This window comes from Manis pentadactyla, chromosome 16 (genome assembly GCF_030020395.1).
Source record: "Manis pentadactyla isolate mManPen7 chromosome 16, mManPen7.hap1, whole genome shotgun sequence".
Lineage (NCBI taxonomy): Eukaryota > Metazoa > Chordata > Mammalia > Pholidota > Manidae > Manis > Manis pentadactyla.
Genome location: NC_080034.1, coordinates 62168918 through 62241006, shown reverse-complemented (window position 1 = coordinate 62241006; position 72089 = coordinate 62168918). Strand labels below are relative to the sequence as shown.

The 72089-nt window shown below is 43.9% G+C and overlaps 1 long non-coding RNA gene across 3 annotated transcripts; it reads left to right on the top strand.

Annotated features, from left to right (window-relative positions):
- Window positions 1-43257: 43257 nt before the first annotated feature.
- Window positions 43258-49026, top strand: LOC118930195 (uncharacterized). 3 transcript variants are annotated; one of them, XR_008994388.1, is made up of 4 exons: window positions 43258-43597; window positions 44154-44238; window positions 47527-47612; window positions 48281-49026. It is a non-coding gene; the product is annotated as an uncharacterized LOC118930195 (long non-coding RNA). The 3 variants fall into 3 exon arrangements; XR_008994387.1 differs by lacking the exon at window positions 43258-43597 and adding an exon at window positions 43604-43812; XR_008994386.1 differs by lacking the exon at window positions 43258-43597 and having other exon boundaries at window positions 43833-44238.
- Window positions 49027-72089: the final 23063 nt, after the last annotated feature.

Here is a 72089-nt window from a genome sequence, read left to right as displayed (position 1 = left end):
CAAAGAGTTGGCAGCCATGTGTAACAGGAGTCTCCCTAGCTGGCCAATGGGGCAACGCTCCCTTCTGTCTTCTCTGGGCAGCTGGCAAGAGGGAAATCCATGCAGGTGAGAGAGAGCAGTCTCTGGAAGTACAGGAATTCACAGCAGTGGATTTGGCTGCAGCGCAGACCCTCTACACCCCCAGCAGAGAAGCCAGAAGGTCTGGGAGGAGGCTCCGCATTCCCCTTAGGCACTCTTCCAGAAACTGCCGGCTTCCCGCAGCAGCAGCGTGGCTGTCAGCCCTAGGTTTTGGTTTGCCAGGAGGGCATTGGCAGTGCCCTCTGCCGACCCAGCCCATGGAACAGACAGAAGGGGCTGGGGAAGGCAGGGGAACAGCTCTTCTCTGACTTCCAGCGAGTCAGTGACCTTACAGAGAACTCTACTCAAAAGGGAGGAAGGAAAAGAGGAAGCAGGCAGGGAAGGAAAGAAAGAAGAAATGCATTCATTATAACTAAGCTATCCAAGGACATCTTTTCCTTAAGGGTGATTAGGACTTTTCCCTTCAAGCCCACTCATCCCCAGATCAAATCCCTTGCCTTCTATACTGCCAATTCTTAAGGACTCTATCTATCTATCTGTCATCTGTCTATCTATCTATCTACCTACCTATTTACTTATTTATTGCACGCAGACATCAGTACACCTTGCAGGGTGTGTTCTGAATCTTACCTTAGTCACTAAACCATACCTGTGGGAGCCGGACCAGTCCAGGCTGAGCACCTGGCTGTGTTTCTCACAGCCTGTGGAGAAGAAAGATGCCTGGTGTGTGACCATCATGAGAGTCCTGACCCGTGGCTCCAGGGCCCTGGGGAACTGTAAGGGGGTCCACCAAATATTATCTAAAGCAACACATCCAGAATGGTAGCCACTAGCCGCACGTGACTATTAAGCACTTGACAGGTGGCCATTGCAATATGATGGAAGTGTAAAATAAATTAGATTTGAAAGACATAGTTTGAAAAAGAATATAAACTATCTCATTAATAGTTTTTTAGTATTGATCACATGTGAATTGATATTATTCTGGTTCCATTGGGTAAAATGTAATGTATTTATTAAAATTATTCTCACCTGTTCTTTTTTATTGTGGCAAAATACACATAACAAAAGATTATCATCTTAACCATTTTTAAATGTGCAGGTCAGGGATGTTCAGTATGTGCACATTGATGTGCAATCATCACCACCATCCATTTCCAGAAGTTTTTTAATCTTCCCAAACTGACACACTGTCCTATTGAACACTAACTCCCCATTCCCCTCCAGCCCCTGGCGACCCTCATTCTCCTTTCTGTCTCTATGAATCTGACTACACTGGGGCCCTAGTAAGTGGGATCACACAGCATTTGTCCTTTGTGACTGGCTTATTTCACTTAGCATAATGTCCTCATGGTTCATTCACATTGTAGCATGTGTCAGAATTTCCTTCCTTTTTAAGGCTGAGTCATATTCCACTGTATGTATATACCATGTTTTATTTGTCTATTCATCTATCGTTGGACACTTGGGTTGTTTTCAGCTTTTGACTACTGTGAATAGTGTTGCTATAGCATGGCTGCACAAATATCTCTTCAAGATCTTGCTTTAAATTCCCAGAAGTGAAATTTGGGGGTCATATGTTAATTCTATTTTTAATTTTTTGGAGAACTGCCAAACTGTTTTCCATATCAACTGCACCATTTTACATTCCCACCAGCAATGCATCAGGGTTCCAATTTCTCCACATCCTCACCAACACTTGTTATGTTCTCCCTCCCTCCCTTCCTTCCTCCCTTCCTTCCTTCCTTCCTTCCCTTTCTTTCTCTCTTTCTTTCCTTTCTTTGTGTTGATAGTTGCCATCTTAATGGTTGTGAGGTGGTATCTTATTGTGGTTTTGATTTGCACTTCCCTGATTAGTGATATTGAGTGTCATTTCATGGGTTTATCAGCCATTTGTATATCTTCTATGGAGAATCACCCTGTTTCCTTTTCCCTTTTCCTAATGTAAAATTTAAAGTTACAAATGTAGCTCACATTTTATTTCTACCAGACAGCTCTAGCAGAGAGTGAATAAAGGCATAACGACCATCAGACAGGAATGTTTTGACAGTGAAAGGAGCCCTGACACTTAAAATGTGGTTATTCCAAGTAATGACCTCTGGGTTGCTTTTCGGTGATAACATTCTATGCTTTTTCCCTCAGCTCCAGGAAATGTACGTCAAAGGAGATAGCAGGAGTCACTCCCCGTACAGAGAGGGGGCCCATACATACAGCTGGAAGATCCAGGCTCAGGGGCCCCTCGCTTCTGTTCAGTGGGCGGCCGCTGTGATTGGGGGGTCTCGGCTCCAAGGCTGACTGACGTCCCAGACCCAGGGCAGGAGGGTCCACATCTGAAACTTCTGCTGGCAAACGTCTGCACCATCTGAGGAAAGAATGTCTAGGGGGTGGGGAGAGGGACTGGATGCCGTCGGAAGCGGGTCCCTGGTCTTAGGCGTGGAGACCGCGAGTTTGTTCCGCTGCAATGAATGCATTCCTTGATTTTCCAAGCCATCCCACCCACATAGGCTGCTACCAGCAGATCCCTGGGAATCATAAACTGTGTCTAATAGAAGAACACAGCCATCTCTTCCCACCATTGAGCAATAATAAGAAAAGGGTGGGCTCCAAAATCCTGCTACTTCTCATAAATTTCCCTATTTTCCCTGAGGAAACAGCATTGCTAATCCAGATTTCCTTCCTTCTCTTTTACCAAAAATCTCACCCACCAGGGAGAGGTTGAGCCCACAAATGCCATGGCTTATGGCTTAATTTAAAAGGAAGAAGAAGGAGATGGAGAAAAAGAAGAAAGAAGAAGGAGGAGGAAGAGGAGGAAGTTTGTGGAAAAAGCAAGACCTGTGGTGAGCCTATTATTTCTTCCATCTAACCAAGAAATAAGCTGAAAGTATGTCAGGCTGGGTCAATAGCTGTTAGTATGGCTTTAAAGGAAAATGATGGCCATATTTTAATGCCAGATAACAAAATGGAGACCAGGCAAGAATTAGGACTCAGAACAATAGGACCTGCTGGCCTGTTATGGAAAGATGACCCAAAGAACACCAGGTAGACGATGTGTGAACTTATTGGAGGGAAACCCTGTATCATGTAACGCTTTTTAGTTTATGTATATGTATAAAATGTAGTCCATATTAATTTTCTTGGTTAACTATATATATACAGCAAGATTTGATATCTTGGTAATAATAGCAATGCATACTTTGATAACTCCTTTTATACCCAAAGTTTTAAACCCTAATACTAATATCCCTTAATGTGCTCATCTAGTCTTTCACATGCCAGTTTCCTCATCTGAAGAATTAATTAGAGGTATTTCCCTATATGATTTTGGTGGTTATTTAAGGATCTAATGAAATAATAGATGTGTGAACACTTTAAAAAGTTAACAGCACCATAAAAATGATAATTATAAAAATAAATATAGTTCACTATATTGGACTTCCTATCGGGGACTGAGAAAACATTGGTGTTCCATAGAAAGAAGTGAAAACCCATACCGGCCATGTTGAAGACAAAATACAGAATTCCTCACCCAACCTACCTATGTGGACCATCCTTTAAGGGGGCTTTAGGGAAGTTGCAGTATAATATACATCATTAAGTTCATAATTAATGTACACAAACTTTTCTTTAAGTTGAATGAGGGTAGGATAGAGTTAACAAAGAAAACTAAAGGTAATATTGTGACCTCTGCTGTCATATGTAGCAGCCAAGTTCCTGGAGAGGAAAAGAGAGAGAGAGAGAGAGAGAGAGAGTGTGTGTGTGTGTGTGTGTTTAGCTCCATTATCATAAAAAATCATAAAAATACTGTGTCCCTTTCTCCATCCTTCCAAAGAAGGAAAAAGCATCAACGCAAGCAGTTCAGGTCTCAGAAATGGTTGGGCTTCTGTCTGCAGTTCTGCAGAGTTATTAAACCAACAGGAGCTGAGGCCAGAGCCACTGGCCAGCGCCTGCACCCTTGCCGCTGCCCGGAGCAGGTGTGGCAGCCACAGAGGGGCTTTGTTATTCAGGGTCAGGTGGCACAGTTCTAGCCTAGGGCTTTGGGTAAATGTTTAGATTTTGTTTTCATTCTACGGGCGCGTTCATCTCTTCAGCGTCAAAGGCAGGCCTCTGCATGCTGTCGTCCTACATCCTTTGTCTCCTCTGGCCTGGTGGGAAGTCAAGAGGCGAGAGGAGAGAAGAAGGGAGGGGAGGGCAGGGGAAGGGTGTGGGTGTTTTGCAGCATTTTCCACTCTCCCCAAGAACCACTTTTCAAGCACATCAAATTCCTTCCCCTTCTCTCTTCTGGGGGCCTGCCCCGCCCCAGCACTGGGAATCAGGCTTGTTTACGCAGCTCATTATGCGCCCTTTGCAGTTGCTATAGCAACCACCAGGGGTCAGTTTATAGAAGGAGAGGAAGTTCACTTTTGGGGAGTTAGCTTTCCAGCTCCTGTGCAAAGCAACAGCCGAAAACAAAAGACCCAGACACCCATGGAGGAAACACATTGAAAAGTTTCCTATGAGCAGAAGCATCATTCTGAGCACAAAGCTTCACTCGGCAATGGCACGTTTCTTGCTGGAAGAGCGGTTCTAAGAACAGCTGACAGGGGAGCGCAGGTCCTACGCACCACCAGGTTTCCCTCTCCCCGCCTCACCCACTTTGCGTTGCCTCAGGCAGTCCTTAGTAGTTAGATAGAAAGGGAAGCTACCAGGGCTCACTTAAAGTGATGTTTCATTAACAGAATGTATTAATGAGATCAGAAAGATCTTTAGACGCTGTTATTACTCCCATCTTTTCATGGGGAGGAAGGGGGCATGCCATTGGGACTGAATGTCTATCTCAAGGTCCAAGCCAAACAAGAGGGAGCCCTCACCTATATGGAACGTGCTGGGAATCTCCTGGGATGCCTGTGGGGAAAAGACTTCCCAGCTCTGAGCTGGTGAGCTAACCTGATTTAGCAAATAAAAAGTACAAGATGCCCAGTTAAATGCAATTTTCAGATAAACAGTGAATGGATTTTTGTATACCTCTATCCCACACGGTATTTGGGACACACATACAGCAAGTCTAACTTAACCAACCTTATCCTCACCCTCTTTACTACCACTACATCCAATAAACAGTGCAACAGATGAGTTCTCTCTCAAAAGCAAATCAAGTGCCAGATTACCATTTGGGGATGATCTGACCCTTGGACTATCTTGATCATGAAAAAAAATGAAGGGGATTATTTACATAAGTGCAAATAGTCAACCACAGGCAACTCAACAAAACTACCAATAGGGAGGTGAGTTTACTGATCTTCCCTCAAATCCAAACACCAGCCTAAGTGACCTGATGGCTGAAGAGAAAAAGAATTCAGGACTGGGCTTTGTAAGGTATCTCCTCCTATTTTTTCACTGACAGGAAAAGTCAGCTTTCTAAAGAATAATGATTTTTAACTTATATTTATTTTATTAAAAATGAAAATACTTTATTTTATTTAGTTCTCGAGTGTCATGTGGGGAAAGTTGGAGTGGAAAAAGAGCCCAGTGGAGCCAGTATACTGTCTCCGCTCGTTTGGGTCTCTGTGGTTTTGGCGCCTGTGCACACTTGTGCACAGAGAGAAAATGACGTCTGCATTTATCAAACCTGCACTCTTCCCAGCATGCCTTCTACTAAGAAGGCTTTACCGCGTCATGACCAAGGGCAGCCTGACTCAATGGAAGTTGGGCTGAGTTTTGTAGAACTGACGCTGTAACCTGTGGTACCTTTATGTCTGTTTGACCCTAAACCCACAAATCCAAAATGTAGGGCAGGTAAGTCAAGAAGGGAAGCAGTAGCTTCCACTGTAGCAATAGGTAAGGCCCCTGCCAGCTCAGACTTCAAAAGATCCCACAGCTCTAATCTGAAACAGGTGATTAAAGGAACGCTGTCAAGATAAACATGGTGTACAATAGAAATGCCTCACCTGTTACTAACTCTAAAAAAATCCAATAGTTTTCACCAAAATAGAAAAAAAAAAAGGTCTTATTTTAGAAACAGATGCTTCAAGTCTGAAGTTCTTGTAACTCTTTGAAAATTTTCTTAGGACATCATTCTCGGAATGTGTTTGCTTGTTAATTCCTTGAATCATTTCTTTACTTGAACATTTATCTTTCTCCTCCAGAATGTAAGCTCAGCAAAAACAGGAACTTGTGTGTATGCTTAGCTCCAGCATGTCCATGCTCTGAGTCCTCTCACAGGACTCAGATGGGAAGTCAGTCGTCCAGGAGCAGCTCTCAGGGAGGGGTCAGGGCAGAGCTATCCGTGTGGGAGTTACTTGTATGTTGATGGCATTTAAAGCCACGGGACAGGATGGAATAAACCAGAGACCATGTGCAAAGGGGAGACATCCCACGGCTGAGAGCTAGAGACAGAGCTCAGGGCTTTCAAAAAGTTCTGAAGGTGAGTTCTTATTTTGTCTTTTCTGCTTCTGAATATGACCCTAGAAAGTCTGGGCAGTCTATGACTTAGTTTCCCCACAGGCAAAATGCAGATACTGGATCATTATTAAGTGCTCCTTGCCTAACTGAAGGGGTATTGTGAGAATATCTATAAATCACTCTCAGCTACTCAGACAAAAGGCAGGAAGTTATGAAATGTGATTATTTGTGCTATTCACTTTTGAAACAGGCAACTTGATTTAGGAGTTGCAATCAAATTAGTTTAGTTTTATTTAAAGCACTTTGAAAGGATATAATTTTTGAAATCCTACTTTCAGTAATTTAAAAACCAACCGCTCTTTACTTTTTTCCTTAATCATTTGTTAATAAACCCTGTGTTTGAAGCTCAAGCTGTCAGACGGTGTCTCTTTAACACTGTTCAACAGCTGTTAAAAGGGATAATCACCTGTTTATCCTCCTGTCACTAATTCAAATGCTAATTGTACTCTAGACTCTGGCTTACTCTCCCACTCAAGCCTGCCCAGGTGCCCAGCACTATGAAAGGATGCTACAGTAATCAAAGACCTCCATCTATTTACTTCCAGAGGCACAGATGAAATTGGGCAACACACACAAGTGAATGAACATGTTGTTTACAACAGTGAAACATTAGAAACTTGAATGCCAAATTACAGTGAAATAAGCCAAAGTAAAACAACCTTGAAATGTAGTACTATACGATCATTAAAAGGATGCTTATGAATATGGTTAAATGACCTGTAAGAAAAAAAGTTTACCTATTTTCATTGAGTGAAAAAAGTAGTACGCAATTATGATTACAATTACAGGGGGAAAATTGCATAGAAAAAGATGAAGACTATGATAGTCTTGGAACTAAAATCAATCACTGTGAGAGGACTAGAGCATGGACATGCTGGAGCTAAGCATACACAAGTTCCTGTTTTCGCTGAGCTTACATTCTGGAGGAGAAAGATAGATGTTCAAGTAGAGAAATGATTCAAAGAATCAACAAGCAAACACATTCAGAGAACGATTTCCTAAGAAAATTTTCAAAAGAGTTACTGGGTAGAAGGACCCCCGGATATGCATTAATTTGGATTGTGAGGGAGGAGACAGCAGAGGAAACTCAATGAGGAGCCCCAGTGAAAGTCCCAAGACTGGAGTGGCTTTGGCACCATCAGGGAACAGGCAGCAAGACAGAGCGCAGTGAGCAAGGGAGAGCGTGGTAGACGGTGAGTTTGGAAGGACGGGAAGGTGCAAGGGTGGAAACTGAGAGAGACCAGTTAGTAGTTACTGCAGGGCCCAGTGTATGAGAAGTGGGGCATGGCCCCAGGGGGCAACCACGGAAATGGAAAAGGGTAGATGGATTCAGAGAGTATTTTGAAGGTGGAGCCGGCATAAATTGCTGATAAACCAGATTGGGGGGCAGGCGGTGGATGGGGGCGGGTACAGAGATGTTAAACGAAAAGAGAAGAATCTCATGTGAATTTTAGATTTTTGGCTTCAACAACTGAATCAACTATGAGACCACCTACTGAGCTGAGAAAAACTAGCAAAGAAACAGGCTTGTGGTAGAAAATGAAGAGTTGCATTTCGGTCATTATATGGTTGAAATATCCCAGTGGAGATGGGAAGTAAGTCGTCAGGGAGCTGCTCTCAGGGAGGGGTCAGGGCAGAGCTATCCGTGTGGGAGTTACTTGTATGTCAATGGCATTTAAAGCCACGGGACAGGATGGAGTAAACCAGAGACCATGTGCAAAGGGGAGACATCCCACGGCTGAGAGCTAGAGACTGGGCTGGGGAAGAGGAGCCAGAGAAACCACCGCCACCGAGTGGGAGGGAAGTCCAGGCGAGGGAGGTGTGCCAAGACCACGAGAAAAAGAATTGTCTTAAAAAAGAGGAAATTATACCTGTATCTAATATTGCTGAAAGCCTGAGAATTAGTAAAGTCACCTCTGTTTTGGCAACAAGGCGACCATTACAAGATCGAGTTGAGTGGATGGGTGAGAGGGGAAAGGATGGTGACCGCCAGGGACCACAGACACTTGCGTTTCCCGGGAAGGGGAGCAGAGACAGGGCGGAGCTGCAGTTGTGCGGCTGGACCAAGGGAAGGCTGTTTGAGGCATGACTTTAGAGCTGGGATATCTTCAGGATGTGAAGTCCTTTCCAGTCCTTAGATTGAAATTGCAAGACAGTTATTTTATAACTATTTTGGATTAAGCAACATTAATGGGTGTATATATTACTAAATTGATAATACTGAAGTGATGACAATTTTTCTGAATATGCTAATTTACCCTTACGTTTTTTAAAAATCCATTTAAATTATTTCTAAGTCCTGTGTATCGTCATATGTGAGAGAGAATATGAACATAGTTTTAAATAAATGGATGGAAACTAGGACAAAAAAAAAAGTTCAGGGAGAGAAAATCATGGATAGTGTAACTTCCTTTAAGAATAAAGGAGTTGATAAGGAGGGTAAATTTAATTCTAAAACCAAAATGAATTTAGCATATGTCCATCTATGAGCAGTTTGAAGAATTTTAAAAGAATGTTTAAAATTAATTATCTGGTTTTTTAAAACCATTTTAAACTCTAAGTTTCTCTAAAGAGAATATTGTTCACATTTTTTCAGGCACATTTCCATGTTTTACTTTCTTTCTAGTCACTAATGGTTTATAAGCAAAATCAAATCTTTCAAAGATGTCTTAATCATTAGAATGGCACCATATTTTTTAAATTCACTTTAAGACTGAAGCATCTGGAGTTAGAGACCTACCTACACAGGATATGTACTTCAGTCAAGTATACCCTGCTTGCCTTCCTGTATTCATGGCTTCACCAAGGGGTGTGGAGTCCTGACTTGTATAGGAATTAAGACCAGGAAGAATTTAGGCTTCTGTACAAGGCAGTTTGAAGTAGTACTAAAAGCACAAGTTTGTAAAAAACCAACTAGGGTGTCATTCCTGGTCACTCCACTGAGCAGTTGTGTGACTTGGGCCAACAACTCACCTTTCTGAGCCTTGTTTTAATCCTCACCACAGGGAGGTTAGAATACGTAACACTCCAAGTTGCATGGGGATTAAAGGAGATACTATATGAAAAGCTCCTAGACAGTGCCTGGGAGATTGGAAAACTCACCAAATGTTCAGACTCTTCTCTTAGTAAGTTATTATTTACTAAGCTAAATGTAGACCAGAGGTTAATACCTCTGAACACTGAGGGGAGAGACAGAGCAGAATCCTGGGCACTCGGACAGCATTCAGTAAACATTTGGAGGGTGATGAGTTAATTAATTGGCTAATAAATAAATAGAACCAATGACGGTCCAGAATAGAACAGCAAAATCACAATGCTTTATTTCTGCAGAAGTTTTACAGTCTGTCCAATGAATGAGTCATGTCTGGAGGGCTACATTATTGCACAAGGAGGAATAGAAGCTAAATAGGGCAAGGATTATGAGCTGAGGGGAAGGATGTTTCTCTCTTCATTTTCAACCTATTTGTTCTTTCATCCAACTTGCTCTCAACCAGTGCTCTAGGCCTGTAATATTGGCCGAACACCACAGTCTCTAAAAAGGGCAGCCCTGTATACCATAGGATTCCCACCACCATCCTCCTCACCTTTTCTGCCTTATCCCCATCACCCCCAAGGGTACTGGATGCCTTGGGTTGGACAATGAGTTCAAAAGCTTGCCAATTAGAGTCTCCCTCAAAATGTTGACCTGAGAGATGCCAATACAACTGGCAGATGATGATGAACTCTATGGCCAGTAGAAATAAGGTTGTAAAGTCAATCTTTGGCGGCATTATTGAGCCATAGTCACAGTGAGTAAACGGATCAGGTGGAAAGAAAAATGAGAGCAGATGTGTAAGGAAAAGCAGAAGATACAGGGCCATGTAGCTTGCAAGAGATAGGTGGAAAAATAGCTGGCCCAGGAGCAAAATCAGTCCAGGTCCTGATATTGGTTCCTGAGTTTCTGAGATCCTAAGCTTTCACAGCCGCTGAGTGTCCTCTCCTTTGGCCAGTGACACTGCTGGTTGAGTCAATGCAGCAGTACGTGCTATGAAGGGGAATATTCTCTGCAACATCATCTGATCCATGTGAAGCCTTGTCATGAACCATCTGAGATGTATTATTAAGCAACAAGATGGGAGATCACAGTTAGTTAACCCTTCAGATACTTATTCCCAATTCATTCATATTGTCTCATGAGTTAAAAGTCTGAACCCCAAGAAAAGACAGTCTCTTCAATAAATGGTGCCAGGAAAACTGGACAGCTATCCCACACAAAAAAAGTGAAATTGGACCACCTTCTTACACCATTCACAAAAATGAACTCAAAATGGACTAAAACCTTATATTCGAGACCAGAAACCAAAAAAATTCTTAGGAGAAAACATAGGCAATAAGCTCTCAGACATCAATCTTAGTAATATTTTTCTGGATCTATCTACTCAGAAAAAGGCAAGCAAAAATAAACAAATGGAACTCCATCAAACTAAAAAGCTTTTGCACCACGAAGGAAACCATCAACAAAATGAAAAGGCAACCTACTGAATGGGAGATGATGTTTACAAATGATATAATCAATAAGAGGATAATCAAAATATATAAAGAACACATACAATTCCATATCAAAAAAGCAAACAATCCTATTTTAAAAATGGGTGAGGACCTGAATAGACATTTCTCCAAAGAAGATACACAGATGGCCAAGAGACACACAAAAAGATGCTCAGCATCACTAATCATCAGGGAAATGGAAATCAAAACCACAGTGGGATATCACCTCACACCTGTCGGAATAGCTAGTATCAAAAAGACAAGAAATAACAAGAGTTGGCAAGGAAGCAGAAAAAAGGAATCCTTGTGCACTGTTGGTAGGAATGCAAAATGGAGCAGCCAGTGTGGAAAACAGTATGGAAGGTCCTCAAAAAATTAAAAATAGAACTTCCATATGATCCAGCAAATTCCATCTCTGGGTATTTATCCAAAGAAAACAAAAAACACTAATTTATATACACACCCCCTGTGTTCATTGCAGCATTATTTGCAATAGCCAAGACATGGAAGCAACCTAATTATCCATCAATAAATGAATGGATAAAGATGTGGTACATATACAAGGAATATTTATTACTGAGCCATAAAAAAAAAAGATCTTGCCATTTGCAACAACATGGATGGACCTGAAGGGCATTAGCTCAGTGAAATAAGCCAGACAGAGAAAGACAAACACCACATGATTTCACTTACATGTGGACTCCAAAACACAAAACAAAACAGAAATAGAATAATAGATACAAAGGACAATCTAGTGGTTGTCATGGGGAAGGGGTGACAGGATGAGCAAAATAGAGGAAGGTAATTAAAAGGTACAAACTTTCAGTTATAAAATGAATAAGTCACTGGGATGCAATGTAGAGCATAGGGAATATAGTTAATAATATGTAATAACTGTATGGTGACCATGGTTGCTACTTTTATCATGGTAATCAGTTTGCAATGTATATAAATATTGATTCACAATGTTGCACACCTGAAACTAATATAATGTTGCATGACAACTACACTTTAATACTGTATGGCAACTACATTTCAATAAAAAAATAAAAATAAAGTGAATAAATCCTGAGCCCAAAGGTACTTCAGAAAATGTAGCTGGAATTATGGGCTTTACCTGACTTCTAAACAGCCCCTTACTTGGGTGTGTTTTTATGTATTCACAGCTGAATAGCAGCTTATTCTGCTTGATTTCTTGATGTTGGTCCGTAACATGGAAAACTGAACCATGGTGATGATACCATCCATTTTCTCATGACTTGTTCTCTCAGTGCCAGAGCTCCATTTTTCACATCATTAAAGTTTTGAAGACATATGAGTTATTTATTCAGAGAAGCAATGCACGTGTGCCAGAAACAAAATTACTTTCTGTGATACGTAGTCAAAGAAAGCCAGTTTTAAATATATATATATAAACATAAATCTATCTAGTCTTAAGAAAGGAAATAAGCCATTGCACAAATTCTATCAAGTTCTAAGTTTGCCTGGGAAAGAGAAAACAAAACCATACTAGGGATTTGCACTCCCATATTCACAGCAGCATTATTCACAATAGCCCAAAGATGGAAACAGCCCAAGTGTCCATCAACAGATGGATGGATAAACAAACTCTGAGGTCTACACATAATGGAATATCATTCAGCCCTAAAAAGGAAGGAAATTCTGACACAGAAGAACAAACACTGTTTAATTCCACTGACAGGAGATCCCTAAAGTAGTCAGAGTCATAGAGGCAGGAAGTCGGATGGCGGTTGCCAGGGCTGGGGGAGGGGGAGAGGGCGCTAGTGTTTGATGGGGACAGGGCTTCAGTTTGGGACGATGACAAATTCCTGGAGACAGTCCATGGTAATGGTTGCACAATAATGTGAATGTACTTAATGCCACTAAAGTGTAACCTTAAGAGTGGTTGAAATGGTAAATTTTGTGTTATCTATTTTAACACAGTGAAAAAATAAACGCATTAGGGATGGAAGCATTGCGGGGACAGGGGGGCTGTCCTGCAAAAATCCCTTTCCACCTACCCATATATATCTTTATGATAAGGGATTTTTTTTTTTAAGCTTACTTTTAAAGACCAGAACTCAGATAAGAAGAGACCACTTACAGAAGGTACAGGACCTTCTGTTTTCTTCTCTGGGCATAGAATACCAGCCAAATAAAATCACAGTTGAGTTGGAATCTGAACAGCATCAGTGCATTTTGTTCCTTAAACCAATAATCCTCTTCCTCAAACTTCTGTGCCTGTGAGCGCAGGCACAAGGAGCTCAGCTCTGCCCCAGGCCTGTGCTGACGTCTTTGGCAGCACTCAGGGTGGAGCTTCCTCGTCCCCCAAGGAGGGCATTGCCCAACTAGCAGGTGTAATGAAAGGCGTTTTGTTTGAGATATACAGAGTAAAATTCAACTCACATGCGCTAAAATTTTCATTAATAAAGAGCTTTCATCAGAATAAGTGTGAACAGTGAAATGAAAGGTTGGAAAGTTCTACAGTATTTTTCAATGTCCGATCTAAAAGTCCACTTAAAAGTCTTACTCCTTGTTATTAGCATTACTTTAAAATACTTGTATTTTACTCTTTACCATTGCTGGAAATGTACAGAAATCTCTAAATCTATAACATTTCTAAATATATTTGCTTATTTTGTAAACCAAATGCTCTTTCTTTACTAGTCAAATAGATACACGCCAATGACCACCTTATTAACTTCACAAAGAACAGCACCCTACCAATATTTAAGATCTCAGGGAGGATTCATACCTCCAATGCCCAAGAGAACAGGAGAACCCCACACTGGCTGTCAGACCTCTTGTTCCTACAGGCCATTGTTGACTGCCTCTCACTAGGTCCAGGCCTCTTACCAGGTTGCTGGGGTCCTCTCACCCCTGTAGGTGCCATTGTCCTGTGCCTTCTCTCCCTGGAGGCCTCAAGTCCTTCCTCAGGGCTGCCAGGGGGAACACACAGAAGTCTTACTGTATTTTCAATTAACGTTTGCATTAACTGAAAAATGTTCTCACGACTTAAAGCTTTGCTCTAATGGGACCTTCCCAGCAACATTTGCAGCGACTATGCTATTTAAGATTGCAACCCTTCCACCTCCCACTCCTGTCCTCTGGCCCTGCCGTCTTAGACTGTGTTTCCTGGAATAGGACTCTGAGAGTGGCACGCAGCAGGTTCCTGGAGAGCGCTTAGGGACCACACACCGGTAAGCAAGTGGGAAGGTGGGACTGAGCAGAGGGAAACTGGCCCCCAGTATGTCAGCCAGCCTATAGGGAGCTCTGAGCTGAGGCCCTCAGAGGGTCTCAAATGCAGGAAGGGGCTGAGCCTTTGCATCCCCAGGTCAGCCAGACATTTCTCCTGAGCTGCACTCTGGGAAAGACATAACCCTGGGCGAGCTGTTCCCAGAGGCTGAAGGCAATTCCTGATGAGGAATGCAACTCTGAGCCATTAGCAGCCAAAAAAAAAACAACTCAGCAGTGGGGGATGGGTATGCCTTGGCTCTGAAGAGGGGCCTGGGCAGAGCACCCGCTGTGCCAGCTCTGTTTTTCCTTTTTCCCATGGTGCCCATCACCTCCTACCATACTGTAGAATGTACTGGAATATACTTACTTCTTGCATCCATTGTTTACTGACTGTCCTGGCTGCCTCCACCGTGACTCCTGCTGGACTGAAGCTACAGGGGAGCAGGATTCTTTATCTGCTTTACTGGGGAAAAACCGTGCCTGCCACACTGTAGGCACTCCATATATATTTGCTAATGAATGAAAGGATTCACATGTCTCAGGTTAAATACTTAGGTAAGACTCCGTGTTTATCCCCACCAGCCAGCTCTATAGGAGAGACAATGGATGACTGTTTTAGCCCCTCTTTCCAAGGTAAATATGAAGGATTTTTCTCTCCTTCCTGGTACATACTGGTCACCTGGCCTCTCAGGGGCTCTCCCTCCTTATTTGGAAATGTAATGAACTCCAACTCCTGTTCCTATTTACTTATTCTAAGAATTTGTTGAGTACCTGCTGTTTGCCTAGCACTTTCCCTGTTATAGTTCTAAATATTCCAACTCTAAAATTCTGTGAAGGAAGTACAGCACCACATACAGCATTCTTCTACTCCTTTATGAATAGATAACTGTAGATCCTATTCTGAGGAAGAACTTCTGGAAACAGATTTTGACAGTTTCCAGGAGCACATTCTAGAACTTACAGAAACGCACTGTTCATAAGTCTGCCTCTGTTCTCAGTTCCTCCTGCCACAATCAGCCTGTGTGTCTCTTTATAAAGAATCATTTTTCATTAAACTCTGAGTTCCTCTTAGGGGAAAAAAAAATTTATCTTATTGGAGCCCATCAAAGTGTGTGAACTATAGACACTTACAGGCTCTCAATAGGTTAGTAGAAAATAATTAATTAATGAACCCATGCACTTCTAGGTTCAAAATCTTATCTTTCAGTATTCTCTTTTCCCCAGTAATAAATTTCATTTAAACAATTAGACTATATCAAATCACAGCACTGAACAGCAATAAGCCAAGAGAGATCATCAGGATTGCTTTGTCTCATGCAGATGAAAAACATTTTGGAAACATCTACATCTGCTTTTGGATATTCTTTAAGTGATTACTTTTAATAATATGGTGGACATTCAGTTCCATGTGAGTTATCAGGTTTAACCCTTGTAATAACAATTCTATAACCCATATTACTAACTGGGAAACTAGGTACAGAGAAATGGATTGTCCAAGGTCACAGAACAAGGTGGAATCTGGATTCATAATTGGTTGTTTCTCAGTGCGTGATTGACCTCTGGTATGTTATTTCTAATAGATTACATAATATCCATCTTAAGAAGTAATAGGACATGAATGGGGTGGGAAGATAGAAAAAAAAGAGTGCTTTTAAAAGTTGAAGAGGAAAAATAATATTTTGATACCTATGAGGCAGTGCCTACAGAGGCCAGGCAGGTCATCAAAATACCAGTGGCAGGGGTAAGGGTTGGGTGGGATAGCAGGAAGAGGTCAGGGCCAGGTGAAAATTCCATTCACAGCTGAGCCGTATTCTGTGATGACATTTCCTTTCCTACACAACTGTTTTTCCTGAATTTAATAACCACCCTCTTTTGCTTAGTTTCAGAGGTACCTACCACTAATTCATTCCCAGACTCCCAACCAACTAGCTGAAGCTCTGAGTACTTTCAGATTACCCAGGTATTATGTTAATCTCATCTTGAACTCTTCTGGAGGTTTCTGACCACAAATTAAGATTGATTGTCATCTATGCTTAGTGTATGGCTATCTTCCCATGATCTCTTTCACCATCATCATGAAAATCACTTCCACCTTTTTCATGTATTTGTTCCCCTTTTTCCAACATTTTATGTCTCCTTTCTTGTTTTGCTTCCTTGTTTTGGAGACACTAATCCTCCAGTATCTTCTTGAGTAACACTAAGGGGTAAATGTTTTGAGCTTTCCATGTCTAGAAAAGATCTTTATTATTCTCTCACACATTCAAGCATAGAATTCTTGGATGGAATTAGTTTTCCTTAAGATATGTAAAGGTATTGTTTCATTGTCCCCTAGCTTCCAATAATAATATTGAAAAGCATTCTATTGTTTTTTTATGTGACCTGTTTTCAGCTTTCTCTCTCTCTCTCTCTCTTTGATTCGTTCTGATAGGTCAATGTTCTATTTTCATTTAGTAAATGTGGGCAAGGTATTATAAATGTGTGGTTCACTCTGCCACCTTATCCCTGAATTCCAATCACATATTTCTAAACCCCCAAAACAGAGCAAGTTAGAAGCTGCACAGGGTGAGCATTAAAAAGGCTACTGGGATAAGAACAGAAGAGCTAGAGTCACTCACATGAGATAAATGCCACACTATCACAACAGAGAATGAAAACAAAGTGAACCAGACACCAAATCTCATGATGTAATGCTTTGGGCTGGCTGACTTCCCCTTGCTTTTGCTTGCTCCCCCTTCACAGAAGACAGAGGCAACCCCTTGACCTGTTTCACAAGATTCCTCAGGGTTTGCCCAGCTGCCTGCAGGTTGGTTTCTCTCGGGCAGGGTGGGAATCAAGTACATTGGTGAGGTTCTGTCTCTTACACATTGGAGTTGCCAGTTTTGTGTTTGTTACTTCATTCTTGGAACCAAATAATTCTGCAATCCTAAACGTCATACAATAAACTAATGGGTAAGACTAGATTACTTTGATCCCAGGATCCAGTCATCTTTGCTACTAAACTCAAATCACAGTCCTGCTAGAATAGTATTGGGCATCCAGGACTGTAGCTATGGGTAAGATGGTTCGTGGACCCCAACTGCAAGATGGAGCAATTGATACCTAACACAGATTCATTCCCTCAACAAACATTTAATTTAGATGCAAAGATCCTTTGATACAAAGAAGGACACAAGGTGATAAATGGACCTTCTCAATCACAGCAGCCATCGTCACCAAACACATACACACCTGCCATTGTTCATGACCCACCCAGTGCCTCTTCTCTTGCAGACAGAAAATCCTCTCAGGTAGGTTTAATCAAAATGCAAATGTCTGTGAAGATACTTTCCAAAAGAGTAAGAAGAGGTGACTGGGAAGAAAGAGAACCATGGCTCCCATGAATCAGGTGAAGAACATGGTCTGGGGTGAACCAAAAATGAAAAGAATGCTGGGAGAATGTGATGCTCACAATCAAGTGGGCCAAGTTAACCCAGCTAGGCAGAGAAGAATCGAGGACATGAAACAAGTCAAATGCCTGACAGCTAGTTCAGGATGACTGCTCTGAGTGAGGAGAAGGGAATGGAAAGTGCCAGTAAACACCAGAGAGGAAAAAGAACAATTAACTCAGGAAGCAGAAGGTGGCCTCTGAGGGAAATCCCTTCCCTCTTCCCACTGCCCCAGGTTCTAAACGTAATTAATCCATTCTTTTTTTTCAGGGCTAGCCTTAATTTATGCAGGTTAGAACAACATCTCCCCCCACCCCACTAAGCAGCCCAGCATTTTCTTTTTATTTTCCTCAACTTTTAAAAAAATTTAAACAACCATAAAAGTTAGAAGGATGGTCCAGTAACTACTCACACCTAGATGCAACAACTCTGAGGATTCTGTCACATCAACAGGTTCCCTTGGAACCTTTTTAATGGTTCAGGCATCATGATCTTTGTGGGGAAAATTGAAGTTGCTATGGCCAGGATCCCCACCTGAACCTAAACTACTTGATGATGTAACTGGTCTACTGCTAGGCTACTGCTCCCACACCCTAGGCAATAAGCTATTATTGACTGAGTCACTATATAAAGAGTTCTAACCAATGCGCTGAGCAGAGACAGAGATGAAGGAGTATTATAGACCTGCAGACCTTTGGATGTCCACGTAATTCTAGTGCTCAACCTATTGCTGGGAGAACAAGCCAGATAATAAACCCTTTTACCCCAAAAATGCCCCATTGTCCTTTCTCGGTCCCACTGAATCCATAGTGAACTTGCCCAGGGTTGAAACCCACAGGCGAGACATCTTTCATCCCGAAGTGCATCAATGTGTTGTTATCTCCTAAGAATAAAGAGGTTCTTCTAAAAACCCACAATGTAAGCATCACATCTAAGAAAATTTATATTAATTCCCTATTATCACCTAATGCCCAGTCCATATTCTAATTTCTCCAGTTGTACCCAAAATGCCTCTTAGCTGGGGTTTTTCCTGTTCTTCATCATCAAATTCTTCTTTGATTTTGTGGTTGTTTTGAGCCAGATCTGATCAAGGTAAACACATCACATTTTACTGTTATGTCTCTTTAGACTCATTTGATCCTTTAATTTAGAACAGTTCCCCTACTTTTTATTCATGATACTGACTTTTTTTCAAGAGTCCTGGACAGGTTTGTAAAGTTTCCCATATTGGTTTGGCTGATTATCTTGTCATACCTCTGTTTAACTTGTCCCTCATCCCTTCCTATATTTCCTGTCACCTGAAGGATAGCTCTAGAGGCTCACCAGATTCTAGTTCAACCATTTTGGGCAAGAATACATTGTAGGTGGTGGTGTATAGTTCATGAGGTTGCCTCAGTGTAAGTACTCAGTCAAGATTCATCACTTGAGTGAAGTGATAGCCATCAGATCTCTCCACACTAAGGTGCCTTCCCTGCACACAATTAGCAGGTAACTCTGGAGTGATGTATTGGCACGTGTGAATATCCTGTCCCCCTAAAACCCTCCACCCAACAGGGTGGCATCTATTTATGGTCCTAGCTAATAACAGTTATTACAGTAACAGAATATCAAGTACAAAATGCCTCAAAGATGATCGGGAGAGAAAGGACGATTGAGGAAGAAATAGAGAACAAGGTAAATGGAGAGTAGAAAGCTGGAAATGTAACAATTCCAAAAGATCTTGGTCAAGGCCCTTCCCAATAGATATTCGATGGTTTCCAGAGTCATAAGTCCTTCAAGGACATAACAGCCTGAAGCAATGAGCAAAGACAGCCCTATGGAAGATGCTGTCACTTTAGGAAGAAGTGAATGCATTTCAGTGAGTCTAGGCATCTACATTTTGTTCTTAACTTCATCCTCCACCTCAGCCATGGAAGAGCTAATAAGTCAGGAGGAAGCATGCAGCCACACTCCCAAATCAGGTCTTTGGAACATAGATTTCCATACAACTGTGAAGAGGTACTGCCAGCTCAGCTTACCCTGGACCTCTTCAGACAGGGCTGGGTCACAGAACACAACAGTAGCCATTTATCCAGAACTCTGAGTTCCACATCCTCACTTCTTTTTAAGGAGTACTTTCTGCACTGTCCATAAAAGGTTTCTTTGAAGGAAATAAGCAGCCACTTTGCTGACCTGTTGAATGTACACATTGTCTATACAGCTTTCTTTCAGATTTTAGGAGATCACGTCTCTGTCTATGAAGAGTTTTGGTGAATGTCTGCATCACAGAATATGTTTCATATCCACTCATATATTTAAATCACTTCAGGTTCTCTCAAACTGTCTTTTCTCAATATTGAAACCTGTGTTCTGATTCTGGGATATTCTAATTCTAGTTATGACAAGCAAGAACATGAACCCCCAAAACAGAAATTAAAGTTTACTTCAATAAGTCTGAGGAAGCATAAAGCCTTTGACAAAGAGTCTAAAATCTAATAGGAGAGGTAAGTCATATAGAAATTCTATAATCCACAGTAGAGCATGAGATGCAGTAGGAAATAGGCAAATGTCTGTGAGGGAGGCGGCAGTGCAGATCGCTTACGGAATCTGACTTGAGGCATCGGAGAAGGTGTCTCCAGGGGGACTCCCTCAGGAATGGAAAATTATTCCCCATGGTAAGAACTGACTCCTGGGAAGTCAGCCAGAGCTGAGTCACCAGGTAATTATAAAAGTCTAAATGCATGCTGCTCTGGACAAGTTATGGTTTCATGGTTCCCTGGAGAGGCCTATAATTAATTCAAGGGGAAATTTTTTTTAAACCTTATAGTTTAAAAAAATGTATTTTAAAACTATGCAAATTTAAATTCACTTTAGTTTTATTTTAACGTATGCATGGTTTTTTGAATAGAGGGAGAGAAAGAAATTACATTTTCCAGCAAACAGCAACGGGGAGCTCCAGCTCCTAATGGGTTGGGAATTTGGAATCACTGCTCCAGACAGCAGATGCTGGATAAATGATGAATAGACAAATTCTTCAGATGCTTTTTTATAAAGGGCTATAGTGTCTCTTCTCAGTAATTTCACCCCACCCCTGCCTTCCAGCCTCCTGGGTCCCTACCATCTTTTGCATCATGTCTTGTATCCTATCCGTTACCCACAAATTAATTTTGCACAAACCTTACATTGCCCTCCTTCAGAAGTGACTGAAAATTTGCCAGAGACCAACTTTGCAGTGGCTCTGAAAAACCCAACTAAACATAACAATTCTGACTATTCCCAGGGGAGCTGGCCAGAAAATCGTCATGTAAGAAATGTATTGCCAATTACACAATCTCAGTATCCCTATCATCAGTGGCAGACTTTGGGTGTTGGAAGCAAAATCTTACTTTAAAAATAAAAGTCAGGGGAAAATAGCAGCCCAATGATTCTGAGCATGTTAAAACTGCACAGTTTTTTTCTAACAGACATACCTAATAATATTATTTTTGATAATGAAGGAAAATGGCAACATTCTCTCTTTTAAAAAGTTTAGGTCTACAAATTCTTCTCTCACATTGGGATGGGAAATTCTGCTTGAACGCTGTATTCCTGTCCCCTCAGCCGTGTTCTCTTTTACTCACCCCTTTCATTAATAAACAAACAAACCCGCATGTCTCTTATTGTATATGGCATGTGACTAATGAACAATGGGACATAGTTGTCCTATCTCGGCTGCTGAAATAGACATTCTTCTTCATTCCGATTGCCCTTTCATTCTCGGGAGGTTTAGAGTCCATGACACCAAGCACAATCTGACAAATGGATCTCCTTCCAGCTTGCCCTGAGACACTCTCGCCATAAAGGAGGTCATTTCCCTTCTCTGCGTCTGCATACGACAGGGGCTCTCTGAAGCGCAGGGCCACCAAACACAGGAGCATCAAATGAAGGTGCTGCCACCATAGACATATAATAAAAATTATTAGGAGGAGAACAGCCTGGGGGTGGGGCCAGACTGAAGGCAACGATGTGGGCTGCTGCTCGATGGCTGTCAGTCACTACTACCCCTCACACCCTCCTTGTCATCAGGAGGAGCACGGGCCTGTGTAGGGCTGTGCAAGTCAGCCTAGCAAAATATTCTGACAGAAGAAAGAGGGCAAGCGGGTCCACTGGACAACCACTACAAGAATTATAAATATTAGCATAAATGATATAAAAGCAGAGGAAGTCTATTAGAGGAGAGAAACTGCAAGTCATTTAAAGCAAGATTTAAAGAAATACAACCTCAGACGTGTTTCAGCTCGAATTACTGAACAATTACTGCTGCATCAATTTTTTTCTGCTTCTAATTATTCTGCTTATTTCAGAGGTTAAAAGAAAGACTATCTGCATTTTTTTTGCTTATACCTTTGGCATGTAGAAACTGCTGAGTGCCAGTTTATAGCTGGTCAGTGAGAACTTCCAGGAGGAGGCAACATGGCACAGGGGGTCGGAGCCAAGCCCCAGGTCAGGCTGCCAGGATTCAGTGCTGGTGCTAACCTAGGTGAGGGGTTTGAATTCACTGGACCTCAGTTTCAACTGTAAAATGGGAGCAATTAAGCACCCATCTCACGTGGTTTTTGTGTAGATTAAATTAAACAATCCAGATAAAGTGTTTGGCGCTGTGTCTGAGCACATCACTGTATGCTATTGTTATTGCTATTATGACCATCACCACATGCCTCCTGAGCAATCCTAGCTAATCTCTGATCGGTTAGGTCTTCCTCTGCTTCTCATGGAAAGCTCTGTAGGAAAGGAATTTCCTCCTGCAGGAAGCTTTGGCTGCAAAACAAATACTAAAAAATAAATAATTAAATAACAATTTAAAAAAACAGAATGTAGACGTTTACACAAACAGAGCAAGACTGCCTTTTTCTGATTGATGAAAGTTTCCCCCGCAGTTAGTTTTTTAGAGTGACTTACTTTCCATTTTAAATATGCAGAAGAACGAGAAAATAAAATTATCACATGATTTCTTTGGAATCCAAATTAAATTCAGTTGATGGAAAGGACTGTGGCACTTGATGGCTAGTTAGAAGCCAATAGCTTAATATTCTTATACTAAAAATAAGTCCACTGGTCCCCATTTGCACTTAAATTTGTTCCATGGATTTTTTTATTTGTTTGTTTGTTCAAGTGTGTGTTTGTTTACACAAAGTATTTTAGGTTATATTTGCAGGTGTTATGTGCTTTTCTAACAATGGATGAAGCAGGTGTGCTTCAATACCTGAGTTTATCTCTCTAAGTTCAACAAATGACCAGTCAGCATTAAACGGAAGGACGAAGTTAAACAAATTCCCCCAAAATTTGGTGCTTATTCAGCAACGAAATCAATGCTTTGGACAGTTCGTAGAGAACCAAGTTGGGTGCGGATCCTCATTTCTTCACCAAACATAAAGCCCTGTGTCAGGTTTCCCAGAAGTTCTGCTGGCTTTGCTGGCTTTCCAGAACGGGCTCACCCGAGCTTTGGTTCCCTGCCTCTCATGTTCACATCCTGAAGCTCCAGCATGTTCAGCGGTAGAACTCTCTTTCTACACAGAACAAAACTGTGAAGGGGCGGAAGGATGAACCAAGTTAAATCAGAACCACCCAAGGCACAGCAGAAATGGGCAGACATGTCCGCCACAGAGCTTCCCATGGCTACTGAATTCTTATCACTCTTCTGTAGAGTCGCCTATAGAATTAATCTTATTTTTATTGTGACTCTAAGCTTTAAATCTTGCCACTAATTCTTTACTGTGCAATTCCTACCACCCATGAAGAGGTAATAAAAAAACATTGAATCAGCTATTCCTTCCTTGGGTTCCCAACAGCTAATAAGTTAAAATATAAATTACCCACGAAGACTTAGTCTTACCCCCAACAGAAATGTGGTCTTAGTCTTACCCCCAACAGTTTGGCTGCTGGTTTTATCTGTTCTTGGTCCTTGTTACTGATGCATATGCTTCCCCATCACCTACTCACCAGCTTCACAAAGTTCTTTTTTTGTAGCCTGGCTTTCTTAGACGAGACTAAGTTAAGAAAATGCTTTAAGCAAAGGAGAATGTTGAAAGGGTTTATAGTAAAACAGAGACTGAGAAATTGATGTATTAGCACTCAGTGGCTGAGAAGTTATCTAACCAAATCCATCCCCTCTAAAATAGAGATGATAGTGTCAGTCTGACTAGTAGAGCTTTTCTTAGAAAAACAAAGCAAAAGGTCCAAATCCACTTCCTAGGCCAGTGGCTCTCAGATCTCACTAGTTTCCACAGTAAGAAATATACTTATACGTTCACCTGGCACACAGACACATTAACTACAACAAAGGTTTCATGTGTCAACACTTCTCTCACATACAGGCAATGCACAGTGGTATTCTCTAACTCTAGTTAATCTCATTTTTTAAAATGTTGATTGTGATTTAACAAATGTTTCCATTATACTAATGGTTTGGGGCTTGCAATTTGAAAAACCATGCCCTAGAACATCATCTCCTGGACTACAGAGGTCAAGCAGTGTTCAGGAGGCAAAGGCCAGTTTTCTCTTTCTAATTTCCATCACTGATTGAGCACTGTTTCCCAATAGTCAGTGTTAAAAAAAATACAATTACTATAGCACTTGTTAAAATGGTAAGGAAAACTTTATCCAAGAGTATTGCAATAGAGAAGAAAGATGGAGGTCAACTCTGAATACAAGAATGAGTGGGGATTCATAGCCAAGGAGCAGAGTGAGGGATCAGTGGATGGAAAGTCACTCAAAGTCGCATCAAGGATAGGGGGATTCTTGCTAATTAACCTAACAGGATTCTTACAGAAGGCAGGCCAAGGACATATGCATTAAGGGTGGGAGGATGAGGAACTTAATCAAACCTCAAGGGTTAAAGCTTCTTATTAAACTGACTTCTCAGGATTCTTGCTAAGACTTGGCTGGGCAGTCCAAGGTCAAGACCTAGTTAAGAAGAAGGCTTGAAGGAGCCTGACTAACCTGAGGTCAAGGAAAGAGTCATTGTTACCAGCTGTGGTCAACAGAAGGATGGAGATCATATTGTTATTACTACTGGAGGAAAATAACCTCAAAGTAGATACTGAGGTAATCTCTCAGAAGACAGGACTACTTGATGGTTCAAAGTGTAACCTATGGGACTTTAACTAAATCTCTGGCCTCCAAGGGCACCATGAAAATGATAAGGAAGGAGTTAAAAGACATCAGAAGAGAGACCTCAGTAGATGAAAGGTTTTAACATTTTTTTGGACAATGGAAAGCAGACAGAAAAAGGGCGAAGATTTAGTGGTAAGCTGCCAGATAGCAGCAGGCACAGGGCATGAGGGGTAAAAGGGTATGAGAAGTGGCCAGTCCTCCTCCAGAAGCCACAGAGCTTCCAGCTGTTAAGGTACCAGACACCCGTAAATCAGGTGCGGGTATCAGGCCTGAAACAGTCAAGCAGACTGAAAGTTGGACGGGCTGGGTGGATCTCCACATGCCCTTTCCTGTTTTTTCTGTCCCCCCCACTCCATACATACTACTGTGCTCCCATCGCCCCCTCCAACAGTCAGGGACTCGAGCCTCTGCTCTGAAGAAAATCCTTCTGGAATCCTCCAAACCTGGGGACATCAAATACAGTGTAATACAGGGGAAATGAAAATGCATGGGCAGGGTATCTACACACAAGGAAGATGGAGATATGCCAGGCATCCTCTTCTATCAGCCTACCACTGCAAACATTTTACCATCAGGTAGGACTTTATTTTTTCTGGATAAACTAGGTGGTCCTAAAAAAAGGAAGCCTTTAGATATTGAAATATGGAAGTCCCTAAGAAAAATGTTGAGCTCACCACTCACCCTAGTTTGAATGCCCCCAAGTTAAACACCCAACCTTGAACAGAGCTCCCAACCAGAGCTAAAGTTCTCCAAGTGTTTGAAGTAAGCCTCCAAGATGCAAGAAACTGAACTAGACACTCCAAAAATAGGAACCCAGGAGAAACAGAGACAATACAAGAAACAGAAGAGAACTTTTAAAGTATATTTTTTTAATTTTTATAAAAAAAGGTTACTCTTCTTAGAAAAAGAGAAAAAATGTTGAATATGTAAAACCAGAACAAAATGTTTTTAAAATGAAACAGTCAGAAAACAAGAAATATAATCACTAAAATTTTATTAAACAAATAGAAAACAAAGTCAAAGAAAACAGAACCAAAGAAAGAGAAAGAGGTAAATGATTTGTAAGAACCATCCACAAGTTTCAAATCAAGTTGTAGGAATTCCTAAGGAATTCCTATAGATTATACAAGACTATAACTTCACAAGAAAGTTCCTGTAACAAAAAGCTAAGATTACCCAAATTGAAAAGACCACTGAATGTCCAGCATAATCAATTAACAAAAGACCCAGACCAATGTCATGTGTCAAAAATTTCAGAATACCAAGTTAAAAAGAAAATTCTCAGGGAAACAGCACAAGCAAAAAAATGGAAATTAATTGGCTTCTGACTGTCATCCAGCAACACTGGATACTAGAAGAAAATGGAACAATGCTTTCACATTTTTGAGGAAATGTAATTTTTTTCCATTAAAGTCTAATTGACATATAACATTATGTTAGTTTCAGGCATACAACACTGCATACTAGAAGACAATGGAACAATGATTTCACATTTTTGAGGAAATGTAATTTTTTTCTATTAAAGTCTAATTGACATATAACATTATGTTAGTTTCAGGCATACAACATAATGACTCAATATTTGTATATATTAGAAATGATCACCACAATCAATCTGGTTATCATCCCTCATGATATAGAGTTATAAATTTTTTCTTATGATAAGAACTTACAAGATCTACTCTCTTAGCAACTTTCAAATATATAATACAATTTTACTAACAATAGTCACCATGCTGTACATTACATCACCGTGACTTTTATTTTATAACTGAAGGTTTGTACCTCTTCATACTCTTCCCCCATTTCACTAACCCCACCTCCCCCACAACTCTCCTCCCCTCTGGCAACCACTAATCTGTTTTCTGTATCTATGAGTTTTGTTTTGTTTGTTCATTTGTTTTGATTTTTAAACTCCACATATAAGTGAATCATATGGTATTTGTCTTTCTCTGACTTATTTCACTTAGCATAATACCCTATAGGTCCATCAAATTTGTCACAAATGAGAAGAGTTCATTCTCTTTTATGGCTGTATAATATTCTATTCTCTCTATATGTAATACACACACGCACACACACACACACAGAGCCCACATCTTATCTATCCATTCATCAATTGATGACACACAGGTTTTTTCCATATTTTAACTATTATAGATTATGCTGCAACGAATATACAGCTGCATGTATCTTTTCAAATTAGTGATTTTGCTTTTTTTTTAAGATAAATACCCAGAATTGCTAGATTGTATGGTTGTTCTATGCCTTACAGTTTTTGATGTATGGGTCTTTCACCTCTTTGATTAAATTTACTCCCAGGTGTTTTATTCTTTTTATGTGATTTTAAATGGAGTTTTCTTGATTCATCTTTCTGATAGTTCATTATTAATTTATGGCAACACAACAGATTTCTGCATATTAATTTTGTACACTGCAACTTTATTGAATTTGTTTATTCTAACAGTTTTATTGGTAGAAGTTTAAGGTTTTCTATATACAACCATTATGTCAACTTCAGATAATAACAGTTTCATTTCTTCTTTTCCAAATTTTGTCTTTCATTTCTCTTTCCTGCCTAATTGCTCTATCTAGGACTTCCAGTCTATGTTGTATAAAAATGGAAAGAGTGGTCATCCTTTTCTTGTTCCTGATCTTAACAGAAAGGCTTTCAGTTTTTCACCATTGAGTATGCAGTTAGCTGTGGGCTTGTCATATGTGGCCTTTATTATTTTGGGGTATACATTTCATCTGTGACCACTTTATTGAGAGTTTTTCTCATAAATGGATATTTAATTTTGTTTTAATTTAATTATAAACTTCATCTATTGAGACATTCATATAATTTTTATCCTTCATTTTTTAATGTGGTATGTCACTTTGACTTACAGATGTTGAACCATCCTTGCATCCCTGGAATAAATCCCACTTGATCATGGTGTATAATCCTTTTAACATATTATTGAATTTGGTTTTTTAGTATTTTGTTGAGGATTTTTGCATCTATGTTCATCAGGAATATTGGCCTGTAGTATTTTCTTCTTTTGATCCTTCCTTCCTTCCTTCTTTCCTTCCTTCCTTCCTCCTTCCTTTCTTTCTTTTTTTTTGTGGTTTCCTTGTCTAGTTTTGGAATCAGTGAAATGCTGGTCTCATAAAATGAGTTTAGATGTGTTCCCTCCTCCGATATTTTGGAAGAATCTGAAAAGAATAGGTATTAAATATTTGGATGTTCGGTAGAACTCACTGGTGAAGCCATCTGGTCCTTATCCTTTTGTTGTTGTTGGGAGGTTTTAGATTTTGATTCATTCTCTTTCCTAGTAATCAGTCTATTCAGGTTTTCTATTTCTTCGTGATTCAGTCTCGATATTTTTTTTTATTTCTCATGTGATTTCTTCATTGACCCATTAGTTGTTCAGTAGCATTTGTTTAATCATATTGATGATTTTTCCAGTTTTCTTCTTGATTTCTAGTTTCATACCATTATAGTTGAGAAAGACTTTTAATATGATTTCAGCCTTCTTAAACTTACTTCTTGTGTGGCCTAACCTGTTCTATCCTGGAAAATGTTCCGAGTGCAGTTGAGAAAAATATGTATTCTGCTGCTTTTGGGTGAAATGTTCAGCATATATTTTTTAAGTCTTATCTGGTCTAAAGTGGAACTTAAGGCTGATGTTTCCTTATTGATTTTCTCTCTGGATGATTCTTTCATTGATGTAAGTGAGGTATCAAGTCCCTACTATTATTGTATTGTTGTCACTTTCTCTCTTTAGATTTGTTAATATTTGTTTTACATATTTAGGTGCTCCTGTGTTGGGTTCATAAATATTTACAAATATTACATCTTCTTGTTGGATTGCCTCCCTTATTATTACATAACATCCATCTTTGTCTTTTATTGCAGCCTTCATTTTAACATCTATTTTGTCTAAGAATAGCTACCTGTTTTTGTTTTGTTTTGTTTGTTTGATTTTCTGCTTTCCATTTGCATGAAACATCTTTTTTCATCCCGTAACCTTCAGTCTGTGTGCGGCTTTACATCTGAAGTGAATCTCTTGTAAGCAGCACATAGATGGATCTTTTTTTTTTCTTTAAATACATTTAGCCACTCTATGTCTTTTGATTGGAAAATTTAGTCCATTTACATTAAAGTAATTATTGATACATATGAAATAATTGCCATTTTGTTAACTGTTTTCTGGCTGTTTTTCCTCTGTTCCTTTCTTCACTTTTGTTTTGATGACTTTTAGTAGAGTTATGCTTAGTTTTATTTATCATTCTATTTTGTGTATCTACTATTGGTTTTTGTACTGTGGTTACCATGAGGCTCACATATAACATTATATACACTTAATAGTCTATTTTTATTAGCACATTAGGTTTGAATGCATTCTAAACCTGTATCTTATTCCCCTCCCATATTTTGTTTTTGATGTCACACTTTACATCTATTTCATGTATCCTTTCACTAATTATTCTCATTGCAGTTATTTTTATTACTTTAGTCTTTTAACCCCCATAATAGCCTTATAAGTGATTAGCACACTACCTTTACTATATATTCACCTTTGCCAGTGAGATTTTTACTCTTACATGTTTCTTTTTACTAATCGCTCCCCTTTCTTTTCAGCTTAAAGAAGTCCTTTTAACATTCCTTGTAAGACAACTTAGTAGTGATGAACTCCTTTAGCTTTTACTTATCTAGGAAACTCTTTGTCTCTCCTTCAGTTCTGAATGATAACCTTGCCAGGTAGAGTATTGTTGGTTGGAAGATTTTTCCTTTCAGCACTTTGAATCTATCCTCATGTCTCTCCCCTCTAGCCTATAAAGTTTCTGTTGAGAAATCTGCTGATAGCTTTATGGGGATTCCCTTTAGATAACAAGTTGTTTTTGTCTTGCTACTTTAAAAATTCTCTCTTTATCTTTAACTCTGACATTTTAATTATACTGTGTATCGCTGTGGGTCTCTTTGGATTCATCTTTTTTAGAACTCTCAGGGATTCCTGGACCTGGGGAAGGAATCTTCCTTCCCCAGATTAGGGAAGTTTTCAGCCATTATTTCTTTAAATATGTTTTTGCCCCTTTCTCTCTTTTCTCCTTCTGAGACCCCTGTAATGTCAATGTTATTCCACTTATGTTGTCCTAGGGGTCCCTTAGGCTGTCTTCACTTTTTATATTCTTTTTTCTTTTTGCCACTCTATTTGGGTGAATTCTACTGCCTTGTCTTTGAGACCACTGATTCTTTCTTTTGCTTCATCTAGTCTGTTGTTGGAACCCTATACTGTATGTTTCAGTTCAATTAATGTATTCTTCAGCTCTGTGACTTCTTTCTTAAATTTCCTTTCTCTTTGTTGAAATTTTCCCTGTGTTCACCCATCTTCCAAGTTCAATGAGCATCTTTATGACTATTACTTTGAACTTTATCAGGTAAATTACTTATCTTTATTTTATTAAGGCTTTTTTTTCTGGACTTTAATCTTGTCCTTCCATTTGGAACATATTCCTCTCTTTCCTCATTTTTCTTGACTCTCTGTTTGTTTCTATGTGTTAGGCAAAGTAGCTAATACAGTCTTGAAGGAGTGGCCTTTATAGGAATTGAATCTTATCTTTGAAACTTGCCCCAGCTCTTGGTTGTCTCTTGAACCTTTGTGATTGTTTAAGCAGCCTGATTCATTCTTATTTGTTCTTAATAATTCCCATTTGTAGAGGGAATGCCAAGTACTGTGAGTGTTCCAGAGAGAGGTATCTCGTTCAGCCCCTAGTTTCAAGCTGACTGGAAGCTAGTCCAGGCAGCAGTTTCTAAGTATGCAAATATGTGTGGCCCTGTTGGACTGCAATCCTAATCTCTGCTGCCACCAGGTCAGGCAATCTGGAGGTGTCCACTTGGTGAAAGTTGAGTAGATTAGGATTCCAGACCAGCATATAAGCTCCTTTCTGGCAAGTACTGGCTAGCTGTTTAAGGCCAAGGGAGACTGCAAAGGTGGCTTCCCCTACCCTACATTCTGCAAGATCACTTCTGGAACTTCTAAATGTGTGGTAAACCTGAAGTCTACCCTCAGGCTGAAGCTTCAGGACAAGTAAATAGACCTTTTCACTGGAAAGCTGGGAGTGTGTTTCAGTCTGCTGTTAATGCAGTGCCCTGAACTATTTCTTTAATTGTTTCAGATCTTTGGGGCCAAAAAACACTATCCCCTCTGGACACCAGAGCCAGGTGCGCAAGGGGTGTTCCTCATATGGACTGTGCACACCCAGCAGCTCTGGCAGGGCCCCAGGAGGGCCCACCAGCACTAGGAGTTTACAGGAGCAGTGCAAAAATGTCACCTGTCAATGCTGGCACTAGCAAGTAGAGGGAGAATGTAAAACTGATGCCCTCCTGGGCTTCTGTCCCTGGAGAGAGTCCCCACAGACTCCTTTCCCTCTGGCAGACACTTTAAACTAGCAAATGAATCTCCTTCACGTATGGTTTAGGCACTTTTCAAAATGCTGCTTTAACACTGGGTGCTGGGTCGAGTAAGCCTGCCCATGAGCCCTTGAAGAGTGGAATTTCCATTCCCTAGAGCCTCATGGTTCTCCTAGACACAAGCCACATTTATTCTTAAAACCAGATGTTTGGAGTGGGAGGTCATGTCTCTGGGGCAAGTCCCAGGTGTTGGAGTATCTGATGTAGGGCACAAACTCCTCATTCCTCAGGGAGAAGGTTCACATTTGTGAGTTCCCTTCTGGTTGTAAGTCCCTGCACTGAGGATAGGGTTTTCTGTGATACCCCATCTCTGCCTCTCCTAACCATCTGAGTGTGGCCCTTTTATCCCTTGCAGTTCAGGTAGTTTTCAGCTCTTCTTCAGAGGGAATTGTTCTATATGTAGTTTGGGGTTTGTTGTGTCTAGGGGACTTCAGGATCTTTCTATACCACCGTCTTGAAGCCAAAGGAAAAAAAATTTGTAACCTTAAATTTTATATTTATCCAACTACAAATTAAGTTACAAGTGTGATAAATATATTTTTAGACATGTAAGAACACAAGGAAATTTACCTTCCTTGTATTCTTTCTTATGAAGCTGCTGAAGGATATGCTCCAACAAAATAAGGGAGTAAATTGAGAAATAGGACGATACAAACTCCAGGAAACTGGGAATCCAGCACAGTGAGGGGGGCAAAGGGACGTACCAGATGATGCTAAAGGGAAGTCCCAGCATCTGGCCAGCCAACAGAGTGCTCCAGGAAAGGGTCTCTAGGAATAGGTTGTAAAAGATACAACCACAGTTTCAGAATTTTAAAATACAGATCTTATCTTTATAAGAACTACATTGCAAGAAGAATGTGTTGGGGCCTGTTATACACCAATTCTTAAACAAATAAAATTGCCTTACTTTCTTTTATGGAAAAGGAGATCTAAGAATTGCCTTGAGGTTAGCTAGTCTTAAGATGACTGGGCAGCAAAGATGAACCCTGTGATCCTCAGCTCAAGGAGAAGGCAGACTCTGTAACTACATGTTAGCAAAGTTAAAATGAGCTTTTGAAAGGTATGAAATGATAATAAGATACATCTGAAAGAGGCCATAATATCTGTCTGGTAAAATAGTTAGGATCTATAAGTGGTCACAATATTTGCCAAGGGGAATAAAACCTTTAAGATCAATGAAGGGATCTGGGAATTAAAGTCCTGTTTTCATCACTTTGTCAGTTTTTTAGTTAGGATTTTGATTTCAAAATGCATGGCATCGAGTTGTTTATTATGGAGGCTGATTTACTCATCATACTCTCCCCTCTGAGAAAAAGATACAAAGAACTGATAACGTTTGAGCCTTTGGGAACATTAAAGGCTTTTAACAGATCTGGTGAAGTATGTAGAAAGAAAAGCAGATATAAAGAAAGCTAAGGCATTTTTTAAAGTAGACAGCTAAACGCAGTAAAAAAAAATTGTTCAGTAAAGAAAATGTGATCATAATTTATAATTCAGTAAAGAAAATGTGATCATAATTTATAATTCACCACTTGGCTATGAAGTCAGCAATATTCATATAGTTAAATAATGCAAACATTATAATAACTAATGATGTAGACAATATATTTTATAGGGGTGGGGTAGGGGTAAATGGCATCAAATTGTAATACCGCAACTATTTACAAAAGTGTGGACAGGGTTTAGGGAAACAAAGATATAGAAGGACCCAGAGCTAAAAATAGCAGGGAGTCATTGCCACCTCTAGGCCTGAATGCTCAAGGGCAAGGGGTGGAGTACTTATCAGAGGCCCAGAGAGCAAAGTGTATGGATAAGGCTGTTTGCTAAAAGAGGAGGAGGAGACTTAGTCAGGAGAATAAACGCTCCATTCCCCTCACAGCTCCTTCAGCCCAATCTCCTGCTGGTGCCTCCGTTAAACAGACCCAAAGCCAGAGGAGAAGGAGCCTGTCTACTTCATCCACCGAGGTCAGTCCTCCTGGGGAATCCCCAGGTAAAAGACAACATCTGGAAGAGACAGACAGACGGTATCCAGCACAGACAGCTAAAACTTCGTGGCCATAAGACAATAAATAATGCCTAAAACTAACACATCAAAAAACAGTGTCTTCAGCCTGTTATTTAGAATTGGTAGCCAACACTGTAAAGTAGTTTCCTGGGAAGCAGCAAGAGTTGGAAGAAGGTGTACAAGAAAACAGTATTTTTCATGATATAGCTTAGAACTACTAGAGTTTTAAAATTTATTTGTCTATATTGCTTGATTAGAAATAAAAATAAAGTATTGTAAAATGTTGGTGTAAGTCCTGGGAGAGGAAATCCCAGGGCAAAATACCTCTAAAAACCGAAATCAGTCAAAGGGAGAAATAAAGTTTATAACCCGTTTATTGCTTACAAACTGCAGTCCTGCGCCGTCTGTCTCTCCCCTGCTCCGCTAGCACCACCCCACCTTAACCTCTCAGGTTCGGACACGCCCTCGGTTGCCCAGGTAATTACCCACTGACAGGGAGGTGAACTTCTCTCCACCCCTGAGGATATGCAAATGCACTAAAGCCGGGAGAGATATTCTGGAAATGTAACAATTTTACCCACAGTTGAAGACAAAAAAAAAAAAAAAAGACAGGCATAAGGGGGATGAAAAATGCAACAAACAGCTTTGTCATTTGAACCTAGCTGCAGGACCCTAGGTAAGTCTTGTTGCCTCTTTGAGCCTCAGTTTTCTCAGCTGTAAAGCAAAAATAATGATTCCTACCTCAGATGGTGGGTGAGAGATTTGCATGAGATGATGCATAAGAAGCATTCTACGCAGAGGGTCCCCTCTGCTAATGAGGAAGGGATACACAAAGATATAAAGGGAGGAGAGAGATTCTGAAGTCACAAAAGACCATGAATACCTAAATAATTGACTAAATTCTGTTGCTTTTAGCTTCTCTTGAAACCTCAGCATATACCAGAGCCTGGCTAATGGCAAATGCTCAGTGATAGTTTGTTGGATGGAAGAGTAGACATGTTCCGACACAACACTGCTACTGTCCTTCCTGCCTCAGAGCCTCGATATGATGTAATTAGCCTTGTGAAACAAACTCAAGGGCCTTGTGATTGCTTCTCAAGGTTTCACCTTGACCTTGACCTTGCAGTCAGTTGTACTCCCCTAATCTTTCCAGCCCACCTCCCTGCAGCCCCCACCGAACTCCCTGCTGCTAGGCTCCTATGCCATTATAATCTTATTTTATATGCGAACTTCTTGGATCCAGACTCGATCCTGCGGCCTCACCCCAGCCTGAATGCCAAGTTTTCTGTACTCACCCCTTTGGAGCTACTTTGTGATGGTTGTAAGCCACATGAGACTAGACCTTGAGCACAGGAAAGTACATTAAAAAGACGCTATTGATGTTGTTGTAGCAACAGCCTCAGAGAAGGAGACTAAAGCCCAGGGATGCTTTTCCAACAGTCACAGTGGCATGGAGAAGAGCCTCCTGCGGCTGCCACAGGTAAAAGCAGCCCTGAGTTTAACCTGCTCACGCGTCCACAGATGCACTAAGGGAAGGTTCTGATTTCCACTAATGCTGCTCTCTGGCTGCACAGGCTTCTCCACAAGATGCAATGATCTGGTTGCAGAAAACAAAGTCCTTTGAAATCATAATTTGTTAATACCTGTTCACCAAGTGGGACACATTTTTTGATGGCCTTTCAGTGGCTGGCCCCTTTCATGGCTCACAGACCCCTTATAGGTGGTAGTGACAGCTCCTTGCCAATGGCCACTCCTCTTTGCAGTTATGGGTCCAAAAGTGTACGTGTGTTCAGGGCCTGCCTCCAAGAAAGCTCTCTTTCCCTGGTGAGAGAGATGCAGGAGAAAGAAGCCCTTTGGCCAAGACTCTCTTTGTGTCCTGCTTGGGATTCCATGGTGCACAAGACAGTCTCTCCTCGAGCTGGGGCAGCCATGTTTCATGGCTTAAAGGTGGAATGCTGCTGACACACTGAAGATGGCAGAGGAGCAGGTAGAAAGAGCCAGGCCCTCAGTGATATCACCATGCCACAGAACTGACACAGGGGCCATCCTAATGGTCTAAGCTGAGGGTCATTGGATTTTCTGTTGCTTGTAGCCAAAACAACCCTAAATGATGCAATGCATATGGTTTAGGAGTATGGGAGTCAGTTTATTCTGTCTAATATTGTTTGAGAAGACATGGATGCCCTACTGTTCAAAACTCAGCTCTAAACTGGTCCTTGGGACATTCTTGCAATGACAACCATGATATCTATGCGTGGAACCAAACAACTTTATCCCCCAAGAAAGAATGAGGAGTCACGCCTCACACTTACAGCCCAGACCCCACACACTTTGCTATACACCACAGGGACACGCAGCTTACCTTCCTCCCAGGGCCAGCCGACCTGATGTCATATGAAGTTCTGTGACTGCGAGTCACTTGCTTCTTGGTACTGGAAGAAGCTTTCTAGAGAGACTTTCTCCGCTATCTGGAAAGAAAGGAACAGGTCTCCCATTGGCCACAATGCCAACAGTCACTAAAGAGGTGGGACCCGTCTCTTTCAGGGGCAGGGCGGAGTAGGGGCGGGCAGAAACCTGAGGGGCCGTATTTGGCCACTGTTTATAAAAAGGAGAAATTGTTTGGATTCCATTCTTTATAAGGTTATCATGAGTGGTGCCCTTGAAGGTTCTAGAAGATTTGCAGTGTGCTTTGGAATTGATGATTTTCTGCAGAACAGGTGGATAAAAAATAACCTCTCTTTAGTGGTCCGTATGTTTTCCAGAGGAGATAATGTGAATAATACAGTCAATTCACAAAGAATAGTGGAGACAGGCTCTCAACTGTTAGCAGGCACAAGAGTCACCTACGGAGCTTGTTTAAAATGCAGTCTGAGCCTCTGCTCGAGAGCTTTGATTCAGGAAGTATGGGTCCAAGAATCTTCTTTCAAAATAAACCTGCATGTCATTCAGCAAAAGGTCCTCAGACCCTTTTGAAAAAGAGTTACGAATCATTGAAATCCAGAGATCATCCCAAACAGTTTCATTCTCAGCCGTGCTCTCGCCTCATGCCCCTGTCCTCCCCTTGGGCCCGCCCTCCTTGCATCCGCCCTGTCCTCCTCGCGCCCCTTCCTCCCCACCCCTCCTCATACCCCCGCACCACTTCCTTCTCTAAATCCCACACCAGATTCCCAAAGCAGAGTGATGGGGCCCTGGAGAAGAATGTCAGCACGCCAGAATGCGCGCCTCCACTTCTCTGTATTCCTCAGATAACTCAGCAGACATCTGCTGGGCATTTGTCAGGACCTGGGAAACCGGGCAACGGGTGCCTCAATCTCCCCCTTCTCCCAGCCGCTGCTCGGGCTGTCCTGCCTCGGTGGACCATCACCATTTCAGCGCCAGTCCTCAGGTGCTGCCCCCAATCCCTCACCCCCACAACTCAGGTGCCACACTCACCTTTCTCCACGGCCTCCCATCTTTGCCCTATACTTTTCCCCTCCATGATCAATCTGAACCCACAGACCCAGATTTCTCTTTTTTTTCTTGTTATTGCCATTTTTGTTTGATTGTTTTTGTTTTTTTAATTGATGTATAGTTGACATACAATATTATATTGTCTTCAGGCACACACCATAGAGATTTGACATTTATATACGTTAAAAAATGCTCACCAACATAAGTGAAGTTAATATCACAATAATATTACAATATTATTGACTATATTCCCTATGCTGTACACTGTATCTCCATGACTTGTTTTATAACTGGAAGTGTGTACCTCTTAATCCCCTTCTCCTATTTCACCCATCCCACGACTCCCCTCCCCTCTGGCAACTGACAATTTGTTCTCCGTATTTATGAGTTTGTTTCTGTTTTGTTTTGTTTGTTCATTTGTTTTGTTTTTTAGATTCCACATATAAATGAAATGATATGGTACTTATCTTTCACTGCTTGACTTATTTCACTTAACCTAATGCCCTCTAGGTCCATCCATGTTATCACAAATTATTAGAGGTCATTCCTTTTTTATGGCTGAGTAATATTCCATTGTATACATTCACATTTTCTTTATCCATTCACCTACTGGTGGACACTTAAATTGCTTCCATATTTTGGCTATTGTAAATAATGCTGCAATGAACATAGGGGTGTGCATATCTTTTCAAATTACCATTTTCATTTATTCCGGTAAATTCCCAGAAGTAGAACTGCTGGATTGTATAGGAGCTCTATTTTTAATTTTTGCAGGAACCTCCATTTTTGCTCTGCTATTTTGCATAGTGGCTACACCAATTTACATTCCCATTAACAGTACATGAGGGTTCACATTCTCGCCAACACTTGTTATTCCTTGTCTTGTTGATATTAGCCATTCTGACATGTGAGGTGATATCTCATTATGGTTTTGATTTGCATTTCCCTGATGATTAGTGATGTGGAACATCTTTTTATGTCAATTGGCTATCTGTATGTCCTCTTTGGAAAAATGTTTATTCAGATCTTCTGCCTGTGTTTACTAGGATTGTTTGTTTTTTCAGCGTTGAATTATATGAGTTCTTTACATATTTTGGATATTAACCCCTTATTGGATAAGTCATTTGCAAATACTTCTCCCAGTCAGTATGTTCCCCTTTTCATTTTATTGATGGTCTCCTTCACTGCACAGAAGCTTTTTAGTTTAATGTAGACTCCAGATACTTCCTTTCTGTGTCTGACTCCTGAATCTCTTTCTAGTCCAAATTCTCTATGCCAATCATCGGCCCACCAACTGTTCAAACTCTGCATAACAAAGTTCAGCTCACCCCTCACCAGCAACTCTGCCTCGTGTTCCTGTTTCCTGTTTCTGAAAACCTAAGTTCCCTAGATCAAGAACTTGGAGAGGTCTTTGGCATTCCTCCTTGCCCCGACCTTCAGTCTCTTACCGAATTCTACTCGCTCCTCCTTTTCTGCTTCTGTCTGTCTATCTGTCCCTTTCACCATCTCTCTTTTTGTCTTGGCTTCAATCCCAGACAAGGCTTTTTGGTTTCTACAATGAAATGACCAGTCAACCCGAAAGGATTATTAAAAGGCACAGAGGAATCTCATTGATACAACAGTGGAAATGCAGCTGGGCCTCCTGGGAAATGTGGTGAGACCTGGGAAGGCTTAGGAATAAGGTTGCTCCATCTTCCAGCTTCTTTTCCCCTGGGGCCACCTGGGTTTCTTCCTGTAGGTTTGTCCTGTTTTGCTTTTCTCTACCTAGATGGTTTGCATCCCTAAATGATTATCCCAACCACACATATGCTTTCTAAATGCAGTCTCTGTCATTGATTCAAATTCTGAAGAGAGAGCTTGGATGGACCACCAGACAGCAGTAGATTAGACCAGCCTAGCCAGGATGCCAGCTTTGGTACCAACATCTGGATTAGTCCAGGTATAATTGCGGGTGTTAGACCCTAGGTGTGCTTCTTCAGCAGTGTCTGCTGATGAGGACCATCCCCAGACAAAGGCACTATTTGAGAGGTACCCTACAATAATCAACTATCATGGTTCCTAGAAGCTGGGGTAAGGACTAGGGACATGTCCAGAACAAAGCTTTTATCTTTCTGTTATGAAATGAAAAAAATAACAATTGTGTGTGTGTGTGTGTGTGTGTGTGTGTGTGTGTGTGTGTGTGTGTTAGGAGGAGGGGTCATATGCTGACATTAGGTCCAAATTTACTTTTTGGGAAAGACTGTCCTTTGCACAAAGGTAATGTCTTTTCTGCTTATGGGGATAACATATCTTTTCATTTATGAAATGATAGTGGTTTCAGTGGTTGTTGTTTGTGACTTGAGCAAAAATAAAAAATAAAAAAAGTTAAGATGGCTAGGTCAGTCCCTTAAATTTAAGGGGAAACTTGGCTGGTTCATGAAATCCAAATGACTTGGAAACATTATGCTATGTCTTGGCTATTTTAATAGCTTCCTAAATGGTCTCTACTTTCAAGATTTCTTCCTTGTCCGTCTTGACATCACTGTCAAGTTAATCTCTCTAAAATGTTTTTTAATATATTATTTCCTCCTTAAAGATTTCAAGAGCCTTGCAATGATTATGAAATAAAATAGAAAGTCTTTGACTTCTACAAACCGCCTCCAACCTGAGTTCCCAGCCCTTAGCCACTGCCCTGGCTCGTACCCACCATGCATTCCAGGCAACGCCCCTTCCTATGCTGCCCACTCCTGTGCCCCCCTTTCCAACCTACCTCCATGAGGTGCTCTGATTCTCTTAGCTAAAATGCATCTTTCCTGACTCTGTATCCCTTTATTTAAAAAGTTATAAATTCTTAGGACACTTACGTGTTCCATATCATCATGTGATATTTTGTGTATTTCTTATATACCCCACTAATTATAAACCCTTGAGGGGGAAACACCATGCCTGTGGAATGAGTGTGGTAAAGATGGAGTCACAGAACACAGGATAGAAAGCATGGCTCTGTTCTGTGTGATTTGGGGGATGTCATCTGTCTGGTATGAACCTCCATTTGAACCTCTTTAAACAGGAGAGGACAGTTCCAACTGCTCAGAGCAACATGAGGCAAGCAAGATCACCCAGGCAAAGTCTCTCTGTCCCTAATAAAAATGGCAATTTCCTTTCTTGCTTGCATACAGTGGACACTCAGAAAATATTTGTCCAACTAAGACTCTCATGAATGAATAAGTCCAATGGGAGACATATTTGGGATCCAAAAGGGGTCTCAGGATAAAATCAGTATTAATATTAATGTTATTTATGTGTGATTCATAATCTCTTGGGAAGATTCTGGTAGAAGAGTTTGAAAACATTTGAGCAACACAGCACACTGGAAAAAGTTCCCCAACTCAGAGGACAATGCTCCTGTGGAAACATACAACCTGGTATGTTTCTTGGTTTAAAAAATGTGATTTGTCTCCTTAGTGGCCACACATAAATGGACCTGTTTGGCTTTGACCATCTCTCTGTTCTCTGCTCCACCTCAGTAGGCTGCCTAATGACCACCTACATGACTCAACATCAGGTAAAGAGACTGGGAGATACAAAAACGCCTGGATGGAACATGGGCCACTGGACTTCCTATAACTCAGAATAAACATTCTTGTGAGAGAAGCTACTTTTTATTACTTGCAGCTAAAGACATCCTAACAGACACAAACACACGAAGCAATCTTACCTAGTCTTTTATAGCCAGAAATCAGACCAAAGCCACAGAATGTGTTTTGCAATGTCCCTGGGGAAAATGAGATTCCGGTGAAATAGAACAGCAGTGATCCTCAATGTCAACAGGCGCCCTATAGTGTGGCATCGGGAACGATTCTCAAGTCTGTACGTGCCGCTGCATCATGTGGGGACCTCAGAGCATCAGTATGGGACCGGTGGTCTTCCTGAGCCTTTTGCAGGTGAGCACACTAAAGCACTGAGAAGTTAAATCCACTTCCAAGGTCACACAGCCGTCGAATGGAAAGGCGGGATTTTTCCCAGGCAGGCAGGCTCTAGGATCCACCCACTTTATCACCAATACCAGAAGGTCCCCCCAGATGCGATCATCTGGGGGCCCATCTGGCCTGAAAGGCTCCACAGTGTCCCCTTAGGGATTCATTTCCAGAGGGGGGAAAATGAAGATTAGGCATGAAATGCAAAGGGCACTTCATACATGCCTCAAGCGCACATTTTCTAGCAGGTTTCAACACCTTCCTGTAAGTCTCCAGGATGCAATCCCCGTGAACCTAGCTTCCTCCCTGCCCAGCCCCAGCCCCCCAGCTCCTGGCCTCCCCATCTCTGCTCCCTTCTGCATCCTGTCCTGCCTGCTTTCCTTCTCACTGTGTGCAGGCCTGAAGCCTCTAGAGATGACACAGGGAGGTTGAGAAGAAAAATCAAAGTAACTGAGAACAGTTGGAAAAAATAATGTACAAAGGCCCTTCTCCCTACCCAATAAACAGCCCCTGAAATCCTTGTAACTAGGCCTGATTTTTTTAAATGTGTTCCATCCTATACATTACAGGCTTATGAACACTCACAAACATTACAGTGAGGATGTATTTAACACCTCTTCTTTTACAAGAAAAATAAGGTCTCACACCCCCAGGAGCAGTAGATGTAGAGTCTCTGCTCTGAAGATAGTCAAGGCAAGACTGCGGGCCCTTTTCTACCTGGCAGAACATAGCTGTCCGACCCCAGTCACAGGATTCGCACTTTGCTTTCATGTCACTACACACTGACCAGGTTTGCATCCTGTGCCCAGTACTGTGTGAGGCTCCAGGGAGATGAGCAGACATCACATTGTATAAGATGATGATACATTTCCCTCGCAGAACTCTGTCCTCTTAAATGATTCTCCCTGCACAGCAGAGGTGCGGGGGCAGCAGGACCCTTAGTGACAGCAGCACACTAGGACTGGGACTCCTGCTACTTTGTTTTTTCTGACATCCTTCTTGCCCATCTCTGTGGGAAGCTACTTATCCTCCACATCAAGACTAAGAATGCTTAAATTCTCCCTCACAGAGTGTCTTGTAGCTGCCTTACTTCATGCCATAATCACTCATTTGCAACTTTGAAAGGCAAAGAATTCACTTTATTCACCCTTGGAATCATCACCCTCTCCCTGCCTGTCCTTCAAAACTCCTAACACTGCAGCTGGTCAGAAAGACACTGGCAGCCGATGAAGGATGAGGGAGGGACGAATGGTAGAGTATTCAGGGTTTGGTGAAGAGTGTTTATCCACCCAAGGATAATGCCTTACTCACAGGTGTACCGTGGGGCCCACCTTCCCTTCTCCCTCCCATTCCAGTGGTACAGGGACACAGAGATGAAAAGAGTCTTATCAATGATACAACATCCTCCCTTTTCTGCTGTGTAAAGCTTTTCCAAATCTGACTTCTTGGCCTTTATGTGACCGGAAAGTTTTGCAAGAACCAACTGTGGTTCTAAGAAAAGATTGTGCTAAGTGAAGTGAAAGCTGTCCCACCACGGCCTGCTGCCTGCTGACACTTCTCCCGGGTCACTGCAGCAGAGGAGCAGGAACCCCAGCTGAACACTGGGTGCAGGTCTGCAGCACATCTTGCCCCACCTGGGGAGAAACTGGCATGAGGAAGGCCTGGGTCAGGATCCCCAAGGCTTAGCGAGAGAGAGCGGCTGTGGCCTATCTCTGCACTGTGCTTTCCTCTGTCCAGATGCCCTCTCCAGTCTTTTTATGCACACATACCCAGCCCACCCACAAGGGAAAACTCACATGCCAAGTGCCACCTCCTCCAGGAAGTCTTCCATGGGTCCTTCCAGCCAGAATTAACCACTCTTTCTCTCACTGTCCCCAGACCCTTTGCTTATATCCCCATTCTACTCTGTGTGTGGTTGTATTTGTTACAGTGTTAGACCCTTCCATTGGACAGCAAAGCCTGCAAGTCAAGGGACTGTATCTTAATCATTTTGTTGCCCCCACCCCACCCACACACCTTTTACCCCTCCAATCTCTCTCTCTCTCTCTCTCTCTCTCTCTCTCTCTCTCTCTCTCTCACTCACACACACACACACACACACACACACACACACACACGCGCGCGTGCACACACACGGCAGTGCTTGTCCCCAGAACTTTTTGAAAGAGCCTTTTGAGTAGCTCAGAGAATCTCTTCTCCACTTTCACTAGGAAGGGTGACTAATTCCCTCCAGTGCTCACAGGGAAGAAGCGAGTTTCCAATTCTATCTGAAATAATAAATACTGAGCTTAAAGCCACGCCAGTACTGACCCCTTTCAGAGCCCAAGAAAATATCCCTCCCCTTTGAGACAACTCATTTTCCGAGTCACCTTTGAAAATAAAACACTTGCATTTAAAAAATTCAGAGTAGTTGCACTTTGTGTGTGTGTGTGTAATTTTATGACATTTGTTCCCACTAACGTTTCTGGGACTCCACTTTGTAATGTTGAAAACCAGAGGTGGCTTGGTGCAACAGCATCCACCGAGGACGGTGGGTGATGGCAGGCCCAGGGTCAGCAGCCGGTGGTTGGCTAGGCAGGACTTGGGCCGGGCCCGTGACCCAGGGCTCTGCTCTCTGATTGGTTGGGAGCTCATTGGACAATGGGTTTTGTTTGGTGTTCCATTTGAAAAGCATTATTGGACATTTCAAGGTTTGGGTACTTTCAAGTGTCAAGATTCAACTAATAAAATAGGAAGAAGAGATTACAGCAAGAGAGGGGCCACTTTCCTTCCCAAGACCCTCGGGTTTGGGCTGGTGGGGTCGGGGCCGGGCGGCTCAGCTGCCGGCGCCCCACCCAGGCCTGCAGCCGCGCCTGCTGCCGTCAGTCGCGTCTGGACCACTGGGCTGCGCTCGGTACGGCACGTGGGGGTTCCCTGCCCTCGGGGGGGCACGGGGAGAGAGACGATTTGAAGCCCCTCGCCTCGCTGCGCAGGGCAGCCTGCTCCCTGCCTCTCCCCAGCTCCTGCGGCGCAGAGCAGCAAAGGAGAAAAGAAAGGAAGATAAACGGACAAAGGCGCTAGTGTGCGACCGGGTCTGGGGCGGTGCAGCGCCGTCGGGATGAAGTGGGGGTGCGAGGAGGGCCGAGCGCCAGGGCGGGAAAGGGTCGGGGACGGCCTTGCAAGAAGGCGTTCCGCACGGCCGGGCCGGGGAGCACGGTACCTGGGAGCGAGCGCACGGCTGCCTTCCCCAGCTCTCAGGGCCTGGGGCTGCGCCTCGTGTGCCCTCTGAAAACGAGGCAGGGAGGCGTGGCTTCCAGCCCAGGGTGGGGGAGGCTGAGTGAGCCGGGCGGTGGGGACGGCTCGGGGGCCAGCCCCGGGCGCAGCGGCCGCGGAGGCCACAGAGCCGCTCCCTGCATTCCAGGGCCCTTGCGGCCACCTCGCTACTCATCCCTTCCCACTCCCGCTGCCAGCTCTTCTCGGAGGCACATCGACTCACTGCGGCCCCATCAGCGGGCTCCCCCCCCCCCGACGTGATTCTCCCAGGGCACACCTGGGGTAGGGATGACCTCACCGTCTTGCTTCCCTCAGATCTCCCCCTTTTGCAATCCTTCCTCACGCACTCCTGCCCCCGGCGTCACACGGCTCAGCAAACCCCGTGCACCCGGAGGGGAAGGCAGACCTGGCTCACCACCCCCTCGCTTCCCCTGCCCAGCGCACCTATGGAATCCACACAGGAGCTGGGCTCCTGGCACTGACACGTCCCTCCTCAGAACACGCCAGCCCCTCTGCCATCTCCTCAAATAAACAGGAGCCCTCACCAGGAGGCTGCAAGAGCCACCTGCGAGAGCCACCTGCGAGCCTGTGCCCTGCACACCCAAATGCCCTTTAATACTCAGCTGTGCCCTTGTTCTTTGTCGAGGGATATTATTCTTCAGTAAAAAGTTGAAAGGATAAAGATTTGAGGGAATGCCAAGGAACGGGGTGGGGGGAGCAGGGGGACAAACGGGAGGGTAAGTGGGAATTTGCGTGTGGAGCACGTTTTCAGCATCTAAAGGCACAGCCAGAGGGAGGTGGGCAGGAAACACCAAAGCCACCTCCTGTTTGCAGGTGAGCAAGCCTCTTACCGATTCCCACCCAACAGCGCAGGATCCTTTCCTGGTCTGGTACCCACGCACCCAGGACACGTGTCGGGGGAGTGGATGCTTCTGCTGTGAGAGCACCAAGGCTGAGGCAAGCAGCAGGTGGGCTGAGACATGCAGTGGGGCCAGGCTCCTCCTCGGGGCTGGAGGAGGAGGCAGCCACGAGGCATGAGGCCAGGCTGTCTGAGGAAACGCAGTGCTTTCAGTTCACACAGGTCTGGGGAAGCACCTGGCTCGTTTCAGTTCGGGATGCAGCTGGGTGGGGAGGGAACTTCTCTGCGTCATAGTCCTGCTCGGTGGTGATGTGCATGGGGGAGGCTCAGCCAGCCCATCCTGACCAAACCCTGTCTCTGAAGGCCCCACTCTGCTAGGAGACCTGAGTGCCCCAGGGGAGGGGAGATGCTTGGTTTGGCCTTAATGTGCTGCAGACTGGATCCTATTTTCATCTCCCCAGAAGTTTCTTAGACCAAAAAAGGCCATTTCAGAGGGCAGAGAAGCCACTGAAAATCCCAAAGTTGATGCCAAGCTAATGGGGTGAATCTGAACTATGCAACCCTAGAAGGAGGGCATCTGACTTCCCTCTGTAAAAGCGTGGGGGGGAAGGAGGCAGAAGATAGACAGGGGTGGGGTGTCTACCTGGCCAGGCCTTTAGGACAAGGGGTGAAGGGACGAGGAGGTGTGGGTCAAGTCAGCATGAGGCCTGTGCAGCCCTGGCTGGAGAGAGGTATGCCACTGGCAAGAACCCATCCTCACACACGTTATCATTTGTTGCCATTAAAAGGTCTGGGTTTTCCATAGAAACCGAAAGAGCCCAGCCAGGGTTGGTGGGTCCTCTTGCCCCTCTTTCTCTTTCTTCCTTTCCCACCTTTCCCAGCTCTTCCCTTCTTCTACATATCTGTCTTCCCCTAGAATACCCCTTTCCCTCACCATTCACCCATCCCCTTTTCCTTCCTCTCCTCTGCCACATCCCTGCTCAGGCCTATTTGAAATGAGGGCACACAATAGGGACACTCTGCTGTACTAACTTAGGGCCTCTCAACCTTGGCTGCTGTGGCACAAACTACCGGTTGGCCCCAGTATTCTTTTCTACCTTTCTGCCTATTTTTAACTGGGGATAAGACCACCCCAAATAAAGACTGTAATTTGTATCTAAGTATGATGCTAGGACTAAGGTCTGGCCAAAGAGAGATCAGCAGGTACGTCATGTGCAAACTTTCCTTGCCATATTCATTGTTAGTAGGTATATGAACATGATGGCTGGAGCTTATGCAACCATTTTGGCCTATGAAATATATCAGAGCCAGTTTACATACCTCCCAGGATTTGTTGAACCATGGTTTCTCTGCTAAATGCTACTAATGATCCTCTGAGAGAATCTCCTGCCACCAACCACATTTTTGTAATGTGAGAGCTGTGAGAAGGGTTTCAGTTTTTTAAAAGGAGGCCGGTTCAGTTCCATGCCATCTTGATGCTGAAGTTATGGTGCCATGACATTTCACCCGCTTGGCTTACATTATGGCAAATGTTCCTGGCTCCTCATGTTGCTGCAGGCACCACCCAGCAGCACATTGCTTCACACCTCACATCACATGCCTCTTACCTCCTGCCCCAGGGCTTCCCTGTTGCTGCTGAGGAACAAGACACCATGAGACCTGCTCTCTAGAGTAGGTGCACTCTTACTAGGCCAGGCCCAGTGGGCTGTACACAGAGATGGGCAGGTCGAGGGCCTTCTGACTCACACTTTCTCACCAGCTGGCTCCATGTGCCCTGGTTCATGCTTCAGATGATTCTGCTGCTGTTCTGGCTTTTCCTCCTAGGGGACGCCAGACGGTACCACCTGGTAGTGTGTGGGTCCTGATGCCCTGTGAAGCCAACGTGAACCACTGGGAGATAAAAGCCGGTGGTTATAGGGGCAGACAAATTCTTCTCCCATCTTTCTCCCAGCATTTTCTGGTCCCAGCCCCAGTAGGCCTTGCTGGAAACATCCCATGAGACCAAACAATTGGCGGCATTTGCTGAAAGCTGGGCCAGTTTGGTCACATGCCCCTCTGTATTTCACTCTCTCCTTCTCTGCCTCACCTCCCTTTTCCCCTCCCTCTTGCTTCCAGGAGTTGCACTTTCCAATAAAATGCGAGTACATTTGCTTTTGCCTCAAGCTCTGGTTTCCAAGGAGCCTGGGCTAAAACGGGGAGAAACACAGCAGATGGCAAAGAAGCAAGGTGCAGGAACCAAGGTCCTAGGAGCTGCAGAGCCATCACACCCAGTCTGGCCTGTGGGCCTCTCAGCTTTTTATCTGAGAAAGAAACAAATGTCTATCATATTTAAGCACAGCTGTGTTGGATTTTCTGTTACCTGCAACCTTATCCCAACAAATGTGGCTGTGCGTAAGAACCCTCTTTCCTTCCGATTTGACTTTCACCAGCATTGTCAAATTTTGATCCATTCAATTTTCCAATGAGTTAGATCCTACAGGTATAGTTATTCCTTTCCATTCACCACCTCTTCCTACCCATCTCCCTACTTAAAGGATAAGGAAATGATATCTCTTGGAAGTTATATGATTTGCCTAATGGCAAGAGCTAATGGGAGAATATCCCTGACATTCTGGCTTCCAGGCCGTGAAACCAGACTGTAGCACCGTTCATCCCCACCCTTCAGAGATCACACAGTTTGGAAGTCACCAAAGTCCCATTTCTCCTTCCAGGCACACGAAGAACTGCCTGTCCTGTCCCCTTGGAGCTAGATGTGGCTTCTTGACTGACTCAAGCCAAAGGAATGCACGCAGAGGCGGTAATGTCCAGACAGATCTAGAGAATGGTAGTGATTCACCAAGCAGCTCTTTACACCTGGCCTGGGGACCAGCAGGCCTGGGAAGGATGCTTACTCTAGCTGCCCGGGTCCCTGAGTGAGGCTAGTGTGGAGAAGGGCCCCAGCCCACTGAGAATGGATGTGTAGTGAAAAAGAGAAGCAAACCTTGAGGGGTTTAAGCCAATGAGATTTGGGGGTTTGTTTACCGCAGCATAACTCAGCCCCACCTGACTAATACATGCAGAAATGGGCAGGTAGAGTCCAGAGATTTGGGCTCATTTTGATTTCCTTTTCAAGGAGACTAATGGAAGCCAGTTTTATTAAAATATCAAAGATCTTTTGATATTCCGACAACCCTGAGATCCTCAGGAAGGGTGTGCCTGTGTTAGCCGAAGTGTTCACAGCACGGGTTCTGAGGGCCTTGGAAATTAAAGCCAAGGGTGTCTTTCATTTCAGTGGGCCAGTAGAGCGCTTTCCAGTTTTCTGCCATCAAACTGACAGTCAGGTTAGACATTCTGAATGACCAGAATTGGCTTTTATAAAATGTTTCTTTTAACATGCAAGGAAGTTATAGTTTTATACTTCGGAAGAAACAAATGACGGGACCAAGGTAATGAATGTATCTATATGTCCTCTCTCTCTCTGTGAAGAAACCCACTCAGCTGACTCCCATGGCTCCCGGGCCATTCTGCCCCCTGGGTGGAAAGAGCCGATAAAGGGAGATGGAAACCCACTCCTCCTTAAAATCCCTCAGCCTCTGGAAGATTCTGGAGTGTCTGGAAGCAGCACAAGCTCCTGGGAAAATAATGGGCCAAGTCCCGTTACAGAGACTGTAGATGCATCCCAGGATGGAAAGAGAGAATTTGCCTCCGTGGGAGGTGGGATCATCTCAACCCAAGCCTGCCCTTTCTTGGTGGAACCATGCCAAGATCAGGGTTGCATTTCCTGTCCAAACCCTTAGCCCAGGAGAATGAAACACTTCCAGAAGGACATGGAATCATTGCTCAAAACGGTAAGCTCTTTGCTTAAGAAAAGGGACTTACGGCTCTTCTGCGCATGTAATCTTTGTGAAACCCTTGGTCACTGCAGCAGTATTTGTTGCTAACACCAGCCTTGTCCAGAAGTCCCAGCCAGATCTGCACACACCCAGCCCCTGTGTGCCACCTTCCCAATGCCCCATGCCTTCTCCTGTCCTCTCCACCTGTGCACCCTTTCAGAGCTTCTCTAAGCCCACCTTCTCCTTCCAACTTCCAGCCACTTGGCTCTCGCCTGGCCATTAAAGATTATTTCAAGCTGGTAACATAATCCCTAGCACTTAATGGCATAATTAATAGTCCCACATGTGTCATTTCATTATCCAACTTCATAATAAATCACACAAGGCAGGAATCAAGCCTCATGTTCTTTTATTTTCATCCTATCCTCCCTACAAGGATTTTGCTGGGGGCATGGTACTCCTGCAACAGATCCCGTGCTTCACTCTGCATGGGGGTTGAACCCAAGGCTATTTTCTATGATCAATATTTTAGAAAAGATTTTGAGGGATTTTGAGATGCAAACACCAACAATTGACTCTTCACAGATATTTTATGTGGGTACTGCTTGTTGCCAAGCACCAGTTACCTAACAATACTAAGCTCACTTCTTTTTAGGGGATGAAATGACCCACCTGTCTGATTCTTTTACTCTGAAAATGTTGGTCACAGGAAGGCCACCACAAATTCTGCTCTTAGGTTGCCTATTAGTCCCAGGACCTCATACCCTGTTTGAAAAACTATTGTGCCCAGATTTTATTTATTTTCATTTTACCTATGCTCATTATCTGTTGGATTATGTTATACATCAGGCCAGACCCGCGCTGGCATGTATGTGAGGTACAGTGGATGATGGAGGCCTTTTAAATGGGGAGCATGAAGGCTGTGCCTTTTAAAGAAAAAGTGGAAGGTCTGGTGCCTCTCCCCCCATTGTAGCCATCCTCACACCACATAGGAATTGCCTGCCTACTGGTCCATCAGCCTCACTAAATAGTGGGCTAATGAGGGCAGCATGTTTACATGGCTCTGAATTTCCAGGTTCTAACACAGTGCCTGGTCCACTACATGCTCATCACAGCATCTATTTATAGCAATACATTTTTTGTTGTTTCTGAATAAGATGGTTAAATATGAGAGCATGAGTAAATCAATGAAAAGGCAAACTTAAGGAGAAATAAAGGATTGAAACCTAAATTATAAACCAAAGGAAATTCTTGAAAAATGTAACAGAAGCCTTGTTAATATGAGTATACCTGTGAAAGGTAAGAAACACTGCTGTGAGACTGGATGGAAATCAGCCCTGGGTGACAGTGGAAATAAAAGTGTGTTATTGCAACAAATATTGTAAGGCCAATTGGAGACAAATGTTGTAGGCCTTCTCTACATCCCCACTAATTTCTTACAATGAGAAATAACACAAGCGGATGTTCGTCATCCAAACTGTCTTGCCCCTGCAGCTATAAACCATTTGGTAATCAGCAAGGTGTCAAGACAAGAAGCCAAACAGGATTTCCCATCTCTTCTTCAAAACCTGCAAACCAGAAATGACTCCAGGTGTTTCAGACAGAGGGAATTTAATACAGGGAATGATTACAAAATATGGAAGGGCTGAGAAAAAAAGGAAGAAAGTAAGATTGCCCAGAGATGAATAAAGTTAGGCATCTGCTGCCACTTCTAAGACTGGAAGTCAGAGAGAAAAATAGAATAACTAGAGCCCACGAGGAGCCCCCGGGTGGCCCCTTCCCCCCGCTGCTGCACTGAGCACACCCTGTGGGAGGCCAGGGCCCACGCCTGCCAATGCCTGGGAGCTGGGCGCCGGAGGGCCACCGCTGGAGCCAGGAGCCCACGCTCTCCTCCGCAGGATGCTGAAGGCCCGCCACTGCCGTGGTTGTTGGAACCACACCTCCTGAGCAAGGACCGGAAGTCCAAACTTCATTATCGTTGATGCCACTGCCCCACTTCCAGAGGAAATAAGCCAAGACGTCTTTTTCTCTCCTGTGTCCCTCCAATCACCTGACGGTGCCTGCCATTGGTGGACACACACACGAACTGAATGGACAGGGAATGTGGACTATGTAGTTTTCAAATTTCCAGCTCCTTATACTACAGAAGAGAGCACAAAAGGGTGGGAACGGAGAGAGGTGGGACAGATACTGGGCACTCTAAGTAACAGGTGTGTGTGTGTGCAGGTGTAAGTAAAGGTGCACACATTCACACACACACACACACACACACACACACACACACACACATACACACACACTGCTATGTCTGGGAGACAAGAGATTATTAATAAATTAAAATGTCCCTGATTCAGTCTTGACGAGTCTCACAACAACTGCTTCCATTATGTTGTTGCTCTAAATAATAGCGTGCTAACTGCTCAGCGTGCCTCTGTCTGTGATCACTACTCATAACACGGGTCCCACGGGCAGTCTGATCCTCCCTGGGCGCGGTACAACAGCGTGAGGCTCAGTATGTTCATATTGAGTGAATGCGCTATTTGCCTATCTTAGGCTCCCAGAGGATTTTTAATATCAAAACAACCTGAAGGACACTGTATTCAAGAGAATAGAATTCCCAGTGCTCTTTTGATCCTGAAACTATTCAGGAGAACTTTCTTCTCCAGAGACTTTAAATAAGAGACATGTTTAGACAATAAGAACTTTTAAAAATCCCTGTTGGGAAATTTTTCTAGCAACAAGGGGTAGATGGCCTCCTGGGAATGTTTTCTGCTTTGTTAGTTTGGTGTGGACTGGTGCGTTGGGAGGTGGCTTTCTGATTTTCGTTTTTAGTTTTTTTGAAAATAATCCCACATTTACAGAAAAGCTGCAAGGACAGTGCAAAGAACTACCATGTTCCTTGCACCTGGATTCCCCAGTTTGACTCCATTTGCTCCCTCCTTCTCTCTCCCATCTCCAACACTTCTTCTCTGAATTATTTGAACTAAGCTGTAAAACTCATCACTCCTATATACTCCAATGTGTATTTCTCAAAAACAAAGACACTCTCCTACAGAACCACAGTTCAGTCACCCCATCAGGAAGCCAGCTTTGATTCAACACTACCACCCAAACCAGGAACCCCAGCCAAATTCCAACAATCTCAACAATGTCACTTTTTTCTTTCTGGTTCAAAACCCAATCCAGGATCACACCTTGTATCTAGTCTCCTTCAATATGAAAGTTTTATACAGCCTTTCTTTGCCTCTTGGGTCCTCAACAAACTTAATAAGAGCACAACCTTTCATCTATAGTTGACCCTCAGCCGGTCACACCATCTTTATCATGACCAGTCTAGGGCTTGGGACCCTTGGCTGAGGGACCTCGGGAACGATGCCAGGCACTTCTGGAGCACCACCTCTGGGGCCCACTGGCCCTCCATGTCCCATCTGAGGAACTGAGGCAATGGGCTGAGTTTCTCCACCGTAAGGTCCGTCACCACTTTCCCTTTGTAACTGGTAAGAGCTTTATGGGGAGATGCTCCCAGCCTTTGTGCTTTGTTTCCTAGCGCAGGACACCAATGCCTTTTCTCCAGGTTCAGCGTGCACCTTCTGGAGATGGCCTTCAAACTCCTACGGCCCTGCTGACCTTCACTAACTGCTTTTTGCTCTGCTGGAAGAATGGGGAGCCCAGGATGAAGAGATAGCCAGATGCTGGTCCTGTCTCAATCTATCTGACCCTCAGTCTCCAGATCCATCAAATGGGACCTAAACAGGCACTAAGTGAGCTCCAAGCTTCCTTCCAGCTTTCACATTGCAGGATTTAGTTCTAATTCTTCCCCGAAGCCCCTGAGTCTGCGCTGTAACTGGCTTTTTGGCAATACCCTTTCACTTGGTACTTTGGGGAAAAGAGGTATCTCCTTGGGTCCTCCAGCAGGATGCACACAGGGAGTGGCAGGGGCTTTTGCCTTCTGCAATGAGTGGCCAAGTGACCTCTGACTTCCCAGTGCTCACACATTGGAGCCTCCTCCATCGTAATGAGCTGACTCTTCGGGGAGTCCCTCTACTGTGGGCAGTTCACGAGCACATTAAAATGACCATAGTGCTCACTGTAAGAGAAGAGGCTCTCATGTAACTCCTCACCTGTCTGTTCCATAAATTAAAACTTAGAGACAGACAGAAAGTAGATAAACAGTGGCTTATGGCTGTGGGGGGCTAAGTGGCTGGGAGCTAAAGGGGATAGCTGAAGGGGATTCTTTTTGAAGTGATAAAGGTGTTGTAAAATAGAGTGCAACAATGGTGTGCAGCTCTGTAAATATACTAAAAGCCATTGATTTGTAGACTTTAAATAGACGAATTGTGTGGTATGTAAATTATCTCAGTAAAGCTATTTCACACACTGTCATCCATACACACACACATACACACACACACACACAAACACACACTGACAAGGAAGTACCATCAGAGAACTCTAGATCTCTGAGTTCATATAGGAGATGAGAAGAGAGCCCATCCAGATGTGTCCCAGGTGAGGTCGGAGCGGTTGGGGAGCGGTAGAGCACTCTGGTAGGGGAAGGGCTCATGCAGAGATGGGCTGGGGGGAGTCCGTGTGGGCAAGGGAGGCCAGAGCCCCCACTGGGAAGATGGGCCTCACTGGTAGGGCAGCAACCAGGTAATCTCTCCCCCGATTCAGTGTGCAGGGATTTCTGGCAAGGAGGGGACTGCGATCAGGCTGCCCACCCACTCCCCTCTGTCTGCCAGTGTGAGAAATAACCTTTCTGTCCTCAGTGCCAGGTGAGCTCAAGGCTTCAAGGAAATGAAAAGTGGATCCCCCTCCAAAAACCTTAAATAGATAAATGACAGAGAGATACCAAAAGTCAGGCCTTGGTTGCTTCCAGGAATAGTATTGTTATTACAAAGGAGTACAAAAAAAAAATCACGGTTTAGATCTTAATTTGACAAAATCCTAGCTGCATGATGTTGGCAGGTAACTCATGTCTACACCTCACTGTCTTCATCTGTAAAATGGGCACAGAAGTGGTGCCTCCTTCATGAGGAAGTCATGGAGATTAAATGAGAAAATGAGCCTGAAGCACTTGGAATGTCTGACACAGAGCAAGTACCCGACAAACGCTCCCTGTTGCCAGTCTTTATCTTTATCTTTTCATCATCATCATGAACTCACTGTGCACACAAGGAAACTGAGACCTGTTAAGAAGAAAACCACAGGCCCAAAATGGAGTCATTTTTGCTGGGTCAGGTCACCAAACTGGGGCTTAATACCTCACCTAATTACAGCTTCAACCTCCCACAGACTGTCAGGAATTTTCTGGTCAGCAGCAGGGAGGTAATCTGTCACAGCAGCCCTCTCCATTTCCGCCCGCCCGAGGAGGTCATCTGCGTGATAAGCCCTCCTGCCCTTCCCCAAAGGGAAGGTGACCTTGCCCAAAACAAGCGCTTCTTTTCTTCTGTTAATAACTTCTTGCCCCACCCTTCTTCCTAGAGAAAATCTTCCATTTGGTACAACCCCTGTAGCTTCTCCCTCCTTGCTAGATGGGATGCTGCCTGATCCGCGAATCACTTAATAAAGCCAATTAGATCTTCAAATGTACTCAGCTGAATTTTGTTTTTTAAAGAGCCTAAAAGCGGGAATGTAATCCAGGTCTGATATGGTATCTGGGTCTGTTCTCCAGGCTCTGTCCTAACTTCAACCTGGGAAGGCAAAGTATTCACACTGAGGCCAAATCAGAATAAGCTCTTCAATCTCAACCTGATGCAGGTGTGGGAGCTGGAACTCCAGCACAAGCATAGCCGGAGGGGAATGAATCATAGAAAAATCCCTGGATGAGACTTGAGTCTGATTTTAAGGTGCCCAGCCTCTGTAAAAGAGAAGCACCTTCCTGATGGCTGAATGGTTCTGGGCTCAGTGCTCCTCAGTTAGGGACAGTTGGGGGTTGTGCACTCCAGCCTCCCCTTAGGATTTCCGTCCTCCACTCACAAGTCCTGACAATAAAAAGGGAATCAATATAAATCCAGTCGTTGTGATCTGGAGTCCTTTCCTGCTACAGGAGGGGAGGAGGTGGAAGAAAAAGATACTTTGGTTTGGAAATAACAATCAAAAGCACTCACTACAAAAATTATCTGGGGCCAGGAGGAAGACAAGGAAGACAATTCCTGGTGAATTGCAGGTTAGGCCAGGGTCTAGGATGCATTTGCTTTCAATGTGGCCTTTGCAGGTAGAGGGACAGATGAGGTCAGAGTCTGAATCTGAAGACTTTTCTTAGAAAGTGCTTCCTTGGAAATGAGTCCCTCCCCATGAAATCATCTCTTTGCAGGCTTTGTCCCAGCAGGGGTTTTCTTCTGAAACAGGAGAAGCTCCTGTACCCAGGGTGGGTTTGGGGGCTAAACAGGTCCAGTCCCCCACCTGCAGTTGGCTGTTGAGGAGGCGCATTTCCAGGCTCCACGGAAGACCTCTGTGCAGCCTTGTCACTAGGTGAGCCCAGGGATCCAGAGAGAAGGAAAGAGCAGAGCAGGGCAGGGGGACAGAAAAACAGCTCCGCTGTTGCACAAGACACGCCCTTCTCACCAGCGTCACTCTTCTTCCCAGCCAGAAATCCACCCTCGGATGTGCACACAAAGCTGGCATTTAGAGGAGCAGTGCACACACTTCAGAAGCCAAATTGGGCACTCCAGCTTCCACGGAACCAGCATCGCCCTTCACAACAGCTCAGCTTCAACTAGTTGTCTGGTATGTGTATCACTTCAAATACTTAGGTTTATTGTTCCAAATAATCACTTCTTCAGCAGCAGCACCAGGACCACAGCAGAACAGTTCATAAATTGGTGGTTTATAAAATCAATACAGGTTTTTGTTGTTTTCTTTCTAATACACACTCATTCTCCTGCTGAGAAGTAAAAGAAAAAAACACTATCAATGAAAGACAGGGGTTGTCTTTCTATACCAGTATGTGTTTGGGGGCTTTTATAGCTAACTGAGGTAGCCAGGCAGGTAGGCCAGGCAAGGATAGGAACACACTATGATGAGGGCTTGGCCACCGGCTTCATCATTTATATCCAGAAAACAATGAAAATTACTTGAAAAGGGTGTTCACTGATTTGCATCCTAAAGACAGAGCTCTGAAGGGTGAGGAGCCCCTGCCCTTGGAGTGAATCTGCCTTGAAAATTTGCTTAATCCAGGGAGGCTGCTCAGAGTCCAGCTGTTTGGCTAGAATCCAGATCTTATACTGTTGCCTCTGGGAACCAGTCTGAGCCTCAGTTTCTTATTCAATAAAATGGGCATTGCAGTTTCACCTACGCACACAGTCATTAACAATAAATATTTTAAAACAGTGCTTCATAACTGGGAAAGAACTCAGGGTGAAAGATGAACATGTAGTCAACTTCCTTGAGTTTACAGACAAGGAAACTGGAATTCAGAGAATTGGGACCAGTGTAGTTCAGAGTCCAGAACCCAGACCGCCAGGTCATGGTCTAGCAGGCTTGGAATTTTTAAATGATTACTATTATGCATCAATCAAGAGACTCCTAAGTGGCATTACTCAGTTTTTTTTTAAAATCAGAGCAGGAGTTATGACAAAATATGTGAGCCTTGGCTACTAACAGACACAACCTTGGCCTAGCAGGTTGATCCATAAGCATGGGGGCTGTGGGCCACTGTGTAGACACAGCCCTGCTTCCCCCTGCACTGGGCTTTCTGCAGCATTCTACCAGGGAAAAGCAAAGCATTCCACACTGAGCTCATTACATTCCAGCACACAACCTGTGGGGTAATACAAGGCTAGCAAAGCTGAGAGATTTGACCAAGACCCCATGATGCAGGAGTAGTTGGTTGGGACTCAAACTCTGGTCTCCTGGCTGCAAGCCCAGTGTTCCTTCTCCTGGATCATGCACCCCTGGCCTTGTATGCCACAGCCCCTCAGGGAGAAGGAACTGTGGGTGGTGTAAGGAGGAAGGTCCAAGAACAATGTGAACTCTCTGACAATTAGGGAAGAATTGGGCTGAGGGCCTCTTGGGTTTGCATAGGCTATTTTGAAAGGATCAAGCAATTTAAATATGAGTAGCATGCAGATCTAGCTAGCTAGCACGTAGGTGTTCTACTACTAAAGGACACAGGTTTGCTGGGGCATAAAGAGTAAAAAAGGGAAATGAGCATTCTTTTAAAAAGAACCATGTTTGTTTACCCAAAGTCCTGATCATTGAGGAGATTCACTCACCCACATAAACAGGGAAAGGAAACATCTAAGAAAATTTGGAATATTGAGAACAATTTAATATATTTAGAAAGAATCCTGAAGAAAAAGTTCCACTCATCTCCTGATTCATAGACAAGAAAAGAACAAAAGCTCTGTTACCTGTGAGCTCAGAAGATGGTTTCCTTCCTCCTTTCCCCTTTTCCTTCCTTCCTCCTACTCTTCTGACTGTCATCAATCAATCATTTATGTATTCAACAAGTCCTGAGCACCACCACTAACCACTGGTGATTTCATAGATTAAAAAGACAAGAGGAGGCCTTGCCCTCTTAGATCATCAGACATTCCAGCCACATTTTAGTTGAGTGCTTACTGCACTGTGATCACTAAAAAAAAACAGAAAATCATTTCATAGTGCCAACAATTTACTACCCCAGGAGTACTGCCAATTTCACAAGTATTTCTTCATTAATGCCCACAAATTCCCATTTCCCTCTGGGGAAACTGAGGCACAACTGAGTCAAATAGAAATAAGGTGATCTCATCCCTGTCAGAGAGCTAGTCAGTGGAAGAAATAATCATTATAATAACAACAGCTACAATCACAAACATGGTAAGAACCCAAGTTCAATTCAGAAATTGAACTCAAATCATTACTAAAGAAAGCAAACACTGAAGAGTTCAGTCTACCCCACCCTACCTCAAGACTGTATCTGATCTCCAGCAAAATGTTGTCTCATGAATTCACCATAAAGTTGTGTTGAATCTCCATGATGAAACTACCATTCTAACCATGGGAAATGTTTTAAAATACTACTCTGCAGAGGGTTTGTTGGTTTTCCTTGCACAGACCTTAACCATATGACCAGTCATGAAAAAGGAACTCGTTCTGTCCTCCATCTATTCTTGGATCATGATGAGCCTTGGTTCTCAAAATGCTAACAGGTCAGAGGACAATAATGTTCTTTGCTGTGTGTAAAACAATACCATCAAAAGCAAGCTGTGTAGGGAATTAAAGAAATTCTAAGAAATTCACTTGGAAATTGCTCTCAAGGTACTATTTCTTTTCAAGTGTAGAGGACTCCAGAAGAGCATCTCTTTGCCACCCTTGCCCCAGGTAGCCACCTACACTTTTACATTGTTTCAGAGTAGTTGAAAGAGGTAATAATAGCCTACAGTTCCTGCAAATATGGAGACAGAGCATGGTGGAAACTTTTCCCATTGTTTTGTGGGGTCATTCAGCTCTGACACCTTCCACATAATTCCTCCTACAGCTCCCATGGATTACTAAAATTATCTGAGCAGGGAGGGATTTAGAAGTCATCAGCAAGCATCCCTTGGTCAGGATTAACACCCCCTTAGGGATGTTCACTGTGAATATTACTTTATTAAGGCCTCAGAAAAGTGTTAGTAAATAAACCTGTTTAACTCTGCTTCGCTCATCATTTTCTAGACTTATTTGGTCATGGGAATCTTTTTGCTCTAAAATCCACTAACCTCTCTTGGGTTCAGTGAATGCTGTTTGGGAAAATCCCAACTGACTCCAAGCTTCACTCCCTCTCTCTCATTCTGTACAAGGATCTCAATAAACTATACATACTCACAGAGGTGCATAATCAGTGTTAACTGAGTGAATAAATGGTGTGGGTAAAATTGTAATATTTCCAGAATATCTCACCTGGCTTTAGTACATCTGCATATCAATAAGCATTCAGAGGTGGAAAGAAATATGGCTTTAGTACATTTGCACCATTCCTCAGGGGCGGAGAGAAGTTCATCTCCATATCAGTGGGCAATTACCTGGGTAACAGAGGGCTTACCTGTACCTGAGAGGTGACAGGGAGGGCGGGTTTTGCTTCTGCCGGAGCAGAAAAGAGAGACAGCCCGGGACTGCAGTTTTTGAGCAATAAACAGATTTTAAACTTTATTTCTCCCTTTGATTGATTTTGGTTTTTAGAGGTATTTTGCCCCAGGATTTCTTTTCCCAGACTTACAAATGGATTGAGAAGTTAATGAGTAAACGACTCAGTGGCTTTACCATAAGGTCTTCCACACCCCAGTGGGAGCCTTGGCAGCAATGAGCCAAGCACTTGCCACCCACTCTCCCTCTCCCAGGTAGAGAAACCACAGGAGGGGTGGGAAAGGGGCTCCTGGAAATGCTGGCCCATAGTGCTGTGGTCACCTCTGTGCCCAGCCTCCCTGAAGGCTGTGCTGCCAGCGCCTGGACTCCAGGCAAGGCAGAGGAGGTGCTGGAGCCTGGGGTTTAACATGGGATCATGTCGCCTTAGACTTTGTTAGCAACAGAGGACTGACAGGCTGACCAGCTGTGCCATCTGGTTGAGTCCCATCACCTATCAGAAAAGGGATCTGATGTTTGTGTAGTGTGGGGAAAAAATGGGAGGGTTGAGTTCATGTTCACATGAACTCTTATCCAAAACCCTTGGAGTAGCTGTGTTATGGAATTCAGCATTTTTCACATTTCTAGAAAGATAATGTGGTGCATATACCTTATGTCGTATAACACCACTCACAGGGGACCCAGTGCACTGGCCCATTTGCAAACATTAATATTTCTGCAGTGAAACATGAAGGTTCCTAATACATGAGATAAATAAAACCTATTAACACATTCAAGTTAGTTCAGGTCAGATTTTGCTGGCAAGTGGCAGCAGGTATACCAAACACTTTTAGTTTTCATAGCTTTCTGGACTTGAGGATTATAGATAAGACTGTGGGGGTCTTTAAGGTAACTCTCCCAAAAGGATACTGGGTACAAAGACAAAAGGTGGACATGGACAGTGAGTCCATGCAGTTAATCTAAGGACTTCTCTTTATGGTACGGAGAAATCACATCCCCAGAGCATCATAGAGCTCTTATTTGTAAACAAAATATCCCGCATTTCCTTCTGAATCAGTGAACTTTGGACCCTGCTTTAATGTCATTTGCTTTGATTTGGAATTCACTCCAAAGGGAATCTATGGATTTTTGCTCTTGACGGGTTCACAAGAACTTTAAGCTATTTTCACTCGAAGGGGGAGGGGCCCAAGAAGGAGAGGGTTTCCAAGGCCAAGGGATGAAGAACAAAAGTTTAATGAGTCACCAGTAAATGTCTAAAGTCACCGAGGTGCCTACTATTTTGGGTGAAAGAAATCACATAGTTTTTAATATGCCCAATAACAATGACACAGTGATGTGTTTCTCTCCTTATATGGGCTTCTCTGGACTCAAATGTCAGTCTTTTTGACATCTGTCTCTATGGCCTCAGATCTAACCAAGAAAGAAAGGTTAAATGCAGACTATCTCCTGTCACAATCTCCAAGGTGTCTCCAATTTTCTTAGTCAGTCTGACAAAGTCCTCACAACACAACCAATACTATTTGCCTTAATAAATAAAGTATATATGTTATACACCATGTGATACTTACCCATGATGCTAATCAAGCGACAAGTATTCCAACTTCACAGTGGTTGTAAATATCCAATCCAGCTTAGTATTGCAATGTGACACCAGATGATTCTGCCTATAGAATAGCTATAATGTATTCATTGGTGTCCAGGCAAAGTCAGAACTCCAAGGCTGCACCCTCTCTGCCTCGGGCCATTGACAAATAGAAGTAGAGATCTTGCAAAATCAAAGTTTAACAAAGGCTTTCAAATAATATTTAGTTTATGTCTTTACTTCAGGCAAGATACTACCTAACCGCTCAGACCATCACAGCCTCTTCCATTTTCAATATCTCCCCACAGAAGAACTCACCAGGGCCCGAATCCACTCCCAGGGCTAAAGTCCCTCAACGTCAATTGTGCCAATTCAGCCCAAACTCCCCAGATAATAGGCCAATTGTGCTACATCACTGAAGACCTAGCCTCCCCAGGTCACTGAGTCTTAATAACCTCAAGAAGGGAATTTCCTGAGTCTCAAAGCCACCTGGGGATTTAGGACAATGATTTCCTCTCCATTAATCTTTAATTCTTGAGAATGCCAGGAGTGCCAACAATGGTTGGTTATATGTGCCTCTCTCTAGGTCTTCAGAGGTGGGAACTGGGCAGCCAAGTGGCTACAAGAGGCAATGCCAGTGGTGGAGAGAACCGGCCCCCAGCTCCTAGGTGGCGTTTGGTCCCAGCAGCTGGGAGGTGGCAGCAAGGGCAATCCTAGGGCCATAACAGAGGGACGGCATGCAGCCACCAGGGCTTGCTTGACACCCAAGGAGGGAGAAAATGAAAACTGAACAACTCAGTGGCCAGAGGTGGTTTGTGCCCAGATCACCAAGTAGGGAGAGATAGTCCTGTTTTGGGGAGGAGGGGTTTGGGGGTTGGAGACACAAAGGAAAGAGCATATGCAAAAGACATAGAGCATGTGCCCACTGGGGGAACAGACTTGGAAAGGAGGCAATCCCTTGGGGCCCCATTCTGCAGGCAGCCCACACAAAGCTTTAGAACAGTACCTGGCACACAGTAAGTGCTTAATAAATGAAAGTACTCTCCTGCTTTCCTGGCCTGCCCCTCCACGACCCATATTCTTGACTTCTCTATCTGCTGGGTCCTCTTGTTCAAGCACTTCTTGACTATTGTAGAGAAATCCTTAAGTCAGAACTAGGTAATCAAAGAATGAGTTTTAAAATGATTGCAGTTTTTAAAAAAAGATTGAATCCCATTCATATAACCTTCTCAAAATAACAAAATTACAGAGCCAGAGAATGGATTAGTGGCTACTAAGGTTGGGGATGGAGGAGGGTGTAGTGGGATGGAAGAGACAGAGAAGAAGAGTTCTGTACCTTAACTGTGGTGGTGGTTACACAAGTCTACCACCCATTTAATGTGAAAAAAACTGCACAGAAGTAAACACTCACAAGTGCATGTGCACAGCCTGAATAAGCTCTGGATCATACCTATGTCAATTTCCTGGTTTTGATACTGTATCTCGTTCTGCAAGACCTTCCCATTGGGCAAAACTGGATTAAAGTACATGGAAACTCCTTGTACATTGTTTTGCAACTTCCTGCCGATCTGTAATTATTTCATAATAAAAATTGTTTAAATGACTGAATCCACTTGAGTGAATTATATATGCCATTTGCTGAACAGTTAAGGTAAACATAAGCAGATGTATAGATAGACACCAACTAATTTGCACTGTTTTGTTCTGATACTAACTTTCCCCCTATCCCTCACTAAGGGATTGGGAAAACCATCGTTTTGAAAAACAATGTGTACAATTTGAATAAATTCTGAATCATACCTATGTCAATTTCCTGGTTTTGGTACTATCTCCTTCTGCAAGGCCTTCCCACTGGGCGAAACTGGATGAAAGGTACAACAGCATATTGTAGTCGCTAGGAAGAGTACCTTCTGGAGTTGTGCAGTATACAACCTGTGCAGTAATAAATAGCAACCCTGTGTACAGGAATGTAGAGGGATGTATCTCAGTGTCTGATTCGGGCTTCATGATCTATTTCTGGATCTCAAACCTTTCAAGCCTGTCTGGATTAGAATAATCACATTTTAATGTCAGCAATGATATACCAATTACAGAGAATTCTTAGTTCCTCGGTCTGTACTTGCTCCAACTTCAGACATAAAAACAGTTTATTCATTTATTCAATAACTTGCTATGAAATATTTACTATAAGCTGTAAAGACTGACCTCTGCATGTTGTTATTCCAACCATGAGGGACTGGAGTTAGATGCCCACACAAGGCCATGGTTTAAGGCACCTCATGCTTCTCTGCAAAATGCCTTCTACCTGAAATGGCTTGTCCCGGTAGCTCTGGACATCACCTAACTTGCCGGCAGAAAGAGACCTTCTAGAGTGAGAGCTGCTTGGAACAGCACTCCCACTATACAGAAGCTGATTCTGTATTTCTTTACACATTGGACCATCCACTGTGACTGGTACTGGGCTTATATTGTTCAACCATTTCAACCTATTGATATGCTGGCTGGCAGTTCACAGCAGGGCTGGTCCCCACCAGCTCCCAGCAGGCTCAGTGAGGGGAACAGGTGGAGACACGGGGGAGTAATGGTCCTGGGTGAGGACTCGGCCACGGGGGTGGTGCTGGGGAAAAGCGGTGGACAGATGAGGCGGTGCCTGAGCCAGTGACTCACAGCCCCCTTTGTCAGGAGGGGTGGGGCCGAGGTAGAGCTTGCCCAGGGCGTGGAACCCACACCCGGCCCAGGTTCCCTCCTGATCTGCCTCTCCCACTGGCAATTTCCCATCACACACAGGTGCAACGGATGCACAAAGGCTGCTTCCTGATAAAGCTGACAGGGGAGCTCAGGGTTTGACCTCCCCGTGCTCCTGAAAGTGTGTCATCATCATCCTGAAGATGGTTTAGAGATGAACAAGGGTTAGAGAGAGATGAACAACTAGGAAGAGGGGCAGGACAGGAGTCATCTTCAACTCCAGGATCCAAACATTTTCCTAGAGCAACTGTGAGCTCCACACACATGCAAGCGCACCCACCTGGATCACCAGTCACCGCCTCGCCCACTGCCAGCCCTGCGCCCTGATGGACCTGAGGCAGGAAAGAGGCATCATGGCAGCCTTCCCCAGCTTTCAAGGAAGAACATAATGGGGAAGGGAGAGAGCTAAACTTCCCTGACCGGCCTTGAGAGTGGAGAAGCTGCTGCATGATTTAAAGAAGGAAGAGGAACCCTGAGTGGGGGAGGGCAGGGAGGGGGAGGCACAGAGGGGAGGGAGAGGGGAGAGGAAGAGCTTCTCTTGTCCTTAGCCATCAGACAAGTTTGAATCGTGGCCCCATTGCTCACTAGCTGTGTGACACTGGGCGAGTTTTTGTCCCTCTGTGCCTCCCTCCCCTCACCTGTGAAATGGACATGATGATGATGATGACACCGACCTCACAGGGCCCAGGTGGCTTGAACTGGTCGGTAGCTGGGAAGCACAGGGAACTGCCCCCATGTGGGAACGCTCGGTACACTGAGACGGCTCCGCAAGCGGGGAAACCACACTCCGCGTTCCCACAGAGATTCTGTTTCCTGCATGTCTCCCTGGCCCCTTGCATGCCTTCCAGGCCCCCTCCAGCCTCTTCTTCCCCGTCCCCTTCCCACAAGGGGGCAGCCTCAAGATTAAGAGCAACACTTTGGAGACTGAGGGAGTCAGACTGAAATGCTCACTCCCCACATGCTTTAATGGACAGATGCTGGCTGTCCTCCCCTGCCTCTGCGTCCTGCAGCCAGTTTCCCAGAACTAGCCACAGCCTCAAGGACACGGGTGTGGTTGGCCATCCTGGCCCTGAGTGGGAACTGGGCACATGGAGGTGGACTACCTGGGGGCTCCCTCCCCCAGCACCAGATGCTCCAATTTTGCTGCCACTCCAGGGGCTCCTTCCCATTCCTCCATCCTCCCCACCAAATCAGGCTCATGACAAGCGGCCTTTTAATGGCTACTCAATGGCTACTCGGCACTGTTTAGAACATTCCCCCCTGGAATTCTCAAACCGCCACGCATCTGAGGATCTGCTCTCTATGCCCAGAGCCCCTCTCTGTCTTTCCCAAGAAAATGACTGGAGTTCACAGTATGTTGCTGTGAAGATCAAAAGCAGTAGCTGCGCTGTGGGGGAGGAAGAGGAAGGGATGGAGCATTTAATGGGGTGGCCGACCTGCCTGGTTTGCCAGGGCCTGAGGGGTTTCCCAGGACACAGGCACTTTCATTGCTAAGACTGGGAGAGTCCCTGGCCAGCGCAGACAGCTGGTCACTCCAACAGTCCAGCCCCCAGAATGCCCAGGGTCCCTCAAAATGTCTTGCTGCTGTAACAGTGGCTCAGAAACTGAAGTGACAATTTTAGGAAGGTGATTGACTTTTCTGGGCCTCCATTTCCTCACCTGTAAAAGGGGGAGAGCAATAGCTACCTTCTCACAAAGCTACCCTTAAGGAGAAGGACCAAGCACATCAACCATCCCCAGGGGTGCCCGTCGCAGTGAGCCCCTAACCAGGGTCAGCATCAAGCCAGGAAGCAGTCCGGGCTCTTCACGATCCGCATGGGATGCGGCCTTGCCCACCTGCCAGCTGCTGACCCAGTTACTCACCTGCCAAATCTCAACCACCCTGCCTGTCAAGCCGGGTCAGTGGCAAGGTTAAATAAATGACAGAAAGATTGTCTTCCCGCTCCAGGCCCTCAGGAGACCCAGGCCCCCACCCCCTGCAAAAGTCACCTTTTCCCAGTCTTTAGGGAAGAAGAAAATAAGGAAGGGGGAGAGCCAGCTGGAAAAGAAGACTGCTTAGACTCTGCTGACTAGGCCCTGTGGGTAAAGAAAAGGCTAAATGACTTATTTTAAAGGAAGAGATGGAAACCTAAGACTCAGGCTGGTTGGAAAACCCCAGTCGCTCATCCTTTACCACCAGACAAGGAAGTCTCAGCTGAACAATGTGGAAGGGGCTTTGTGGGGTGGGGCAAGCAAAGAGAGGGTGATGGACATGCCCAGCCTCAGCCCACATGTGCTTCTGAAATGCCAGGTTACCAGCACACCCAACACCCATCGGCCTGAGGAACATAGGCAAGGAGTGAGGTGGAGCAAAGCCACTGCCCTTGGTTTGCAAAGGGCACAGCCCAGGCACCTCTGTTAAAGCCTCTGGCCCCATTCCACTTATTGCACCCTGAGCCCTGGCTGGGCTACAGGCAAATGCCATACCACTCCCGGCCCCTGGCATCCCTGGCCCAGAGCTTCAAGTGGGTTTTCCCCTTCTGGGCCCTGGTTGTCTGGCCCCATGGAGGAGGAACCACTCTGGCAGTGGTGTCAAAAGCCTTTATGTGAAGGTCAGTCGCTCAGATGTTGCTATTTTTTAACATTAATTAAATGCCAATGGCATGATGAGCCCTGGAGAAAGTAGAGGTGGACAGAGCGGGCAGGCACACATAGGAGTGAGATAAATAAACGCATGGCATTCCCGAGCCCTGAGGGAGGACGCCCCTCCGAGCCGAGCACAGAGCAGCTTTGTCCGTGTTGCCACCTTTAGGGGCATCCTCAGACATTTCCACTCCAGCGCTTAGTGAGAGGAGAAATCAGAGCCTAAGACTTTCTGGTTGTCCCCAGCATGCTCAGCCACCAGCCATCAGTATTGCCAGCCACTCCCCAGATGACAGGCTTCTCTCAGGGCCTTTTGGCCCCCTCACTCCAGGCACTCAATAACGAAAGAACAGCTGGGGTCAGGGAGCAGCCCCATTGCTCCTCTCTGTCACCCTAACCTGGAACCCTGCCAGTCCCTCCCCCAGGGCTACGGGGCTCGGGGATTTAGTTGGACCCAGAAGGAAAAACCATCACTTTTGGAAGGGGGCAGCAGAGCCAGGGGTGCAGAGACCAGACTTGTGGGGTGAAATCTCTGGTTTCCACTGACTCTCCTCTTCCAGGTGACCCTCACCTCCTGTCCCAGTGTGCATCCACCTCCTGCGCATAGTGTGCAAACAGCCGGGGGCACAGGGGCAGCTTCTGAGCTCCCGGGTATGGAGTTCCGGCTCTGCAAGGAGGCTTGGGTCAAGCCCCAGCTCTACCTGGACTTGGGACAAGTTACTCCTCTTCTGGGCTTTAGCTTCTTCATCTGCAGAATAAAGGACTGTGTCACGACTGGACTTACAAAAGTCCTTGGAACTCTCCATTCAGCAATGTGAGCAGAGACTAGCCATGCATGCCCCCTGGGTAGGCGACTGCTCCTTTCTGATGGAGCACAGAGGCAGAAGACTAGGGCGAGGTGGGAGGGCTGTCTGTGGGATTCTCCAGAGAAACGCTCTCCCACGCTACCCCATCTCCCTACTCACACACAAGGCCTTGCCAGATCTTGGTTTGGCACCTGAGGTCCCCACCCCCAGCACAAATCTTTCCTCCCCTTCCTGAGGTGTGCATTCCTCATGGCAGCCAGGGACAGGGTGCCCCAGAGCACGCCTGCAAGTCAGTGCCCATCGCTGCTTCCCCAGGTGCCACGGCTGGGCGCTGGCCGGGCTGTCAGCTGTTCCAAAGCCCGAGGAGCTCCTGGAGTTACAAAACAGAGAGGGCATGGAAATTGAAACAGGAGAAGCAGTGGTTGGGGGCCAGAGGGCTCCTGGGGCGGCTATGGAAAGACAACCCAGCCAGAGTGACCACATTATTTATTGGTGCTCTTGGGGAGACATATATGGTTAGGAAACAAGCCTCTTCTTATCACAAGACACAGCCCTGCTCTTTGAGGCTTGCCCCAGCACTCCCTAACTTACTCAAAGAAGACAATTGCCAGGCACAGACAGTGCCTACCAATCGCATGTCAGCATCACTGTTACGTGTCCCCACACACCTTACAGGATGTGGGGTCCAGAGAACCAGCCTTCCATTTCACACGGGGGTGGAGGGGTGGGGGAAGGCATGCCCCTGGAGGGGAGGGTCCTCCTCGGAGCCACCCAGCCGGGCCACAGCTGAGCCACAGCAGGGCCAGCTCAGTCTCAGCCAGCAGGCATGCATTCCTGGGACCTGAGCCCCACCCTCTGCCCAGGGGAGGGCTTAGAGCAGCCAGAGCTGGGGATATTTTGAGAAACAAAGGGAATTAGCCCCCAAAAAAGCCCAAAGCATTCTCACCACTCCACAAAATACCACCCTGGCCTGAGGGGAGGAGAAAAAAGGCTGGGGGGAGGCAGCGTGGGGGACGAGGAAGGCTGGCCAGCTGGCAATGATGTCATGTGGCCACAGCTAAAATAACCCTCTGCTGCTGAGTGCTGGGGTGTAAATGCCATGGCAGCTGCCGGGCTGAGGAGTGGGTTTCACCACGCGGGATCAAGTGGCTGCTTTCCTGGGAGCCAGGCTTCTGGTTGCAAGGGCTGATAAGGTGGAGAAATGCCGCCCCGGTCTTCATGGGAGAACATTTTGACATTGAAGAAGAGCTGGGACATGTTAACAGTTGAGAAAAAACAGAGCAGCCCTGGCTTAGTGGCTGCAGCTACCAGCCCTTCAGGGACCCAGATTCCCGACTCAGGGTTGTAGCTGGCCAAGAAATCAAATGGCTCATGTTCCTGAGACTGCAGGATGGACATCCCGACAGGACACGCCACCTAATGTGGTCCTGGTGCACCCTGTCTCCTCCCGGGTCCCCAAGGATCCTGCCTCTGCTCTAGATGGCTCTGTGGGCCCTTGTACCACACACGTACAGGCGCCATAGGCTTGGCACTGGATGTTGCCAATTCGGCAGCACCTCAAGACTGCTGCACACAAGAGGAGAGCCTAGGTCAACTAGAAGTGAGCTGCAGAGGGGGGGAGGGCACCCCTAACTGGGATGAAGTCTGCACCCCAGGTGTGGCCAGCAGGCAGTGGCCTGGCAGCCTCACTGTTTGCAGCTCTGTGCTGGGTACAGGGACCATGGGAGCAGTCTGCAAAGGGAAATGGTTTGGGTGGTTGAGGAAATAAAGCCCTTTGGTGGAGAGCCTGGGCCGGCCTGACTTACACTGGGTTCTGCCCTACAACAAACAGCGTGATAACCACGTGTCTTTACATTTCCATTTTAATCCACTTGGAGTGCAACTCTTCCTGGACATGCAAACCTCAGGCCCATTACTGGAAGATCCAAATGCCCACCATTTTCTTGGGTCCCTGAGACAGCTACGAATCTTCCCACACACTAATAATTTTAGTCTTTCTCTGATATCACCTGTAAATACACGTGAGCTCTCAGTAGAGGATGAGAGAGATCCCCGAGATCAGGATGGCAAGATCCAGATGTCTTTGTGGTAGAGCCGACATCACTCCCCACACCCCCGTCCTGCCTTGTAAGTTTTCCTGGGAGCCTTCACGCCAGGTCTTTTCCCCTCAGCATCTGTTTCTGTTCTAACAATGTCTGTGAAAGCTAGCGGACCCTCTATTTCTCTGCAATCGTCTAATCACCACCAATACTGCCTAGGAATTGACTGTGCTCCAAGGGGCATGGGAGTACTGGAGAGAGGAGAGAGAAGGGAAAAGGAGATGAGGAAAGGAGAGGTGGAAAGCAGCAACCCAGTGAGAGAAGATGGCAAAGTGGGGACGTGGAGGTGAGGCAGGGGGCACAGCACTGGACAGGAACCCGCTGGGAGGGGCTCAGGGACCATGGGAAAATGCAAAGTCAGGTAAGGCTAAATTTTAAAAGAAGATTTATAGGAAAGGGGGAAGAGATTGAAAAGGTGAAAGGAAAAATTTGGCTAGTTAGAAACAAGAAACACACACACACACCCTATACAGAGACACACACACATAGAAGCACACACAGTATATATATATATATATATACATACAAATACACACAGTACATATACACACACATTAGATATATGTATACATACATACACACCATTGCATACACACACACTGCATATATATGTATGCACACAATATATATTTACATTCAAACACATATACACTGTATATATACACATACAATAAGCTTACATACACTATATATACAAACACATACACACTATTATACATACACACACACTAGATATATACACACACACTATATATATACACACACATAAACACACTATATTATACTATATTATACATATACATACTATATGTGTGTGTATATATATACACACACAGGATATATATACATTCAAACACACACATACTATACATATATGCATACAATATATATATAAACACACACTATACATACATATACACACCATACACACACACATATACATAGATATACATATAAATGTAAGCAAAAGAAAGAAAAAGCAAGAAGTAAACATTTAATTAGAGCAATAATTTTTAGTCCAGAAAGCTAGTAGGAATAAGTACTTTCAAATTTAAAGTATTCTAAATGGTGAATAAGAATCATAAATATGGTAGCATTAATAGTATTGAGTGGTAATATCCAAACTTTTTTTTCAAGAAAAATATTGTCAACAGTACTAACAAATTGTTATTATTATACACTTTTATATATTTGCCTACATATTAATTTACTAGAAACATTATGTGACTTAAAAACAGAATATTTTTAATTTTTTAGTAATTTAAAATATTTATCAACCATTTTTAATTTTTATAAGTTACATAATATTCTTTATGAGAGCAATGTGATTGAATAATCTTAATTATTTTTGAAACTGGTTTAGTATTTTATGATAGAGTGATTTGAAGACCATATGTTGATACTTGATTTTAATGATTGTCATAGATGGAAAATATACCTTGCAAAGATAAACTGATCCAAATGAGGATCGTGGTACTTATTTTTTAAGCCTGTCTATCACCTAGACAAAGGTTTTATTGAAATTTGGCTGGTATCAGTCTTCTTTAATAATGATTGGCTGTTACTAGAAATTAATCAGAAGTTGTTTTGTACTTTTTACTTTTAATAAATGGATTCAAAATGCATTGAAATTTCTCATCTGAAAAACTTGGGGCAGAGCAGAAAATTGTTTTTTCCTATTTTTAGAGAACAGAGATATAAGGTTTTATATTTATCATGTCAGTTTCAGTTGAAAGAAGGAGGGAGGGAGGGAGAGAGTAAGAGGAAGGGAGGGAGGAAGGCAGGCAGGGAGGGAGGGAGAGAAAGAAAGAAAATTGCAAGCATTGGAAATATTCCCAAAGATCTGTTTTTAACACATCATCTCTACAACCTGATTTTCTTTTGAACATCAATTATTCTTTTAGTCACTGTTAAAATGTCCCTTCAACTTTGAAGGCACATATGAGGGCATTCTTAATTTCTCAAGATTATTTCCTACAAAGCTGATAGCCACTTCCCAGACCGAAAAGGTCAGAAATTTTGGAACATGCCGCTTGAGGTTTGACAGCTCTCTGCCTTGAGTAAACTTCTATTTGGAATAAATATTTCACATGCACTTCTTATTTCATTAAAAATACCATACTCTCCTTTTTAGAAGTCAGTGTTACAAGCTGCACTGAGGGTACCCTTATGGCATATGAACTACATGTAACAAGTTGTTGGCAGCAAACACGACTGACAATGTCACTGTCAACCTCTCAAATTATCACATTCCCTCTCTCCTCACAGGTGTTTTGGTACAATATCCAGCAATTACCACCTGACAGAGTGAGACTGCTAGTGTTAATCTATACAAGTTGATCGACCTTAATGTATTTCATAATTGTAATTTTAAAACCATATAAATAGAAGTCTAAAACTTTTCATTCATGACATCATCAGGGGACTATGCACCACCTCAGGGGAGAATATCTGGTGAAGTGCATGGACGTTGCCCTCAGTAAACCTGTGTTCAGATGCTGCCTGGGCCTTTATTGCTGTGTAACTCTGGATAAGTCCCCTGAGTACTCTGTGCCTTCGTTTTCCCCTTTACAAGAGGGAGAGAATAAAAGGTCCTATTCAGGGGGTGGGTGAGACAATTAAATGAACTAACTAATCCATGTGAAGCTCTTAGAGTATTTCCCAACTTATAGTAGAGACTCAGAAACATTAGCTGCTATTATCATCCAATGAGATCATTGTCTTTCTTTACCTGCAGTAACTGGAGGCTAAGAAACTAGTTAGAGGACTGTTTCACTCATCCAAACATGGGAAGAAAGTAGCAGTGGGATTAGACAGAAGGATTTAAAAGGCATTTGAGGAGCTGAACCAGACTTTGGAACTGATACGAAATGGGCACTAAAGAGAAAGGTAAAAGCAGCCCAGTGTGATCTAGAAGTTTGTAGCCTGTGTCATCAAGGAGTACTAGCCAAGAACAGGAAATAAGGGGAGGTTCAAGTGCACTGGGAAATAATAACTAACTGAGTGCTTACTAGGTGCCAGGTAACATTCGAAGTGTTTTTTGTGTAGTGAGTCCTTCAGTCATCTTAAAAACCCTACGATAAAGGTGACTTCCCCACTTAATAGATGATAAGACTGAGTCACAAAGAGGTGTGTAATTTTTCCAAGGTGTACACGCTAAGATATGGCCAAGTTGGGATTTTAACCCAGAGTCCAAATGTAGCCTTTCTAAAAGGTAATGAGCTCAATTGAGTTTGCAGTCTCTTAATAGAGGCTTTGTGGAGTAGTGAATGGAGTGTTATAGTCTGAAACAGTGGAGATGTGGGGATCGCAAAGCTAGAGATCCCAGGGGCCTAGAGGTGGAACTGCAGCCACAGAAGTGGACAAGATCAGGAAGAGAGACTGGACCATGTGCGAGGAGGAGGCCACAGAAGCCCCCCAGGGACATGGAGCTGCCACCCCACCCGCAGGGACCCACAGGTCAGGTGCTTTGCATTGTGGGTATGTGCATATCACAATGACTTTATGTGGGATTCACACCTTCCACTACAGTGGTCTGAAAGCCAGCTGCTCGCTGAC